At 39.0% G+C, this 58,654-nt stretch overlaps 1 protein-coding gene across 2 annotated transcripts; it reads right to left on the bottom strand.

Annotated features, from left to right (window-relative positions):
• Positions 1 to 2,388: 2,388 nt before the first annotated feature.
• SREK1 (splicing regulatory glutamic acid and lysine rich protein 1) lies at positions 2,389 to 58,323 on the bottom strand. Of its 2 annotated transcripts, none has more exons than XM_084629041.1 (12): positions 57,921 to 58,323; positions 41,826 to 41,959; positions 33,368 to 33,483; positions 27,151 to 27,315; positions 24,984 to 25,162; positions 24,176 to 24,306; positions 22,918 to 23,032; positions 18,131 to 18,250; positions 13,439 to 13,987; positions 6,979 to 7,074; positions 5,525 to 5,666; positions 2,389 to 4,375 (listed from the first exon to the last, which is right to left on the bottom strand). In XM_084629041.1, exons 1-12 carry the CDS (start codon positions 58,079 to 58,081, stop codon positions 4,223 to 4,225), a joined length of 2,061 nt encoding a protein of 686 aa, XP_084485167.1. In that variant the 5' UTR covers positions 58,082 to 58,323; the 3' UTR covers positions 2,389 to 4,222. The 2 variants fall into 2 exon arrangements, with proteins under 2 accessions (XP_084485167.1, XP_084485168.1); XM_084629042.1 differs by lacking the exon at positions 57,921 to 58,323 and adding an exon at positions 33,772 to 33,895.
• Positions 58,324 to 58,654: the final 331 nt, after the last annotated feature.

Raw genomic sequence — 58,654 nt, 5'->3', positions numbered from 1 at the left:
ACAAACGACATACGTCTATGAATTTCAACTATCCAGTTTCCATATTTTGGAGAGGAACACTACATCTTTCTCAAATGAGCACCTGCTGATTTTAATGGGAGTTTTACCATGGTCAAGATTGAAGGATCAGACCCACTAGGTCCAATTCATCACTGTTACTTGTGGCACCTTAGAGTACTCTTGTTCTTTTTGCGGATACAGACTAACACGGCTGCTACTCTGAAACCTGTCACTTTTGTGTCACTCCCATTTTAACCTGGTTGAAAATGCAATGAAATGAATAGTTATACTAAAGTAAAGCTGGAGGAGCAACATGTGGTGAATCAGGTCCATCATATACCCAGACTTGCATATAATAGTGCAGATATTTTAAAATGGTTCATAGTTTATACTGCTGAAACCCAATTTTTAGGCTAACATCTACCACAGACATCTACGATTTCATCATCTTTTGTGAAGAAAGTCTAGCAAAATAAGAATGGGTTAGCTATAATCCTATTTCGTTATAAGAGGAACAAAAAACAAACAAAAACAAACCCGATATTTCAGTTGTAAAACCCAAGTAGAAGATAGCTTCTCCAAGAGGCAAAAACTACCTGCTTTTAAGTATTATTTAGATAAACGGAAAAAATGAAGGAATTCTGAAGAGAACATATATGTGAGCAATTTTTTTACCAACCAAAATTGCCTTTGCTTATTATTTTCTGCTTAGGTAAAAAGTACTGAAATTCAAACCTTTAAGTCTTACAACGGATAAACACAACACATGAATTTTTGCACAAAGGATGAAATTTTGAATTTATGAGTTCTACCCTGAAAAGTGACTATAACCATGGAATTGTGGGATCTAGGATCTTCTTTCCCCTTCCCCAATACTCTCACCAGCAATAAAAGGCTTTACAGGGCAAATTATTTCCTTCCTAACATCTGTGTAACCCTATTTACCTCAATTGATTTACACAGAGGTAAATGTGTAGACCTGTACCTGGAACTTGAAAAAACAACAACCTTGAAATAGAATCCAGCTTACTTTTTCTTAGCTGTGTCACCCCTACAAGAATAAGTTTAAAAATATCAGTCACTACTATTAGCAGATAATTCTGAACAAACATTCAGATTTGTTGGATTAAAAAGGTGCCATTTTTGCAGTCTCTTTTCAGAGTGGAAAAAGCCCCAAAGTGAAACTATGATTCACCAACCCTTTCAGCTGCGGCAAATGTTGATTCAGATAAAACCGTATTTAAAATATTTATCTGTCCGTTATTAAATATGTTGTTCTTGAAAATATATGCTTCACTCACTTTCAGCTAGTTTACCTAGACTGATAATACATGCAATGTAACATGGCAGTTCAGCATGCAACCTTGCTATGAAGGAAACACTGGACATCTAGTGAAGGCTATATATATTGAATACTTGACGCACACAATCCTTGGGGAGCAGGGCATGAACTGTATTACTAAGCAGCAGCCTTACAAATACAATCTACCCACTGCAGAGTCACTGTTCTTAGATGAGGCTAGTTCCCTGGTGGTGGGCTTTTAGGGAAGGGAAAATGGAGTAATAAAATATAAAAAATTATTTTAAAGAAAAACTGAAAATAGAAATGAAAAATATTTACAAAGCAAACAGAAAAACTAGGACTTGTAAGAAAACAGCAATTTCTATTTTTTCCAGAGCGAGAGAAAACTATCATGCTTTCTAGGAAAAATCCCACAGTACAAGAGAATATGCTGAATTATGAAACACATACTCCAACTAGCAAGTAAAACTGCTAGTCTGCTGTTGCCAATTTTCAAAGGCATTGTTCTTAGACAACCATAGCTAATCTTTTTATGAATTTCTGCCATATTATAGAGATGTGCAATTTCAGAATACTAGAAAGAAAAACAACCAATAGGAATCAAAATAAACATTGACATCTGAAACTATGAAGCCATGTGTGAAAACCATTTGACTTCTCACAAGGAAAGATATCTTATCAAAGTTAATTTTCTAAATGCTATGTATATTACTGGCATGCACTTTCCAAATCAAAGCAACCCCCTGAGAAAAAGTAGATGACTATTCAATGAAAAATGTTCCTTTCATATTATATTATATATATATATATATTATATATATATATATATATATATGCAAAAACTTCCCTCTAAAATACTTAATTTTATTAGTGAAATGGTACCAAAGATAACAAGTATACAAACGATCTTTGCTCTATGCTACTTACACATAAATAAGACAGCTGTTGTTGCAAGACCCGATCCTTCACAATCTTTCTATAAGCATACAGATTTGTTATTCTTTTATTGGAATAAACTGTTCACCAGCCAACTGCATGTGGCTTAAACATCACAAAAATGACCATCTATACTTTACATGGTAAAGCATTTTCTATAATTTTAATGGTACACAGCGGCAAGATACTTCAAATCCTAACAAAAATAAAGAGTGATTAAGCAGCTGCACAAACTGGGTTTCATTACCTTATAAAGTGGGCAACTTCTCATTCCCCATAAAACACTTAGGCTTCTGTAAGTATTAACTTTAAAAAGGAAAATCAAATTGAAAGTAACTAACTAATATACTACTTAGCTTTTAAAATTGATAGAAATAACTCTTCCCATGAGGTAAGGCAATTAAGTCTTTTGATTGTATTTCATTGTATTAAAAATAAGTCTACTTGATTTTAGTATTAAACAAGTTTTAAAGGTCTTTTAAGAAATCTTACAGTGATGAGATTACTTCAGAGCACAAGTCACATTTTTACTTGACAAAATATTTGCAGTGTATCATTCTCTCCAGTTACATGCTTTCTCCCCAAAGAATGAATCCAAGAAGGACATAGAATCTCTACCATATAACTCTAATGTAAATTCAACTACTATTCTTTTCAAACAAACTTTGCACACAATTCCTTTCACATCACACAACCAACATTAGAGAAGATGATTGAGAGGTAATGATTAAGGCCATCCAATGTACAGAAAAAGTTTAAAGAGCTCCCTTTGGATTTTGGTGAAATTAGAGCATGCTCTGTATTCAGTTACCATACTTCATAGTATGATGGTCCCCAAACTACACTTTTGCATTCATTTATATAAATCTTCTTAAAAATGGAGCTTCAGTCTTGAACCAAGTGAACCCAGCACAGCTTTTCTGACAAACCACTCACATTCTTGTCTACTGGTGTGGTTTTGGTAGAACAGCGATCGAGATTATGTAAGATGTAACCGAAAATTAATAGCACATATAAAGTTCCAGAAAATATACCACATTTTAAGAAGGCACTAAAGCTTTAGCTTGTGCTCCCATATACTATTTTGAAAACAGGGTATTGATTTTCATAACACCACCTGTACCATATGCAGCTGAACAGACCCACTGCAATATGGCTCAAAACAAAACCAGAAGTTCTGATACCACTATACAGATGTGCTTACTTTTGAGGATAGGAGAGGGGGAAGAAACCCAGTAAGCTAAACTATTATCTACAATATGGTGGTTGTTCCTTCTATAAATAGGACAGTAACATGCATTGTTCAACTACTATTAAAAGAAATATTCATTTCAGGGATAGTAATAAGAAAATGACTTTAAATAAGAAAAAATGAATCCGAGCAGTGAGCAAATGAAAACTTAATAGTCAGTGGGCGTTTAACGCAATAACGGCAAAACTATGTATTAAAGTAAAAACCCTTTTTTCCATAGCTGTCATTTACAAGGGAAAGTGTGTATATTTTTGCACCATGTCCAAGCACATCATCAAAACAGTACACATTGAAATAAAATAAAAAAAACAAAAACAAAACAAACACAAGGAAAAACAATACAAAATTCATTAACTAGCAATATTTTAACAACTTCCAATGCATACCTTCAGCTTATGCAGGTTTACATCTTTCAATTTCACCTTATCTGAAACAGTTCTTGGCAAAAGTTAACATAAATCATTTTACAAATAATACAGCCATCATGGAAATGCATGGATTCTCACAGATGAATAGTTCTGATGGCATTTGCCTTAATCATGGCATATATTACTGGTCCATGGTCTTTCTTGCTTTCCAGCAAGAAGACAACAAAGCTATCACAAGAATTGGAAGAGCTACTAGTACATATCAACCTGCTCAGTAGATTGCTTTGATGTTTTCTTCCTCTTTCAGGGAAATAAAAAGCTTTGGATTCACCCCACAGTTGAGTCAGAGGTCCATTCGTTACTTTATACCTCTTCCATTTTAACTGAGAGGTTTTCTTCATTTGGTTGACAGTTCCCATTCTGTTGTAGTTTGACTTCATCTGTCCTTTGTGTATCTTTATTTTCTACTGCCTTGTTAATTTCTGAATTCGCATCCCCTTTAGTGTGATCTTTATCCTACCAAGAATGTTAACAAGTTATATTTTTATAACAACAATATTCCATATTGTGCCAAGATTTCCAGAAGTAACTGGTGATTTTGGATGTTTACATTTCTGGATACCCAATGGGAGACAGCTTAAAGAGGCCAGTTTTAAGAGCACGGGTGCTCAATAGCCTCTGAAAATCTGTCCCATTTAAGGGTGTCTGAAGTTGGGCACCCAAAACACACCAAAATCACTTTTTGAAATCTTTGCCTTAAAGAATTATATTTTGCTATATACAATTATTCAGAAGTAAAATAAAACAGAACAACAATACTAGAGAGATATCACTAACAACTCCATAGTTAAGACTTTGCGGAGTTTTCCTCTTAAACCAGGACTAGATCTCTCTATTTCTAGTTTTAATGGTTAAATATTTTACCAAAATTTCTGTTCAGATGTCCACTACATTTTTATGATAGCTCTTGGATAAAATAATTATTGAAGTCTGTAGAGGAAGCAATTAAAAGTCAGTCAGTTTTTAAATTGGACACTGGCAGTCTCACTTTTTCACTTCTATAGTTAAATAGCCACAATTACAACTCTCTCAAGGACAGGCTACTTTTGAAATGTTAAAATTAAAAGCTCACAAGGTAATCAGTCTGAACACTTGATTTTTGCTAATAATATCCGTATACCACTGTTCCCTGACCCACCTACTGAGCCTGCTCCTCCAGCTTTGCTCCTTGTAGAGCTCTCTAGCAAGCCTTTGACCCTGGGGAACCAGGAGGCAGCACTGTGGAAGGGAAGTACAAGGTAGACACATAGTTCTGCAACTGAGCTGCCTTTTTTGGTTGCCTACACAATGTGCCGTATGGCTGCTCAAACAGACAGGCAGCCAACCCACTCCTCACCCGATATTTCTTTATTCCATCCCACTCATTTCTCCCTACCTACCCACTCAAGCACCTGAAGAGTTGGGAAGGTTCAAGTAGGGAAACCTAGTCTAATGGATCTGCCAAATTAACTTTCTTTTGGAGCACCTGTCTCTTGCTGGCAGGAACTATACTTAAGTGTCCAAACTAGCAAAGAATGAAGACAGAAAGGACAGATTTTGTCAAGAATCAATCAAATTCTACTGTTCAGTCACTTTCCTGTTCATCACTTGTTCACAAGTGCTTACCTTCAGTGTAGTAGTGGTTTTGTCAGACTTCTCCTTCCCATCTTTTTCTTTGCTACTTTTTTTCTTGGATGTGGATTGCTCTCTCTCTTTTCTTTCATTATTTGAATCCCTTTCTTTCTCTCTCTTTTTGTCCTTCTTATTTCTGCTTAAGAAAGTTTGTAGACATTCAGTAATTGAGTAAACCAATTGAATACTAAAAAGTTCTTTAGAAAGCTGTAATTCTTAGAATCAACCCTTCATTTTCAGTACTGAACTGTAACACTAATGTGTTTCAACTGGTGGTTCCTACGTAAGAGACTGTGTAATTCCGCAGCTTCTTATTTTAAAAAAAATATTTTCTGAATCATCCAAACAGCATATTTCTAAAAGACCCTGAAGATGTACAGGTGTGGAATTTACTGAAAGGACAAATCTCTTCATGCCAAATAATAATGATCAGAAGCATTTCTAATTGAATACATATATGATTTAGCTAACAATGCTAAAAAAAAATCCAAAATCCATATGTACCGTATGTGCAACCATGCAAAAATTATTAAGTACTGTACTGTATTGTATACTTATATCCATTAAAAAAAAAAGGTCATTTGTCTTACACGCCCAAGTCACTTGCATTGATCTGGAAATAACTGCTCATACATATAAGGTTTTTCATCATTTGCTCTTTTGTTTAATAGCTATCAGAATTTGGGAAAGTAAATTCACAATCTTTTTCTTATGAACAACTGACTGAAGGAGTTTAATGGTTAGCAGATCAGTAACTGCAGTTTGATTCCTTTAATCTCCAATTAGATCTAGAATTACTATCAAAACATTAAGTTGCACACCAGACCCACATCTGTGAGACTTTCCAAAAGAATGGGTAAAAGAGAGAAGAGATTAAATATTTGTAAAAATGCAAAACACTGTCAATTTTCTCACTCAAAAGAGCTGAAGAATTTAATTTTCAAAAATATACAAAGAGGGGAGTGAATTGACAAAGGACAGTGTACAGAGCAATAAGGATCTTTGATCGATTTGGATGTAGAGAATGTAAACAGCTCCAAAATAATAAATCAATACAAGATTGAACTGAGACTTGAATCACTTTGACCAAATGAAATTATCTGAAGTGACAGAAGCGTAATAAAAGAGACTCAGGCAGGGGTGATGAACTGATGAGAACAGTGTTTCCAAACAAGTTTTTTTCCATATTCCCAGATTCTCCACCTAAGATTCTGTTTTGGAGAAAGAGGGCTGATCTTGTCATTTACATACAAGACAGGCAGAAAGCTTCTTACAAATGCTGGAGAAAAAAAAAAAAAAAAGAACTGCCCAGAAGGAATCCAAATCTCCTCAGCAAATTTTTTTGCATGATACTGGGAAGCTAATGAAATTTCAGTATGGGAGAAAGATCATTAAAGATTTTCCTTTTTAGCTGTCTATTTTAGTTCTAATATATTTATAAATCCCACCTCCTTGGTGATGGAGACCGAGAGGACTTTCTCTTTGATGTTCTGGATGATTTTGGAGACTTGGAAGGACTTCTACTCTTCCTCTTACGTCTTTCTCTGTAAGACCAAGAAGTTCAAAATTAGGCAATGAAGATGCACAATACATTAGATAATGGCCTAAGAAAACAGATGTTTCTTAACATTATTCTTTGGCATGACAGCTCGTTGACACTGTTAATGTCCTGCAACATGCTGGCCACTACTAAGTGTATGTCTCACTGATTGTACATATATTACACAAGTCAAGAAATTTAAAGCTTTCTGTATGTGAGAATTTTGTGGGAGGAGGCATGGCAGAGGGAAGTGGCAGAAGGAGATTATGCTTCTTCAGATTTCTGCTATATCACATTTTGGAAGAGAATAAATTTACCTTCTCAGCCCAAACACCTCTATCAGGTGATAATGGGCACCTGATAGAGTTAAATTTATTACCACCTATTGTCATTACAATAAAGCCCAGGATGAGGACCTCATTGTACTAGAAGCTATTGACCTCAGCGGGGCCAGGGTCACCTATGGTCCCTCCTCTGAAGAGTTTGCAATATAAGAAAAGTTCCTCCTTCAACGTAAGAGCCAAGAATTACTATTATTAAACATGAATCTTTAAATTATCAGCTGAGTTGATAAGTAACGAAAGAAACTATTACTAGAACACATACCTTAAGAATTACAAATACACACATTTTAAAGGGGCATGAGAAAAAAGCTTTTTAACTATCTTGTCTTGAGTTTGGAGATCTAAATTTCCTCTACAGGAGCTGATGAAACCACTAACATTTACCTTGCATGGAGCTGCATTCCTTACAGTGTTCTGAAGCTCAACTGTAAAATATGCTAATTCCTCTGGCCCTGATCAAAGAAAGCACTTAGGTATGTGCACAAATTTTAAGCATGTGAGTAGTGAGTAGTGTATTTAAACTTGAGCATGAGCTGAAGTGCTTTGTGGGATCAGAGCCAGAGGACCCAGACCCTCACAGAATCAGTCCCAGAGGTGTTTGTTGTAAATCATGACAGGGAACATTTTAATATGGATTAAAACATTTCTATTATTATTACTTCTCAAAGGATGACATGCTATTGTTAACAAACAATGCTGTATTAAAAAAAATAGGACACAATAGTTGTATGGGAAGGTTGAAGCCCAATAAAATCCAACAAACGAAGGAAATTCAGATTAAGTCAGATTCTTAACATTTTATTTAAATGAGAATTTGGTAGGGTTTTTTACGAGCTACCGAAGGTTGCTATTCTAGGATCTGATCCAGGGTGTTGCTGAATACTCGTAACTCCCCGACTGCACGTACAATGAACCAGGCATAAAACAAGAATAAATTAACTAGATCTAAAGATTAGTTTAATATTAAATTAGAGTATAAGTTATATCAAAATGGATGCCCTCTTCCTGTTGGCATTTTTTCAGAACAAAAATTATCATGGTTTATTTCAGAAATTTGACGAAGCAGGACAAAAAGAGTTCAGGAGAGCTGGGAGTTTCTCAAAGAGACAATATTAAAGGCACAACAGAAAACTATCCTAATACAAAGGAGAGATTAAAAGAATAGTAAGAAGCCAATATGGCTCCATCAAGGGCTCTTTAAGTCTACAAAAACAGGAAACAAGGACAAATTGCTAAGAAAGAGTACAAAAGAATACCACAAGACTGTAGGACAAAAATCAGTAAGGCTAAGGCTTTGTCTACACTGCCAACTGAATGACAAAACTTTTCACAGGTGCTCAAAAAAGCCTCCCCTCCTACCCCCCCGAAAGACAAAAGTTTTGCCAAGGCAAGTGGCAGTGTAAACTGCTCGTTGTCGGCAGGAGTGCTCTCCTGTTGACAACGCAAACCCCGCTTGTAGGGGGTGGAAGTATTTTGTTGGCAAAAGTGCCAACAAACAGGTTTACACTGCCCGACTTTTAGCAACACGACTGTGTCGCGAAAAGCTGTGTCGCGTAGACAAACCCGAAGACACAAAATGCATTACACCTAGCAAGGGACACAAGAGGTTCTATAAATACATTAGGAGCAATAGCAAGACAAAGGAAAGTGTAGGTCTACTACTTAGGGAAGGAGAGCACATGGATGACATCAAGAAGGCTGATATGTTAAATGCCTATTTTGCTTTAGTCTTCACTAAAAAGGTTAATTGTAACAAGATACTTAACACAATTAATGTTAACAACAAGGAGGAAGGAACCCATGGCAAAATACAGAAAGAAGAGATTAAATAATATTTAGATAATTAGATGTATTCAAATTGGCAGGGTATGATGAAATTCACTCTATGATACTTTTAAGGAACTAGCAGTCTCAAAACTGTTAGCAACTATTTTTGAGACTCATGGAAATGAGGTCCCAGAGGGCAGGAAAAGGGCAAACATAGTACCTATGTTTAAAAAGGAACAAAGAGGACCTGGGGAATTTTAGACCAGTCAGCCTAACTTCCATAGCTAGAAAGATACAGGAACAAATTATTAAACAATTTGTAAGCACCTAGGGCAAGGGTGGGCAAACTTTTTGGCCTGAGGGCCACATCTGGGAATAGAAATTGTATGGCAGGCCACAAAATTGGGGTTGGGGTGCGGGAGAGGGCTCTGGTTGGGGGTGTGGGCTCCAGGGTAGGGCCAGAAATGAGGAGTTCAGAGTGCGGGAGGGGCTCCAGGCTGGGGAGTAGGGTGTGGGGAGAGGCTCAGGGGTGCAAGCTCTGGGCGGTGCTTACCTCAAGCGGCTCCCAGAAGCAGCGTCATGTCCCTTTTCTGGCTCCTACGTGGCCAGGTGACTCGTCTACAGACACTGTCCCTGCAGCACCCATTGGCTGTGGTTCCGGCCAATGGGAGCTGTGGGGGAGGTGCTTGGGGCGGGGGCAGCATGCAGAGTGGAGCTCCCTGGCTGTCCCTATGCATAGGAGCCAGAGGGGGGCCATAACACCACTTCCAGGAGCCAGGCGGAGAGGCCTCCGACCCTGCTGCCCGGCTGAAGCACTGGAATGGGGCAAGCCCCCACCCTCCTCCCCAGCGGGAGCTCGAGGGCCTGATTAAAACAGTTGGCGGGCCATAGTTTGCCCACCCCTGACCTAGGGGATAATACGGTGATAAGGAATAGCCAACATAGATTTGTCAAGAACAAATCATGCCAAACCTATATAATTAATTACATTCTTTAGGGTTTTAATCATCTACTGGATAGAGAGGAAGCTGTATATGTGATAAATCTTGATTTTAGTAAGTCTTTTAGCACAGTCCTGCATGACATTCTCATAGGCCAACTACAGAATGGAGTCTAGATGAAATTACTATAAGGTGCATGCATAATTGGTTGAAAGCCCATACTCATGAAAGTTATCAATAGCATGCGGTCAAACTGGGAGTATGTATCTAGTGGGGTCTCACAGGGGTCTGTCCTAGATCCAGTACTACTCAATATTTTCATTAGTGACTTAGATAATAGAGTAAACAGTCTACATGTAAAATTTGTGGATGACATCAAGCTGGGAGGGTATGCAAGCACTTTGGAGAACAGGGTTAGAATTCAAAATGATGATTTTAGATCAGTTCTCCAATTTAACAAGATGAAACTCAATAAAGACAAGTACAAAGTATTACTGTTAGGAAGGAAAAAAATCAAGTGCAAAAATACAACAACATTGGAATAACTGGCTAGCCAGTAGTACTACAGAAAAGGATCGGGGGGTATCATGGATCACAAACGGAACATGAGCCAAAAATGTGACGCAACTGCAAAAAAGGCTAATATCGTTCTGGGGAGTATTGACAGGAGTCTTTTATGTAGCACACGAGAGATAATTTTCCTGCTCTACTCAGCACTAGTGAGGACTCAGCTAGAATGGGGTGTCCAGTTTTGGGCACCAAACTTCGAGAAAGATGGAGAAAATATGAGAGATCCAGAAGTCAGCAACGAAAATGATAAAAGGTTTAGAAAACATGACCTATGAAGAAAGATTAAAAACATGGAAATGTTTATCTTGGGGGAAAAAATGACTGAGGGGAGCACCTGATAATCTCCAAGTATGTTAAGGGCTGTTATAAAAAGAGGACAGTGATTGATTACTTCTTGCCCTACCCTCAGTGGACATAAAGAACAATTGGCTTAAATGGCCAGCAAGGGAGATTTAGGTTAGATATTAGGAAAAACTTTCTAACTATAATGCTAGTTAAGCCCTGAAATAAGCTTCCAAGGAAGGTTGTAGAATCCCCATCATTGGAGGTTTTTAAAAACAGGCTAGACAAACACCTGTCAGGGATAGTCGAGGTGTATTTATTACTGCTGCAGCACAGGGGGGTGGATAAAATAACCTCTTGAGGTCCCTTCCAGCCCTACATTTCTATGATTCTACACTAAGGCTTGGTTTACACTTGAAAGTTGTAGAATCATAGCTACGTCGGTAAAGGGGATCAAAGTAGATATGCCAACATAACCCCCAGTGCAGATGCAGCTAGGTTGACAGAACAACACTTCAGTTGATGTAGCTGATATCATTTGGGAAGGTAGTGTTCCTCTGCCGACAGAAAAATTCCTTATGTTGGGGAAGGCTGCATCTTCACTACGGAAACTAATACTACATTCCCCCTTTCTGAAAACAGAAGGATGATAAAACCTTTATCCAAACTTTTCCTTAAGCACCACAAAACACAAATAACAGACCTATAAAAGATAGCATAGCCTGCCTGAACCTTCAGACTTGTATCAGTGATTTATTCTGACTTTTTAGGACTAATTCTTTGACATTCTTGGATTCTAGGGATTTGTTGGGTTGTTATTTGATCTCATTTTTGATACCCTGAATACAAAACTGTCTTTATTTCCTCTTTACACAGACTCTTAGCTTCTTACTCGCAGCTCCCTAGCGGCCATCCTGAATAGTAGGGCTTAACACGACAATGCAAAGAACAAGATTAGGCAATAGTCTGAAACAGATCCTTCACTGAGTGAAAAGGGTCAAGCAATGTCTAGTCTGGATCCTGATACAGTAGTCTACACCATTATTCCCAGTGCCAAATTTGACAGAAACAAGGGAGCAAGTGGGACATCCTCATGGAAATGAGAACTCCCACGATGATCCTCAGTCTTCCTCAGAGATGGCAGTCCACACAAAACTGTTCTAAAGAGGAATTTCTGCACATTCATAATTGGTTCCCCGCTTATTTAAATAGGGAAGTATGGGGAAGGCTCCGAGATTTGCCTCAAACCAGCAGCATCGTCAGCATTACCAGACCCTTTCAAGTACTCAGACAGAGGAGGATGTATTTTTTCTTTTTTTTGCACAAAGACGTATCTCAATACTGATGGCCTCTTTCAGTATGTCCAATTTACAGAATTCAGAAGAAGAGTGACATTTCTTTCCCTTTTTGACTCTTCTTAGTCCCTGAACTGACTGGTCTCTTTTTGCACTTTGGAATCCATGTTCAACTTGGCCTTCATCAAAAAAAGAAGGACCTGTTTCTGATGTGGATGGAGAGTCCTTCTGAGCTAGACTATCAGAAATTAGATTATCAATCCCTCTGACCTCTTCAGGTGAAAGTGGCACTATAGAGAACCTCTCAGATAGACAAGTTTCACTAAAGTATAGGAAGCATTATGTCAATTAGTCTGCCATGTACATCTTGGCTTTACACAAAGGGTACCACAGAAGCCAGATGTGTCAGTCCTCAGTTCCAAAGGAAGATCCCCTTGACACAAATATGAAAATAAAACAACAGGATTAAACTGCACAATGCTAATTCACACTAACTTTACTAAACTACAATAAAAGCTAAGTAGAACAAGATAAACAGCTAATATTCCTCTGCTCTCTGTTGGCAGTTTTTAGCATTGTAGGGAACAATGCAATGAGGTTCTAGTGGATAGAAGTAACTGAGGAACTATATAACCTAGAGACCAAATGGTTGGTGGGACAAGGGAGCATGCACGCTGCCTCACAGACAAATGTGTACAATATAGGTTCATCCCAAGAGTGTGTCTTGAAGCAGGCAACCACCTCAAAAAAGAGCTATCATCCAATTAACTGAAGGACCAGAGTAGGAGGCTAAATCTGAAACCAACTTTTGTCAGTCTTGTTCTATGTTAATCTCACATGGGACATAAAAAAACCCAAACTTCCTGCTGATTATTTATGTCATAAAGCTAAACGTAATAAATGTTGCTTTCCCTGGAGGTGAAATAAAACGTAATAATTTCTGAACAGAAATTAAAAAAAAAAAAAAAAAAAAAAGAGTAGGACAGAGAAATAAAGCTTCAAGGTTTTCTCCCCAGAATCAATTTAGAGAGAACAGTATCACAGAAAATTAAACTATCTTCTTAATAAATGACATCGCAATACTGATGCATAGTATTTAGGTTTTGTGTTATCTCATTGTACTGACAGGTTAAGAACTAGCATAGCAAAATTATCAAACAGAATCAAACCTGCTGGAACTACGAGATCTTCTTAGAGAACTGTAGCTTCTGGGAGGTGTTCTGGATCTCTTCTCTTTCTTCTTTTTATCATCCCTCTCTTTGGACCTCTCTTTTTCTCTTTCCCGTTCCTTCTCTTTGTCCCCTTCCTTGTCTTTGTCCTTCTCCTTGTCACCCTCCTTCTTCTCTCGGTCCTTCTCCCTGTCCTTCTCCTTAACCTTCTCCCTGTCCCCCTCTTTCTCCCGATCCTTTTCCTTGTCCCTGTCCCCCCCTTTCTCCAGGTCTGTTTCCTTCTTGTCCCGGACTACCTCCTTCTCCTTGTCCCTGTCCTTCTCCCGGTCTTTGTTCCTCTCCTTTTCTTTGTCTCTATCCCTCTCTCGGTCCTTGTCCCTGTCTTTTTCTTTATCTCTGTCCCTATTTCTCTCTTTGTCTCTGTCCCGCTCCCTTTCTTTTTCTTTATCTCTGTCTCTCTCCTTCTCCCTGTCTCGGTCCTTGTCCTTCTCTCTGACCTTTTCTTTTTCCTTGACCTTTTCTTTGTTTTCTTTGTCTTTTTTCTTGTCCCTACGAAAAAGAAACATTCATTCATCATTGAAATGACCCTAATAAAAAGCTGAATTCACTCCTTTACCCTACTAATAAACACTCAACAAAACTCATAACTCTCTCTTTCAAAAATAATCACAACTATGCAAAATGTAAATTTCCCACCCACCTCATTCCTAACAATCTAGCTTTTTTCCCCTGCAGCTGCTGAAGGCAGAGGTATAAAAAAGAAAGGAAAAAAAACAATTAATCTTTAGACTAAATGACATTATAGCATAGGAACAGACTATGAATAAGTGCAGTATACAGTCTATGGACATTTGTAGGAACCTGAATGCTGAAGTAGACTTTCCAGCATATTGTGGGAAATTTTTAAACTTGGCTTTTAAACATTTCTTCTCATAACAAGGAGGAGTCTGGTGGCACCTTAAAGACTAACAGATTTATTTGGGTATAAGCTTTTGTAGGTTAAAAAAACCCCACTTCTTCAGTTGTATGGCTTATGCCCAAATCAATCGGATAGTCTTTAAGGTGACACCGGATTCAGAAACAATGAGGAATCCGGTGTCATAACATGGCTTTGTTTTGTTTTGTTTTTGTGGACTAACACGGCTACCCCTCTGCTACTTCTCATAACAGGGAATCCATCACCCTAGGATGGACTATAGGACAGTGTTTCTATTTGTGGTTAGGTCCAGTAAAGAATAGAGACAACTGTACATTATTTTTATTGAGTCTGCAAAAAAGAAACCCTACACAAATAAAGTACAATGATTTGGATGTGTATATTTAATTTTCTTCCCTCAAGTTAATAAGTATTTCAGGAAAAATTGTAAGGGCTACCAGCAAGAGTTGGTGGCCACACTCTGAGACCACCAAAAATGTTGCGAGAACCCCTGCTATAGGATGACCACATCCTCAGGAACTCACAAAAGAAGCTCAAACTATAAAACTATAGTTTTAGTCCTAAACTAATCTACCACACACATTATATCTATATCTATATCCTGGAACTGTGCCACAAATCCAGGATAATTGTTATTGGACTTTAAACAAGGGAAGTTAAGTTACATATTAACAAAGGAGGGAAAAATATACAGACCGATGGATTCTTTGTTATAAAAGGGCAAATTTACAGGCAAAGGCAACGTTGTCTTATTCTCATATAGAGGCAATTCATCAGTCTGGATTAGTCTATTAGGAGTTGGCAAGCTACCCAAAATGCAGAAAGGGAGGAAGAAAACAGAAATATATGGCTCACGGAAGGATGGCAGACCGTAGACCCTAATGACTAAATACTATACCTGAGGAAAATGGGATATCCACATTGCAATATTTTTTGAGAGAGCGGACAGATGTCCAGGGTGTTGATTTGCACATTTCTTTGTAACAAACAATTTCAATATGTGTGAGAAGTGGATTTTGTAGAATGAAGGATTTTACCATCTTTTTTATAAGACATCTATTACTTGTAGCCACCAGCAGGTGGTTTCTTTTGCAGCTGGAGATGGTTATTTTTGGAGCTATGAGGCCTTTGGTTTTGCCAGCATGATCTTTTTCCTGAACGAGTTTGTTCTGTCCAACTAATATTAATGGATTGACAGACATTTAACTTCCCTAGAATGAGAAGAATTGGGACAGAACCAAGATAGAAAGAAAAGAAAATGAGGAAGCACGCCCTGGTTCCAAGGGCTGCTCTTTTAGTTCAGCCAAAAAAATTCAGCTTCCAGCTGGCCTCAGAAGCTTTGACTGGAGAATGAAATTTTGCTACTGCCCTAGTGAACCTGCAAATAAGAAAGTCTGAACACAAACTTTCCCTTCCCAGCTGAGATGGCTCATAATGCAGCCATATGGATATACAAGGGGCTGAGGTTCAGATCTTTATTTAATCTATCAAAGACGACTAATTTGGACAGTTATTGAATATGAGCCAAGGCTATGTTCAACACATCAATTTTTGAAGACAAGTTAGACACATTAGTAGGCCTGCGACATAGAATCCTCCCTGGATTGGAGGAATACATCCAGTATTTGCTTGGAGTACCCAAGTTCCCACAGATTCATCCTCTCAAGTTCTACAAGAACACCTAGAACTTGTCGATGTCTTGACAACAAAATGATCTCCGAATCAGAAAGTCTCTGGTGAGGAGTAGTCATCTGAGAGCAGAGGTTGCTGAAGAGGCATCATAATCACTGTTCAGAAAATGTTCCAATCTTTTAGCCACCGAGCTTTTGGAAGTAATTGTTCCATCTTGCAGAATTTGGTGGTTTTGTTTTGGTTGTTTTTGTTTACGAGTCAGATGAAATCTGAAGGTTTCTCTTGGCTGTGGGGCTCATTTGGGATGATCCCTCCAAAAAGGGACCCAGTGAAAAGCTTATGTGATTGCATAAATATCTCAAATCAAGTACACTGAAATTTCAGGATAAGTAAGAACTCCGTGAGGCTAAATGCCAGAAGAGATCACAATAAGATGAGGCCATTAATAGGTCTGCAACGCCCAGGATAGTTAGACGGGTTGGGAAAGATGAAGCTGCTTTGGCCACCAGTAGGAGACTGATTCTAGGGCTCATAAGTGTAGCTAGGGCTCCCTTCAGACAGAGTCCAGCCATGTGCCCCACTATCCCTACCTTTCTCTACCAGAGCCGGTGTTTGGTCAAAACTCTTTCCACAGAGGCCTTCAGGTGATCAAGATCCAGTGGCCAAAGGCTCTGGTGCGGAGCCTGTGAAGACCACTGCTCCCACCAATGGGACATACATCCAGAAAGGCTGAACCGGTCAGGAGCAGGGGAGCGCCAACATCCTGAGGCCAGAAGGAGCTAATCATCAATGGATCAGGCCCAACCAATTCCAGCAGTGAGGTGCATTGCTCTCTGAAACGCTGGAGGAAGAGTGTGTGTCATGGGGAGAGAAGAGGCCAAATTACCTACAAAAGCAAGTCTGAAGCTCCCCTAAATGCATGAGGTAGAGCAGCGGTTCTGAAACTTAATTGCATCGTGACTCCCTTCCGACAACAAAAATTACTACATGACCCCAGGAGGGGGGACCGAAGCCTGAGCCCACTCAAGCCCCGCTGCCCCAGGTGGGAGGATGGGGGGAAAAGCTGAAGCCCAAGGGCTTCTGCCCTGGGTGGTAGGGCTTGGGCTTCAGACTTGTTGGGGCCCAGGGCCAACACCAGCCTTGGCGACCCCATTAAAATGGGGTCTTGACCAATTCTGGGGTCCTGACCCACAGTTTGAGAACCCCTGAGGTAGAATATAGAAAGATGCTTCTGCCAGATGGAGGCAGGACATTACAGACCACTTTGGCGCCAAAACTCTATCCAGTAAGCTGCCCTCATGAGTATCTGTTGATGTGGATAATTCAATAGTCCATCCCAGAGTGACGGATTGCCTGTGTATGCGAATTATGCTATTGTTCAATAAGATGAAGAATTAGCTTGATGGAATCCTGTAGTTGGCCAAACCGGATAGTCAAGAGGACTGAACATGAATAACTGGATTTGGATTAGGCTGGTCACAAGTAAACATTTCATAACACAAAGATGTATAGTTTTACTTATAGGAGGGAAAACAACCAACCTGAAATAACTAGAAAATTGGCAGAGCTAACATACACGCGGTGGATGTCCCTTTTGTGAATACTTGCTGATTTGTGACCAAATTCAACCCTAGTCTAAGCCAGTGCAACAACTTTGGAGTGATAGTTTGTGCCCACTTACACCATGGCTCAATTTGTCATGTAGAGTAAAATTTTCAGACTTGGTTGCCTAAAGTTTGGCATTTAACTAAAAACTACCTTATTTTCAATGATGCTGAACAACTGTAGTGACCATTGACTTCAGTGGAAGTTGAGGAAGCTCAGTACATAAGTTTAGGGACCCCAGTTTGAAAATTGTAACCATAGTACTTATTTTGCATAGTCTTTTTCTTGGGGAAATAAACATTATTTCAAACACCATGGAAGTCTCCACATTTCTACAGCCATGAAACTGATATCACAAAGGTATAAAATAGAAATAATTTGAAAATTCAAGACAGAATAGCTTAGAGACAAACTTGATTTTATTTTTCACCTGCAGTCTACATTTTGTAAGGTTTTTCCAGAAGCTATGAACTAGGTAATAAGAAGTGTAACACCAACTGTTAGCAAAGAAAGCTCACCGGGAACGAGAACGACTTCTTGACTTCCGCCTTTCCTTAGACTTGGAACGTTTTTTGGGAGGACTTTTGGATCTACGCCTATCCTTCTGACTAGAGAGTGATCTATTGTGTGATCTACTCCTGCAGCAAACAACATTAGAGAATAAATACTACATTTAACCTTGAGACTTCAGAAAAGAAACAACTGAAAAAAAATACATAAACCATCGAAATTAAATACATAGTATTTCATCTAATTATTATACCTAGTCCACAGTGAACTTTTTCACAGTTTTCCACGTTTAAAATTTGATTAGACTGACCCACCTCTTTCAAAACAGTATACCATTTAAAAAACTCTGCTACTACAATGTCATAGCAAAGAATTAACACACAGAAATGTCAGGAAAAGCAGAATTATGAATCATACAGCAACTGGACATCCTTGAATATACTGTAAAATATTAATACATCATATTATCATCCCAACGAGAGTGTGAAGTTTAATACAAAATTAAATTTGCACTAATTGGTCCATATTGCTGGCATGCAATATAGAAACTACACCTGCTCAGTTAATATTCTTAAATATTCCTGTGGTAAAAATATGATTGTGCTATTTGAATTTTACTGTAAAGACAGTTTTATAATAAACAGAATTTAATTTTACAATATACTGCTGTTAAATCTATACCTTTGTATGTATACACAATTTAGCTTAGTTACAATGTTACAGGAACCAAGATTTTGGATCACCCTATTCTTGGGTGTTTAAATTATAAAATGTAACATTGTATTAATGTTTTCTCTTGCATTTCTTTAATCATTCAATGTGTGGACAGGCAATCTTAATTTTTGCATTTTCTACACCCAGAAAGAATCGACCTCCTACACAACACAGGCCACAAAATTTCATCCAGCAATTCCTGCATCAAAGTTCCTAACTTCTGGTTCAGTTAGGGCATATATTATAGAAAAAATATCCAATCTTGATTTAAAACACATCAAGCAATCGAGAATCCACTATATCCTTAAGTAAGTGGTTCCAATTAAAGGTACCATGATCAATCACCTCTTAACCTTCTCTTGAATAAGCGAACTAGATTTAGCTTTTTAAATCTCCCAATGTAATGAAGGTTTTCCAGACTTCAAACCATTTTTCTAGCTCTTTTCCAAAGCCTTTCCATTTTTTTTTTTTTTTTTTTTTTTTTTTTTAAGAACAGTGATCAGAACATAGTTTTCCAGTACTGGTCCCAGTCTGCATAAAACAGGAAAAAATGGGTTGCAGAAATAGAATAGGAAGAATGTTATTCAATATAAAGATCAGTAGAGAGAAGAGACAGCCAGGTTAGGTTGATTCTAGGAGAATTTCTATCCCCACCCATTTCACACTCCCATCCTTTTTAACACAACTGTATCATTTTGCATGAACAGTATCTATTAGGTAGAATTTTTTCTCCCTGGCATTTGTTCTTTTCTTTTTTAACTTCCTTAACTTTATTTTTCCCTTTCTACCACCATGATTCTTCTCTTTTGTCTTTTTCAATATGACTTTTCTATGTTGGGTAAATAGTTATCTTCTTTTTCCTCTCCATTCTCGGTCTGTCTTTTCCTATGTTATTTTGTCTTCTTCCTTCCCTCCTCTTCTTCTATCATTCTTTTCTTCTCTTATGTTCGACATTCCCAACCTTTCTATACTTTCTCCACCTTCACCTTATTCTGGGACTACTGAACACTTCAAATCTCTGAGTGGGTTCCCCCCCCCCTTTTTCTTTTTTAAATCTGCACCATTTTCTTTCCCTCCAAAGTTATCCCAGTATAAGATACAGGATAGGCAATATTCATTCTGGACCAGTAACAAATTCAAGGTCCTACATCTGGCACCATCAGGGCTAGAAAAAAAGTGCAGTATACACGTACTGATGGACACAGCACTAATTTTTAGAGGATTGTAAAAAATTAAATTACATTTTCCCCTTCCTCCAAGTCCTGTTCAGTTAGCTCATGGTCATTAAAGTGATTTGGCTTTACAGGTTTAATCTATCTTGGCTTTCCAGCCTTAGTACTAACATACTTCTAAAGACTCTGTGAAACCTCTCAAATGGTTTCTCTGTAAAAGATGGCAGATCCAAACATACGATGGTGTGATATCAAGTTTTAATAGTCCTCATTTTGGATTATCTGCCCAACCGATCTCTGGCTTTGCACTTGGGTATAACATGGCCATCTCAAATCCATGCTAATAAATCCTTTCTACCATATCATCATATGCCAAATATTCTCCCTTAGTCTGTATATATGACATTCCAATATAGTGTATGCATTTATTAAATGTCAAATCATAGAAATAAATGCAAATAGATTTATTCCAATGTGCAGACACTCAAGTAGAAACATGCTTGACTTATTTCTGTATAAACATACTCAGTATGCACTCAGATTTCTGTAGAAAATGACATGCTGTGATATTCTCCACATTATTGTCAATAAATCATAACTTACTGATTTGAACCTTTTTTCTCCTCACTCTGGGAAAAAAGCACATCCCTCTCAAAAACTTTGTACTAGAGCTGGGCAGGAATCGTTTGTTTGTTTTTGTCCCACAAGAATATTAAAGATTTTGAAAGTTTCCTGCCCCAAATCAGGATGAAAAGTCAAAATCTTGAAAACGTTCGTAAACCAAAAATCTGGGAGGTTGGGGAGAAGAAGGATTGGATCAGACAAATTCATTTAATGAATTTTAAAATGATTTGTTTCAATTTCAAACTTACGCTTTTCCTTTTTTTTTAACCTATAAATTAACTTCAATTTAAAAATTAAATGTTGTGTCAACCCAAAAAAGGGAACTTTTGTTTAGAAAATGTCAAAATTTCAAGCCTTTCTTTCAAAAAATTTTCAAAACAAAAAATTCATTAACACCTTTCACATGAACAGTTTAGGATTTGACAAATCAGCATTATCTGACACAAAAGAAGTTTCATCAAAAAATTCCAGATCAGTTCTACTGAGTTTGATATTTTAGGGACCAATTTTAAGTTGCCTTGCCCCATCTAAACTTACCAAGAAAAGTGCAGGTTGACAGGAAGCACTCATGTTTATAACTGTCAAAATCCTGAGGAACAAAAAGATGCACAAAATGCCAGCACCACCTATGTTCTGCAACTCAAGACGCATACACAAAAGAGGGTATACCAGGGGAAAGGTTAGGGTTGTTCTGCCTAGAGCTGTGCTTCACATATTAATGTGGAATAGTCTGTCAACTAGATGCCAAACTAATTCCAGCTCAGTTAGAATAAGGCCTCTATGATTGATGAATTTGAGATGAAAGTAACTTGGGGATGATAAGCCACCAAGAAACAGGGAATGGCTGAGGGAGGTTTATTCTGAAAATGCTGTTGACTCTCTGCCAGGATCAGAATGATCTTTAGTTCGTTAAGTCCCCAGAACTGACTGCAAAATAAATTCATCGTACTACCATGCAAAGCACTGGATTCAGACATTTCTTTACCTATATCTAATTTTGAAGCAAGCAAGTGAGAATTTGGCTCTTAAAGCACAGTCAGCTCTGAGTTATCCATAGACAAAAGAATCTGAAAACTGTACTGTGTGACATGTAAAGCTTTCTTAAAAGAGAAGTTTTCTAGTTATGTGCTGACTGTCCCAAATAGGCATTCAGCAAATAATTGATTGTAAAAATATAAATTCTTCAATCTTCTAACATCATAGAACACAACCTCTGGTTATACCTACTGGAACAAACTGCAAAACTAAAGCCAAGCCTTCAGTGATTGTGCAAATCACTTCTCTTTGGTAGTATATGGATGTGGTGAGTCCTTATGGGTCACCTACATTGCCCACCATGGAGTTTTGGTAGTTGCCACATCACAGGACAATGCATTCAGGGGCATAACACAACTGCTGATGCAATACTGAAGAAACTTAACTTAAAAAAGAAGTTACTTTACATTCACTTCTATGCTAAATTTCTCTCACTCTTTTGCTATCTGAGGTAGTGGGTACATAACTTAGAAATATCCCCATAGCCATTTGGATAATCAAAGTTTCAGACAACAGGAATTCTGATTTCAGGAGACATTTCCAAAATTGAGATAACAGGAGTTTACCCTTGTCTCATTTGCGGGTAAAAAAGTTTGCAGGTAACTTTTTAAGAGTATACAGACAACTTTACTTCCATATTTAGATGACTTGGAATTTACAACCTAACCAAACTTTAAACATTAAAAATCAAAACAAATTCTCAGACCAAAATAGTGGGGGTTAAAATTTAACCAGAATTGGTGGGGGGTTTTTGTGTGACATGCATTTTCAGACTGAGTCCGTTAAATAATATTTATAATTTTGGGATACTATGAGTATCATACCAGCAAAAGCCACGATACCATCGAACAATCCAGGCCATCAATAGGGGGGAAAAAAATCTGACTACACTGTCCACCAGCAAAGCACAATTAATTGTATCACATTCTGAAATCGAGACCTTTCAAGATTTAACAAAAATCAAGCTACTCAAATGTGAGCATTTTATCTTCATCTGCTCTAACTGAAACCAGTCCTGTATCTTTTGAACACTATCCCAAAATAGCTTTTCCATGATGGTTGTCTGGTTTTGGGGAATGAAAATCTGCCCAAACGCATAAAGTTCTTATTTTGGTCCAGTCAACAGTATCAGGTACTTCAATAAATCTCTCCCAGCAATTCTTGGCTCAGAATTCAAAGACAATCTCAAAAGCTACTGCCATCAAGAAACACAGTGTAATCTCTTACTGCAAAATGGAAAGCATTCTCACCTGCGTTTTGAGCGTGATCTTTTCCTTCTAGATCGGGATTTTGAACTAGATCTGGACTCTGAACGAGAATGGGAACGAGATCGACCGCCTTTTCTTTCACTGCTCTTTCCAGACTCTGAGAGGAAAAAACCACTTTGCAGTGTAAGCTCAGAACATTTAAAGATCCCAGTTAACAATCTGGCACAAGTGGAATGTACCACATATAGTGCAATGGGCCTACTCTCTGCACATCTTCCTTCTTTGCAAAAATCCTTCAGAAACATCCAAGAAAGTCATTGCATATACTCGTTGAGTGCAGCCATCCTGCAGCAGTACACATAAACCAGATAATTATAAACAGCTAGCTGAGTAAGGAATGGGATTTATGTTGCTGCCACAATGCACAAGATTACAACATGTTCTCTTCTTGGCTTATTCAATTATATAAATTACTTTTTCTGAAAAAAAAATTAACTTCTGAGAATAGACAAAATTCAGAGTAGCAATTTTGAAAACGTGCACAAAAATTTAAATGACACTCAGCACTTAAAGTACTTTATATTTTCAAAGCACTGTATAAATATTAACTACTTAATCCTCACAACCCTCTGGAGAAGTATGTAAAGGTCTGGTCCAAAAATCCTGTAGTAAATGGAAAGTTTCCCACTGACTTTGATGGACAGTGAATCAGGTCCCATCTGATGATACTATGAGTAGTATTAAAAAAATAACTAGGAAATTTTAGAGTGTTGTGTCTTCCAGTTTTGTCCAGGGCAGATAATTATGCAGTGTCTAGGTTTGTTAATGACAATGAAACATCTCAAAGGTCTATGAAAAATCTTCATTGTTATCTTAATTAAAAGTTTTTTTAAAAAGATAAACAAATTCCTATTCTTTCATGACAAGCGAAGGACAACAAAGAATTGATAGAGTGAAAAATGTAATGTTTGTAAAGCACTTTGAATATAAAACAGCATTAGCATTAAGCATTATTAGGTATTATAATAGTATTGACTTCACAATTTTAAGCTATTGACAGCATTCATTGAACAAATCTTTGAAAATAAAATATGTCAAAACAAATTTGAAAAGAAACCTGGCTTCCACCGGCTTGTCAAATAAGAAAACAATTTTGATTATTCAACTTTTACCAAAGACAAATACTGCTCATCTTGAGGGAGTCCTTTTCTCTGTCTGAAAATGCTCTATAAATGCATATCAAGATACACAGATTGAGATATACTGGTTTCATCCTGACTAGCGAACATAATGGATTTACCTGGCTCAATAGCTGCCGATATGAAAGACTGGGCTTCCCTTACTCTCTTCATCACTTCTTCCAACTCCTTGGCAGCAGCTTGTGGAGTCATTTCAGGAGGTTTCACTATTGCATTATTGGAGTGATTTATTCTAAAGTAAGGAACAAACCTAGCTTTAAAATTATGCTTGTGCACACTTTTTTTTAAAAAACTTGATTTAGAAAAAAATAAAAAACAACAAGATAAATATACACTGCACCCTATCCATAATTAGCTTGTTTATAGATTTCTTCCTTATAATCACCGACACAATTTAAGTATTTACACATACCACCTGGTTTTTATTGCCTAAAACCTTTTTACCTTGAATAAATGCATTAATACACATGGTGATGCCCATATTTATGTGGCATACAAACATGTTTTCAAACAATAGAAGAATAAGAAATTTAATCTTTTTTAAATTAAAGGTGAAATTTATATCCTGAAACCTATTTACCACATAAGCCCCATATTTAGGGCTTAAGTAGAGCCTAGTGTGAGTCATCTACACGGTGATAGATTTCACCCTCAGAGATTAAATATTAGTATACGCTGCTCTGTTCTACACTATACCCTTATCCAGGGGAAGTAACTTTCACTCTTGAAAATGTAAAAGAACAGGTATCAAAGGCTACAGAAAGCAGCACCCTGCTAATACAGGCCTTGCAAACTGCTTTGTATGGCATACCTCCACAGATGAGAGCCATAATTACAGACATATTTATAAAGATACTGAGAAATCTTTCATTCAGAATTCATCTGGATATTTTCTGTTTAATTTCTTACTTCAGTGGCCTGTCTCCAAACATAACTCCATTAAAGGCAAGAGCACGAGGTACAGAATTTTGGTCTGCAAATTCCACAAAAGCAAACCGTGTTGGTTGTGTCTCATCACCTGCCATTCGCACAAACTTCACTTCTCCAACTTGTTTAAAAAATTCAAGCAGCTGATCTGCTGTTGTAGTCTAGAAAAAAAATCAAAAAGCTCAGGTGAAGTAAAATATGTAATGAAAAACACTTATCCAACATACCAGGTAACCTAAGAACTTCAGAGATTAGGAAAAAAGATTTCATTAGTCAAAGGCAACGTGGACCAAAACTTCTATATTTCTTTCCTTCCCCATAAAAGTTATTTGGAAACTAGCCAATTTAGAAAAGGGAGGATCACATTTTTTTCTCCACACATCTAAAAAGTCTGCTTCTATTTAAAATGGTGCCACTAATACAAAAGATATTTTGAAAGGGTGATGTTTGGAAACTATATATTATTAAAAAAAAAGAAAGACGTTTCTGGATGAACCATTTTAAGAGAGGTATGTTAATCCAACAAATTTAAATAATCAAGGAAAGGAGAGGTGAAAATGCTTATCCTTCTCTCCCCTCCAACTGCCTGTAGAAATGAAGGAAAGGATCATTGCAAGCCCTGAACTCATCAGACCTGTCAATAATAAACATATTTCCATATGGATCTGCTTTTTTTAAGGTAGTACATTTGAAATCATCAATTAAAAAGGAATTTCTTTTTATTTCAAATTGAATAATTTCATGTGTGTTACATATACTGATTGAAAGTGCATCAAAATAATATTTTTTAACATGTTGTTTCTATCTATTCACCCATCCAGGGTTTTAGAATGGCACTCATCTCAGTAGTAACTTTCTACTTAGGTATATAGTTAGGCGAATAAAACAAAAGCCACATTTACTCTTGACTGAGTGGCATTTTCATATTTAAATAACCCTCTGGTAAATAATTGACCATTTAAGGAAGAGGACTTTGTTTCCCTGTTATGGATACAGAGGACTCTTCATACTAAATTATACAACTAATCCACCAAGTCCAGCCTCCTGTGATGGCCAATTATTCATACTTGAGAAAAAGGTAAATTCCTTCCCCACAATGCACCTATCCTACAAAGCAATGCTGTACATGGATGGGGGGATGATACAAATTCCTTCATAATCCCTGAAGTAATCAGTTTATTATACTCTGATGCAGATCATCATTATTTCAGCATACATAGCGATAAAACCATCAAAATCTGTAGTATTTGTTTCTTTGAAGTAGTGAACTCTACAGGCTGTCTTCCCCCCCATTTCCCAAGAAGCATTCACAACACAACTAATAACCACAAGAGCATCTTTTTTTTTATTTGTTTGAATTATCTTCTATTTTTACCATGTGGAACAAACTCATTATGCACATATGGGTCTTTTCAAAACTGTTTAAGGTCATAAATCACAATGACATGGGCTAAACCAGAGCTGGGCAAACTTTTTGGCACGAGGACCATATCTGGGTATGGAAATTGTATGGCAGGCCATGAATGCTCACAAAATTGGGGGCTGAGGTGCGGGAGGAGGTGAGGGCTCCGGGGTGGGGCCAGAAATGAGGAGTTCAGGGTGCAGGAGGGTACTCCGGCTAGGACTGAGGGGTTCGGAGGGCTGGGGAAGGGGGTTGGGGAGCGTGAGCGTGTCAGGGGTGCAGGCTCCGGGCGGCGCTTACCTCAAACAGCTCCCAGAAGCAGTGGCATGTCCCCCCTCTGGCTCGTACGTGGAGGCACATCCAGGTGGCTCTGCGTGCTGCCCTGTCCTCAGGTGCCTCCCCTGTAGCTCCCATTAGCCATGGTTCCCAGCCAATGGGAGCTGTGGGGACAGCGCTTGGGGCGGCGGCAGCATGCAGAGCCCCCTGGCTGCCCCTACACATAGGAGCTGGAGAGGGGACATGCCGCTGCTTCTGGGAGCCACATGGAGTGGGGCAAGCCCCTGACCCCACTCCCCGGCTGGAGTGCCGGAGTGGGGCAAGTGCCAGACCCTGCTCCCCAGCGGGAGTTTGAGGGCCAGATTAAAACATCTGGAGGGCTGGATGCAGCGCTGGGCCATAGTTTGCCCACCGCTGGGCTAAAAACTACATCTTCCTTTAATTTTTCAAATTTGACAAAAAGGACGGTACCTGAGAATTCAGATTTCCAACGTAGACTGTTCTCCTAATTTCATCAATTTTGGAAGGATCCACATTTCCCATAATTGGTGGCTGTGGTATTTCTCCAAGTGCTGTAATATTAGGGTCCAATGCTGCTGCTGGTATAGCTCCCAACGTGCCAAGTGAAACACTAAGCTAAAAAAACAAAAACAAAAACATGATTTATAAACAAATAGGAGATTGTGTGTCCCAGCAAGGCTTTTATCCCAAGTACATCCAAGTAAAAAACAAAATACAAATTCAGTACAAACAGATAATATTTTTTTACAGTTAAACCCTCACCTTGCAAAAATTCTATCCCCCAAATCTAGCCTCTCATATATTAAATGTTCCAAAATATGGCCAGTCACCGTCTTGCTTAAGCTTTTGGCCAGTGATGCTATAGCATAATCAAACAGAAAGGTAATGGCAGAATTCCCCTGCAGAACATGAACATTTATGCCCATGATATCTAGGGAAAAGGCAACTTTCTACTTTGTGTCTACTGCACCTTCCTAGCATGAGACAATAAACAAGAATTCCATAGCTATGCTGCCAAGAATGACATAATTCTCTCCCAAGTCTTATGTTATAGAGAAAGAGACCAGTCTACATTTTCTTTTGTGAAACACGTGATTAGATTTGAGTCTTTTTCCCAGATTAATATAAAAACTGACAAATTGGGGGAGGAAAGACTAATATTGCTCAACGAAGGAGTTTCTTATGGTTAATGCTTTGGCTGCAATGTTTACAGGCGCTATGGAGAACCCAATGGGAGTAACTGGACACTCCATTCTCCTTCATTTTAAAAGGAAAATGAGCATCCAAATCCCCTGCGTGGCTTTGAAATCTCAGCCTAAAGGTTTTCTAACTTGGACCCACTGCTAATGTGAAAGCTCAGAGGGGGATCTAAACTGGCTGAGGTCTAAATATTTCTTATTCAGTCCTGGTCCAGAACTACAGAAGTAGCATTAGTCTTGAGGATCAGTCATAGATCTTGTGCAACACCAGAGAGGTAAATGAACACCATGTACCACCGGAAAAATAGAATTCCATAGCAAGTATATAGCAGTTGTTTCTATCCCTGGTAGATTGAGAGAGATTAGGTTTTAAAAATCCAACAATTCAAATAACTATCACGCTTTCCCTTACATACATACACACAATTGAATTCCAAAGTGATTTTAACATGTATCTTGACAATTGCTAGATTTTCATATTCCTTATGCTGGTGGAAAATCTGGAATTCTAGCATTCAAACAGCATAATGTAGTAATTCTGTGGACTGTAAAGGATTAGCTGGTAGGCAACAGAGACGTGGTAAGTAACATGGTACCACTTTCTCCTTGTTTCCAATTGCTTCTACATGGGTCCAGGTGTCTAAAAGCAAAGATGTGCCAGCCTAGCTATATCCACAGGGGCTACTGCAATATAAGAAAAAAGAGGAGGAGGAAAGTAAAGAGTAATAGCTCTCAGGGAATGGAACTGCCATGCACTACCATGAGAGGTGCACGGAGCCCTTCACCACGTGAAAAATGTTCAGGGAACAAAGGAAACAGGCAGGTGGGGAAGAGGACCACCAGGCAGCGTACCTCTGGAAAGGGAGGACCAGCCTGCAGGGGAGCAGAGAAATGAACCAAAAAGGCCAAACAGCATATGCCCATAACAAAGACGAACAGGCAGCAACAAACCACATGTAGGGAGATCAGGCAAAAGAGAAACACATGTAACTGACTGGGGGAAAGAGTGGGAAACAGGACAGATGACAGAAAGAAATGAAACAAAGAGCAGGAGATAATTACTTATTTTTTCCAAAACAGACAAAACACTAATTGCTTTTAAAAACAATTAAAGTACCTGAGACTTTTCTATACTAGCATTCCATGTAAGCATGCTGCACAATTATATATAGGATTATAAATGAAGAAATGGGAGGAGTTGCTCCATCAGACACACTCTCCATTAAGATGTAATGTAAACACAAGTAGTTAAGATCTGCTCCTTTTTCAAAATGCAGGGATGAGGTATTTTCTAAGATCATGTATAAATCACTATTTTCCTAATTCCAGAATGGAAATCATGAGCTTTAGTGTAAATTTAATGATTCTCCAGTTTTATGTCACTGATACCAAATTTCACCCTTTCCTCTTGTGCCAAAACGTATTCACTGGCAAACAGCAGTTCACTTTGGCTTTGTATTCACTCCTTTTACCTCCTGGAGAATCCATAAGGAATACAGAACTAAAATTTTTCTAAACAAACATCAAATATTGTCAAATGCTTTACACAAGCCCAACTGTCAGTCCTTTATCTGGCATATAAAAGGTCAATATTTTCTGGTGGTACTATATGTATTATGATCTAATCTGAACTTGCAATGGAAAAATAAATACACTTTTGGGGACTGGAAACCCTTTTCATTTTAGTCTGTAAACTACCAGAGATAAAAATGCTCAGAATAATGGTCTTCTCTTGTACATGAGTCTGAAAGTACCTTAGTGCTATTTATAGCAAATCTAGTTTCCCAAACATACACTGACATTATTAAAAACAAATCTTTAAAACTGAAACAACACAACAACCACATGGGTGTTGATGAGAAATGTTCTTAAAATATATTAAAACATCCACATTTACATCCATCCACTTACAGGGGAATTAAAGTGGATCCAAACCTATTAATTAATATACCAGATGGCTCTAAGGCAGGGGTAGCCAAATCCGGACCGCCAGATGCTTTTGAACACATTCCGTAATCTTTTTATTTACTTATTATCATTATTGTTATTATTTTTCTCTGGAGTCCGGACCTTGACTATACCTTGACCAAGAAATTTAGACCCTGACAAAAAATAATTGACTACCCCTGCTCTAAGGGCCTGATCCTGCAAAGTGTTGATCACCCTCAACTCCAATTGGTTCTGGAGGGAAGCCAAGAGCCCCTGCATCAGAAGAGGGCACTCATCACACTACAAAATTGTGACCTAGTGCAACACATTACATCCTTGTCACCAGGAACTCACTACACACTAGAGAAGGCTATTTCCCAGTGACAGAAACATTAGAGGTCTTTGAAAAGAGTCGCAATCCACCACGAAATGCTGAACCTCATTTTTTTACCTTATGTCCCTTATTAGCATGCAAGAGAACGACTGAAACAAAGATTTCACAGATGGTTGCCTCCTTGGCCTTTATAAGAATTCGTAAGCTGGGGGTAGGGTGGGGGGGGGAATAAATCTCTGACTGAGAAATATTTGCCTTGCTTAGACTGAATGACAAGGGAAGATAATAAAGTTGGAATATGCAAAGCCTGAAGCAAGGGGTTAGAAGTTTCCTGGATTTGATAGGTGTGTTGACTTTCCGAATCTGCATGTTTTCTAAACAAACTACCATATATACTCGTTCATAAGCTGAATTTTTTTTAGTAAAAAAGGGAAGCATCAGAGAAGGGGGTCGGCTTATGAACGGGTATAGAGTGGGAGAGGTGGGCAGGGAGAGGCAGCAGAGCCAGAAGGAAAGAGGCGGGGCCAGAGTCTCTCCGCTTCTGGCCATGCTGCTCTCCCCCCAGCCTCTGAGGCAGCTGCTGCTCTGGGGCTGGCAGGCTGCGGCCATGCTGCCCGGCCCCATCTGCTGGAGCAGGCTACGGCCAGGCCAGAGACATCCTCCCCTGACCCACCCCAGCTAAGGTGGAAGAGATGGGATGGGGAGAGTGTGGGGGTCCTGGGCTAGGGTCATGTGTGGGGTGGTCACAGGGGTTACTCCCCTGACCTCCAGCTTCTCCCATGACCCTCCCACCCCCAAATTTCCCCACCAGTTGCTGTCCTGGCCCGTTAGGGTAAGCAGCTGGCGGGCCGGGACAGTTTATTTACTCAGGTTGACTTCCGTACCTGTGGACACTCAAGGTAAACAAACCGTCTCTGCCCGCCAGCAGCTTATCCTGATAGTCCCAGGAGCCAAAGTTTGCCGACCCCTGAATTATAGGGGGTCATGAACGCGTCATAAAAAATTTCCATTTTTACTTCTCCATCTTTGGGGTGGGAGGGCAGCTTATAAAAGAACCAGCTTATGATCGAGTATATACGGTACATCCATCCACTCAAAGGAAAGGTTAGCTAAGCTTTTTATTGAATGAGAGAAGTGGAAAAGGCATACAACAGGTTATGCAAGCCAATATCCTCTGGACAAAATTTCTTTACCATCTATCTTCAACTATATCTTTGTAAGGAAAATAATTTATAATTTAAATTTAGTCAGTCATTTTCTGCAGCATCAAAGTAGAATAATGCCTTCAATTTCCAAAATATGGAAGTGATCTCTCAAGACAGATGCCATAACATTATGTGATTAGTAAAATCAGTTGACTAGTTGAGTCCAAATCTAAGCATTGTCTTCTCCACAAAGAACAAAGCAAGTTCCTTGCTACTGAAGAAGTATGTATAACAAATGTCATAACTCCTGAACAGTCTAAACAGTAGGTCTATTCTATCATTCTAAGTGATGATTCTAAGTGATTATATCATTCTACTATAAAAATTAGTACCTGTATTTATTTTAGTACTGTTCAATGTGTCTTTTAAATTCTTCCTGAATTACTTTAATAACAGCAAATTCTGAGAGTAGAATTGGGCAGAGATTCTAAAAAATTATTAAAAATGCTAAAGGTTCAATAGGTTCTCTTGGCTAAATTCCAAGAGCACAGATAAACTGAATAGTTAACTTCTGGAAGATGACTTATAATAAACAGAGGTAATTTGTGCTAGGTGATTAGATTAAGCTGGTTCAAAATCCAAACAGCGGATTATTTATGGCTGGAGCAGGGGCATTTATAGGCACAAGGGGTTGAAGTATCAGTAACAACATTTTTGACTAATAAATTTCCCTGGGTACTGTTTACAGGAAATTACAAAAGGATTCAACTATTAATAATTTTGCAGGAATTTTGTCTTTTCTTTTTAAAAGGAACATTTTAAAAACACTACAGTGTCCCTTATACAACTACTAGGGTGAGCCGGTGTCAGACTGTGCATATTAGTTTGCAGAAGGTCAGTATGAATCTATGATGCGTGTCTAACTAGTGGCTTGATGACTACTGCTTCTTTATGAATATTCACATGGCCTACAAGGACTAATAAGGCAGAAATCACCATATTCTAAAAAGGAATAATGCTTACCAGAAGGAAGAAAAGGGTCCTTTCCAGTGTTTCTGAAATTATTGCCTGAGCCCTTAGACAAGCCTGCTTTTCTTATGCCATTTTGTGTATGAGGAAGAGACCTTAGAATGTTCATTTCTTCTAGAGGTTTGACCAATATCAAACCAAGAAGTTGAAGGTGTTGGTAAACAGGGTTTGCTGAGGAGCCATTCAAGGGAACACTGTTGTTGCCAGTGTCTGTAGTGGTGCTGTCAAATGCACAATGCAGAAATCTAGGATGGTACCAACAACAGTTCTGGTGAACGCGGAGCTGCAGCAAGGTCAGTAGCTCAAGGGCCCATTTCCTCAAATAACATGGGGCTGATGACAGGGGAACAGAGGAAAGACCCATTAAGCCCAGTTTTGTTGAAGGAAGGTCTGCTTATTCTGCTGTTCCTGGTGGAGAGGGAAGGGGGATGGTAGCCTGTTGCTGCCAGAAAGGGTTAGCAGAAACAGAAGGGAAGGTGTATATGCAATAAGTAGAAGCTAGAGAATATAAAAGCCTCCATTCTTTTTGCAGTGATAGCATTTTGAGGCCAACATGCAACAGCCCCAGTCACTGGAGGGAGTGTGCTTGAGTACCCTAATGTGGCATTCTAGCCTTCCAAACGATTGAATGTGTTTAACTCTAGTATTTTAAACTTTATAATTATTATTTGGGGAAGGGGAGTGGTTGGTAGTATATGCATTGGGTCAGATTTTGCCCCGTTTATATACATCCAACTAAGATGGACGTAATCAAAGAGAATCTAGCCCAGTACTTTGCAGAATAGGAATTTGGAAATAAAGAAAAACAGTGAATGTGCTGGCCATACTCTAGCCTGACCTCTTGAGAAAAATCAAGACAGCTGGATTAAGTGTCTTCACTGACTTATTAGGTAGGGTGTGATGTCATGGGACTGGGCTATTCCTTTTCTCTCAACCCAGAAGGGGAGAATTCTTGGTTGGGCTGAAGGAGGGAGCTAGAAGAAACAGAACAGTTTATTAACTCCAAGTCAAAGAGATTAAATTTTACTTACTGAGGTCAGAGGAGTTGGTGTGGGTATAGGAAGCAACCCTGCACCAGGCATCAGGCTTGTCATAGTAGGAGCAGGAGCCAATAAAGAAAGGGCTTTGGCTTCATCTGGGATTTTACCTGGAGAAGCAAATGGAAGTGTTAGAGAGAGTTTGAACACCAAACCAACGTTATTCTTTTTATGATTTTACAATTTACCCTTGCACTTAAAAAAAATAGTAAAGAAAAATGAATCTATCTACCAGATCCTTACAAAAAACAAATAAGAACTTAAGTTTTTCCTTTTACCCTGCTCTACTAGGAAAAACAAAAGTGAGCAAAACTTCAAAGACTAGCAATCTCATTAATGGATTATTTTAAAAACTGAATAATGTAGACAATTATTTAACACTTTGAGCTATGGGTCACCTGTACTGGAAACTTAATGTTCATGAACCAAACGATATCAAGCATGGACGCTTTCCCAGGGCGGTGTTTTCGCGGTGATCGAAAGTTGTGTTACACATGACAACCGTTCGTGTAGGCTGCATCACTAATAGCACACAGAACATCAGATACAGAAAAGAAGAACATTTTTTAAAGTTTAATCCCCAGAAATGGCAAATAACCAAATTAGTTTTTTTAAAAAAAAGTGCTAATTGAAATCTGTCCCTTTTCTTTTATGGCTGCTACCTGCTTTTGATAATAAAATAAAATAAAATAATAAAATAAAATACAAAAATTACCAATGACCCCATACAAACTCTGTACTGCAGGTAGAGTCAACAGGGAAAAGAAAAAAAAAAAAAAAAAAGAAGACCTACACTGTTTCTCTTTCTAGGTTGTCTCAATGTAACTGGGACGACAAGAGACTTAAGTCTCTTGTCGTCTAATTGTAAATATACTGAGATAGTTGCTCAATTACTTTTCCCTTCTAAATGCACTACACTTTCATAAAAAATATATATTACAACTGTGACTAACAAACTCCCCCTGTTGTCATGCCAACAGTTTATTAAAATAATTTCTCATCTGAATAAAATGAATGTGGTTATATGTATAGTTATAACAAAAATGCAGGACTAAAATCTTCAGAGCATTAAATTCTGTACTATTTAAACGATTTACTAAATGCAAATACTGATTTCCAATTTAAGGGAATTAAATCACCACAAAATATAAACAGTGAACTGAAAAACTGCCAGAGAATTCCTAATCACACGAAATAATTAAGGACTTCCTAATCTGCTCCAAATTGCCAAAGTAACCATAAAACAGCCCTCATACATTACCTCATGCATTTTAGAGGTGTTTATGGCTTTCTACAATACTGAACTTTGTAAGTACTAGAACAGCACCCGTCTGGTACTACTACAATTTGCACATACATTTTCATTACAGATCTCTAACTTCAGGAGTTTATAATGAATACATACAAAAGGACTCCTGATTTAAAAGTAAAATATGGGGCAAATTTTCAAAGCACTATGCAAAGTTTTGGCAGTGCAATTCCCATTAAAGCCCACGGGAGTTATCCCACTATAAGAATGTTTTGAAAATATGCACCACAATTTGCAGCTCTAGAATAGATTTGAGTTGCTCTGTTCAAAAGAAAATAAATCTAAATAAAATCCATTTTAATGGGAATAGATGTGGAATGAAAGAAATAAAAAAAACACCACCACACACACACACACACACACAATTTCATCTAGAATTTATGTTGTATTCCTATTAAGCAAACACAGCTATTTAACTTTAAGATACATTCTGTGAAACTTTGGTCCATAATGTACAACAGATCAAGCCACATTGCTATCTTAAAGAGAAAAATAAAATAAAATTGTTAGGGTCTGAAAATTATCTTCACAGTAATTTCTTCCTTAACTTTTTAAAAACATATCTGATCTAAAGCCAAAATTGTATTTAGAAGGAATACAGCACTTTGCAGGCCTCATTTTAAAATTAGACATGCAATAGCATGTGAAGTTATAATGCCCGATTTGTGTGACTCCTCAAGAAAAAGCAGGTATTTGCTTGCACAAATTGTCAGTTATGCATCTAAACAGATATTTAGATACATAACCAAAGTAACTGTGCATGCAAATTAGGTATACATTTACACAGCTGATTTGGGGAAATCGTAATTTATGTTTTTAAAGTGCTGTTGAAACATGAACTAACCATGAAGGTCCATATTACAGATCAATAAGGCCCTAATCCTGCGGAGATATCCTCCTGTGTTTACATGTGGCACCTACATAAAATCCCACAAAGTCAATGGGACTTTACATGGGTGGATCCACCTACAGGAAGCTAAAGATAGTAACACTGCATTCTAATGTAGTCCCCACAATGAACTTAAGCACATGCCTAATTTAAGCATGCACTTAAATCTATCCCTATTCTGCAAGCACTTAAACATATACTTAACTTTAAGTAGATGAATGCTGACGTGCTTTGTTGAATAGGGACTGAATTTAGAACATGCTTAGAACATGCTTAAATATTTAGTTGAATGAGGGTCATCAGTTCAGAAAGGTACTTAAGCATGTGCCAAGACTTCAAGCGTAAGAACAATGCCACTTAAGTCACTGGGACTATTTATACATTTAGTTAGGTACATGCTAAAGTAACTTGCTGAGTCATGACCACATAAGGTAAACTATTATAGCAGTCTGCCAGGTGTATACCATGCATTTTAAATTGAAATTTTTATTGACATTTCCCTAATACTTTTGCTTTCTCACCTATGTTAAAAAAAAATTAAGTAGAGCTGGTCAAAGTTTTTCCACACAGTTTTACTCTTAAAAAAAAAAAAAAAAAAAAGTGCCTTTTTCTCAAAGATGATCTTTTCATGAAAAATTATCAACATCTGGGTTCTGCAGATGTTTCTTCAATATTTTCACTGATTTTTTAAAATCAAACTCATGCTCAAAAATATTCAACAAAAATTTCCCACAGTAAAATGCTGTGGAAACTGTCCCAAAAAATGAATCAATCTAGAACCCCGAAAAATGGAAACAGTTTAGAAATTTCAGAAATTTCCCACAAAAAAACTTCCATTTTTTTCTCAACGGAACTTTAGTAAAAAGCTGATCAGATTACTTAGTATTAAAAATCAATTTAAGAGCTCATAAGGAACCGGTTATGTTCTTGAGTAAATATATATTTTATACCTTCTTTAATCTTTTTTATAAAAAAGGAATACAAACCCAGAAAAAATATAAACAACATTTAGCCTGTTGCACAATCTGACATCTGTTTAACATCAGGTTTAAGGCTTGCATGTTTTTCTTAATGCATATTGCCATGGGATGGGTGAAGTCAATCCTTAAAAGTTGAACTGAAATGCTTTCCCCAAATATATGTATTTATTTAAAAAGTGTACCATTTCAACTTCATAGATCAATTTCTTGACTTATTTCAATGTATGCCGGTGCCTTAAAATGGTTTTAATGACCTTTCAGTATTCAATAATAAATGACAGATCTAATTCTCATTTGCAATAAGGCCCCTTTATACTGTTCTAGCATTACAAAGGGACCTTTTAAGTGGGGTGTAAATTACTTTTATATCCATTTTAAGATACTTCAGCGGATCAGCGGCTTGATCTACACTTCACATTTATACTGGCATAACTATTTGGGTCAGAAGTGTGAAAAGTGTCCCCATCTCCTAGCAACATAGGTATGCTGTCAAAAGCCCCAGTGTAGATACAACTATGCTGACAGAAAAATGCGTTTGTGAGAATGTTGTTCAGGGAGGTGATGCTCTTACACATGGAGAAAACGCCTTCTATCAGTGTGCACTGCAAGTTCACAAAAGAGCTATGCCAGCACAGCTATGATAGCATTGGCTCTGTAGGGCAGACATGGCTTGCCAGAGCAACGTAACGTGGCCTTAGTGTAAATAATGATTAGGCCTGATACCAGTAAAATTATAGTGTATTAGTCACAAGATTCCATCCTCATGCAAGTGTTCAGAAGGGATCAGTTTCCTTGTGTTTTGTACTATAAACTGCTGGATGATTAAAAAAAAAAGAAAGAAAGAAAAAAAACCCGCTTCAGTGATGAACAAGTATCTTCAATCAAAGACACTTTATGCTCATATCTAATCTGGAGATTAGAAGAATAAATTATTTTCCTAGTATATTTAATCACTGGGAACTACAAATTTATGGATGAAACCATTTCTTAGAAAATCCCTTTCTGTTGCATCTAAATGAGAATGCCATTCTAGCGTGTAAAGGTTAAAAAACAAAACAACATAACAACACCCCCGTCCCTCAAAAAAAAAAAAAAAAAAAAAAAAAAAAAGAGTTGTTTCCATCTTCCCACAGATAGCAATGTTAAAAGACAACATATCTGACAAAACACTCTCCAATCAAGGCCTCAGAATCCATTTACACTAACGTGTGGTAAAGGTTTTCCTTAAAGAAAAGTAATACATGAAATCCCGACCCCACTGAAGTCAATGGCTAAACCTCCGTTAACATCAATGGAGTTAGAATTTCACCCACAGTGAATAAAAATTCTAGAATGTTCATAATTTTGTCAAGAATCATTCCAAAATAGATATCTTAACTTCTTCATATTAAAAATTAATACAAAAACCTTGTGCTGTGCTGGTTACACAGCTTAAAATAAAACTGCTTCTGATCATGGGAAAGAGACTGATTAAAATCCATGACTTTGTTCAGAAAAGCTAGATTCTTAAGAAAGAAGTAATAAGAAAGAAAGTAAGTTTCAGCTGGCTTTTTCAGAGACATGTACTTTTGAAAATATGGTCGAAGGAGGAACACACACATCTGAGAGCTGAAATATCTTTATCACTATTTTAGTCTTCAGACATCATATATTGATCTGCCTGTCATAGTTGAATTAAGATGCTAAAACATATCTCTAAGGCAGTGTTTATCCCTAGTTTACAACAGAGAATTTAGCTGACCTAATTCAACACTCTGTGTATATACCATCCACCACCCTCATAAACAGCTTCAGAAAGTCTACTTTAAAATGACACATCATTCAACCCTTTAAGAAACACCATTTTTACAGAATTGAAGAACCAGTTCACAAGTAGAAGTGAAAGAGATTCAGCAAAAACAAAACAAAAAAAGGGACAAAATAAAAAGAAAAGAAAGAAAAGCAAAATAAAAAATAAAAACAGAGACAGGGCGTCCATCTTCAGCGGGCCAGACTTCGATCTCATTTCCCCCCACGAAGGTTTCACTTGACGGCAGGTTTAGTGGCATGGCAAACAATGCCTAACTCAGGCAAGTGTAACAGGTCTGCCTTGGCCAGTCTAGTCATCTAATAATGCACAAATATCACACAGAGAAAACATACAAAACCAAATTAATAGTCAAAATCCATCTACCAGAAAATGTGGACATAAAGTTTAGAATGATGGTTAGGGCAACATCTTTGTTATGTTTCAACCTTTGCTTTCTAAAGGTATAACATTTAAAACAAACAAACAAACAAAAAAAGAAAACCTGTGATGCACAAACAAAGGAAAGGGTAACATTTTGACAGTGCAATGAAATTTTACTTCATTTAAAATAACATTTTTGGTTAATAAAGTAGCAATGGTGAAGTACATATGTGAACGTTATAAAATGAACATTATTTTCAATGCTTAGGGGTTCCTTCCTCACACACTACTGAGGTTGGACTGTTGAAAGGCATTCTAAATTTGTTTGTTTTTTTAAACCAAGCTTTCTGTACCCTTTTCTCTTTTCTATCCCATCAAGCTTTATTTTTGTACACCAAGCCTTTCAGTAATGGCACTTTTGGCCAACGGCAGAATTTAAACTTGGCAGTAGAACACGGCTGCTACTGCTTTAGCAGCCCATAGTATACCTTACCAATCACGTTTACAGCTATATCACCAAATATTGCACTGTGTTCTCCAGAGCCATATATATCAACACACATTTCCTTGGAAAGTTAAACTATCGTCAATACAGATAGCATTTTCAAACTAACATGAATGGTTCTGTAATAAAGTTGCATAGGAACAGCATATTTATGGTGTGAAATTTTCAAGTGGGTTTGTCCCACAACCCAATCATATGTTCAGTTAGTTGTACACAAGCTCCGTATTTTCCTGTAGAGTCCACAGTGACTTGTGAACAAACCACTATACAATAATAGTGCTACTTTCAGATTGCCTCTGTCAGCTATGAAATGGGTTGAACATGATTGGGGAGGTAAAAAATGTGTTCTCATAACTTTTGTTGTATTCTTCCTCCATTATTAGATATCACCAAGAGACACAGAAAAATTCACCTTTACCTGCCTGCTGCCATGCCACCTCAAACTGTGACCCCATCACAAGGAAAACCCAAGAAGTGGTGTTGATTCATTAGGAAGCAATCTTCCCTCTCTGGCAGTACTGAACCAGTGTTTGAGTCTTCTAGATGAGACATAAAAACTAAAATTGTTCCCGATCATCCTCCTGAATGATCTTGTGGGACCTTTTCAAGTGTATCAACTCTCATCAGATATATTCTGCCTACCTGAATTCCTTTTGCAGTTTCAATTGGATACAGTATTATTCTTTTCTCCCTGACTTAAAGGTAAATGTAAAAAATCAAAACCTATACTTCATGAAGCTCAGCAATATGTGCTCTATGCCCAAATGAACATGGTTGTGGGTGTAGTTAGCACATAAATAAGATTTAAATAACCTTTAAAATAAATATTTTCAAGGATCCATGAAAGTCTGCTTGCTCTGTTGAGTTTGCTACAGACATCCCAGTACGGATCATTCTGTAAGCACAGAACTCAAGCAACAACTCTTGGTATGTTTGCTGTGCCAAAATAAGGCTTTCTGGGGATACTGTTAACAAACCCAAAGAAGCCAAAAATAGACTTTGTGGAGCCAAACAGTATTTTTTTAAAAGATCAATTACGATTTATTAACTAACTATTTGGTTAGTGGTGGAATTCAACAGATGTATTAGCTTTGCAGATTATCATTAGCTCACTCTGATTTCCTGTGCAAGTTAAGACAGCGGGTATGTATACCTAAAGATGGCTGCATTCTACTGGTTTAAGAAAATGATTTCTATGGACTTATGGCCCAGATCCTACAATCTGATCTATGTGGACGGACACTTGGAGCTTATCTATACTATAGTCACTAAAGCAGCATAGCTATGGCACTATGCCTATGCTGCTGTAGTGCCATAATGTAGACACTATTTCTACAGCAATGGAATGAGTTTTACCTGTCACTATAGGTAATCCATCTCCCTGAGTGGCAGTTGCTAGATTGATGGAACCTAATTGCATCTTCACAGTGGATTAGGCCAGCATAGCTATGGTGCTTAGAAGTGTGGATTTTTCAAACCTCTGAGCAAAGTAGCTCTGTTGATCTAAATTTTAAGTGTAGACCTGGCCTAAATGCCAAATGGCATCCCAATGAAGTCAATGGGGCTCTGCCTATGTGCAGGGATCTGCCTATGTGCATCAGACTGCAGTATCAAGACCACAATTTGCAAAGCGCTTAACTAGTAACTCAAACATTTTATATTCAAGTAGTAAATGGAACCATAAACATTGAAAATATTTCTATTGGAGAAACCCAAATTGACAAAATACTTAGTCATGTCTGTACTTAACATTAGAACTGGAATTCCTGATGACAGTCCAGTTCTGAAGATGTCTTGAAATATTTGATTAAATAATCTATCTAAAAATTAGCTTAAGGCTCAGATTTTAAAATGCATATAGGCATTGCTGCACTCAGCACTACAATGCCTAACTCATTTAGAAGTCTCAGTCTCATTTTCTGAAGGATTTAGGCCCAAAGTGCCTAAATCTCACTAGAAAAAGAGACGGATTTCTAAACTAGTTAGGTATTGCAATGCTGAGTGCAGCAATTCCTATATATGCCTTTAAAAATCTGGGGCCCGAACTAAGTTGCAGCTTAATTGATGTTATAATTTAAGAAGTCTACTAAAGGGATTACTAAACTTTTTAAAAATAACAACAAACCAAAGTACAGTTAGGCCCTGAACTGCAATCTGATCTGTGCAGGGAGACTCCCTCACCTTTGCAGGAGCACACTGATGTCAATGTAGACTCTGAATAGGCATGAGGGTTTGCCCATGTGGATCAGACTGGAGGAGAGCAGTCTTATTTTATAAAGTTTTTTCAAGTATTTTCTTATACAAGTATGGAAAACCAGAATAAAACTACTAATTTAAATTAACTTATTAATTTTGCTCACGCATAGTTACAGCTAAATGTATACAAAATATGTTTAAAAGCGTAGCCAACATATTTTTACTTCTTTTATTAATAATTTATTCTTTTTACCTTCTTCAAATCTAAAATTTTGCTTTCAAAAAGATGAGGGGAAAAAATAAAAAGAAGAGCATCAGTTACTTGCCAGTTTTTAGGAAAACTAAAGGCAATCAACATACAGGACAAAGACCAACATGAAAGAAGAATGTCTGAAATACCAACCTTCTGCACAGGGTACGACTATCAGAGCTCTATCAATAAAAACGGTGTTAGTTAGATGCTGGGCCACACCAACACTCGATGATTCACGAAACTTAATATAACATACTTTGGATGAAAAAGCAAGAGGAGCGTTGCTGCAAAATAAAAAGGAAAAAAAATCAATTAATGTAATGAAAACACAGATTTTAGTTTTCCTCAAAAGCCTTTTTTAGTTTACTTATATACATTCACAGGGAGACATCTTTAGCAGAAATTAACTGAATCACTTATTTCTCATCCATACACACACACAAAAATGGTACTATCTTCCTCTTAGAAAGGATTTAGTAGTGGCAGAGTGTAGCTATGAGGTCTTCTATTAACAAGGCACTAGTGCCTTTAGAGAACCTGCTATAGAACATTTATCAGTATAATCCAAAAATCATAAATAATGTAAACTGAACTATAGCACACTTGTCAAATAAATGGAGAACATTTAATCTTTCTTTTCCCAAATAGTCTTTGTTCACTTACTCTAAAGCACAAAATTGAGTCATTTGTAGTGGGTCCTCCAGACAGCAGCACATATTAATTGACTTTCTTGTCTATGCCCTCAATTAGACCAAGCCCTGTTCATTCTAGTTAATAAAAAAAATGTTCTCCAATGGCAGGAAAATTGGCCTTAGCTCACTGGTCGAAAGAAGGGCTCTATCTGCTACTTTAGCATGGTGCATTGAAGTATGTAATAACCTTGTCATGAAAAAACTCACAGATCAGATTAAGGTGAAACACAGAAAACAAGAAATATTTGTCAGCATATTCATTAGACACCCTATTAATCAAGGTTTTAGCCTTATTTCTTCTAAATACCATAGTCCTGACCAGTCAAGTTCATATCTGTGTATCATATACTATGCATAGGTTTGGCAGAAATTAATGTTTTTAAAAAACAATTTTGAGGGATAATGTTAATGTTATTTTTTAAGCTTTTTTAATTTTAATCTCTTAAAATTTTCCCAGTTGGGGGGAAATTATGGGGTGGTTGGACAATACGTATTTAATTTTAATAGATGCTAATATTCAAAAAGATAAAACTTTATAGTAATAAAAAAACAAAAATTGTATATTTTAACATTGATATTGACAAAGTAAATATTCTTAAATCAAACTCTAATAAATTCTCAAGCAGCATTTTTCTAACTTTGCTTAGCTGTAAATTTTTATTGTTACTGAGGAAAATATTTGCATGCCAAGGGTGAAATCGACATTTACTGATAAAAAAATATAATCCTTTAAGCCTAACTATGCACAATGAAATCAGTTAAAATAATTTTAAAATAATTTTTTCAGAAATGTTCTCTAAACAGGGTTTGTATCCACTGTACAAATATTTACTTTATATTCCTCATGTCAAATGTAGATTAGTAGTATGTTGGAGGTTTTAAAAGACTAAGAACAGGCACAAAATGGGATATTATTGTGATTTGTGAATTGCATTCAGCAAAACCCAGAAGAAGCTCATGTGATAATGACTTTTAATAAAGCAGCCAACAATGGAAAATTTGCTATTTGATTATTTCCTTTCTGAGACTGGCCTCTACCCCGTCAGATATATTTAAGCAGCGACTCTCTTCCTGCAAATACTGTAAACAGTTCAGACCTTCCATGAAGCATCTGAGATTGCTTACACCACTTAAGTCCTCACTCCAGTTAAGTTCTTCCAGAACTGTGTACAATTACTAAATCCTAATTAGCAGAACATAAGGCATTTCTGTTGAGAAGTTTATTTCACCATATTAACTACGTAAATGAACCTGAAGAATCATTGCATAGCAACCCAAGGACACTTAAATTTCAGAGCATGAGTAGACTGGAGTGGAGAGTGTCATTTCCAGAAAGATAATCATTAGGTAAAAAGTTTGCCATTCTGGATCTGACCTCTCCCCAAGTCAGAGGCATTTGGGACACAGCAAGAGGAAAAAAATAAATAAATAGGTGAGTGAGAGATTAGGAGAACAGAAAAAAGAATATTTCCCCTTTTTCCCTAAAATTAGCAGCAATATGCTACTTTGGAACCACTTCTTGGATTCACCTTCCCACAAAAGAATGCTCCTGTGGAGCAATGTAGGCCTGGTCTACATGAGATAATTAGGCCAGCATAACTATGCTGCTCAGAGTGTGAAAAATGCACACCCCCAAGCAGAATGGTATACACAGAGAAACATGTGGAGTAGGCTCTGAGCTCTATTGGAATTGGTTTATCTGCAGCTGAGTAAGCTTCTGTGACACAATATGTATCCACCTGGCTATGGAGGATTTGGGTTGCCCAGGCATTTAAGGAAGGAATGAAATTGATAAGAAAAATCAATTTATTCTTGTTTCACATGTAAAAGGCTAACTTTGAACCCCTAAGGACTACAGATTTACTGTTTTGGGGGGGGGGGGGGGGGGTTGGGGTTGTTTTTTTTTTTTTGTTTTTTTTTAAAAAAAAAGCTTTAGATTCAGCAGACTCTGAATATGCCACGTTGCTAAATAAATAAATCCAGTAGGTCAGATCTGGCCTGTATGCTAGATGTTTGACATTTTTGCTAAGAAAAAAAATCCAGATGATCTTGAACTCCTTCATTTTCAAAAGACTGATCTTTCTATCTTGACACCAGTTGCAGAATTCTGTCTAAACACTTGCATAGCTTAAGAGAGTGGAAAGCTTGCACGATGATAAGATAGTCTTTACTACTCTAGAGGACTCTCTTATTCTGTTTAGGGCAGTGGTTCCCAAACTTTTTCCGCCGCTTGTGCAGGGAAAGCCCCGGCGGGCCAGGCCGGTTTGTTTACCTGCCATGTCCACAGGTTCGGCCGATTGCAGCTCCCAGTGGCCGTGGTTCGCTGCTCCAGGCCAATGGGAGCTGCTGGAAGCGGCGGCCAGTACGTCCAGCAGCTCCCATTGGCCTGGAGCAGCGAACCGAGGCCACTGGGAGCTGCGATCGGCCAAACCTGCAGACATGGCAGGTAAACAAACCAGTCCGGCCCGCCAGGGGCGTTCCCTGCACAAGCAGTGGAACAATTTTGGGAACCACTGGTTTAGGGTTTGCTGCTAACACCAAACTGTTAGGTTCATGTAGTTTCAACTGGAATGCATAAGCAAGCCTCTAGATAAGATGATGTCCGAGAAAGCTCCATGCAATCTTCTACTAGATCTGAGTACAATGGACTATTTGACCCATGACCACTGCCACCTTTTTTATCTTCTGAATCATTCTTATTAGAAGAGTGGTGGAAAGCTGATAGAGAAGGCAATTCAACCATTTAGACATTTTAAAGTCAGCACATCCCGATAACTTGCATCCAAGAGTTTTAAAAGAGCAGCCTGCTGAGGAGCATTCAATAAGCCTCAGAACACTGGAAAAGTTCAAAAAGATCAGAAGAAAGGTAACATTATACTGATTTTTAAAAAGGGTAAAAGGATGACCCAGGTAATTATAGTCCTGTCAGCCTGACATTGATCCTGAACAAGATAATGGAACGATTGATATGGAACTTGATTAATAAAAAACTAAAGGAAGATAACGTAATTAATCCAAATCAACATGGGTTTATGGAGAATTCTGTGCCAAAAAATTAATAGTTCTGAACACAGTATTTTAAAATTCTGCAAATGTTAGTCAATAAATAAAATGTGGTTCCAGCATGGCAGTGGGGAGCACAGGCCACTGACTGCATTGAGGTGGGAGATCACCCTGAAGCCCTCACCTACCCCGGGGCAGGGACTCGGCAGTGAGGCTGCACCTGACCCAGACACTGCAGGCCGGGCCTGCCCCTCTGTGCCAGGTGCACAAGGTGTGGGTGGGCAAGCTCAGCCCAGCAGGATCCAAGTGTGGAGGGGCTTAGTGTGAGGCTTCTGTGTGGGGCAATCTGGGTGCATGTGGCTCAGTGGGAGATCTGGATGCACAAGGGCTTGTTGGGGCGGTTCCAAGTGCAGGGGCAATGGGACTCTGCAGGGGATCCAGGTGAAGGTGATTGAGGCTCAGCAAGGGGTGGTGTGGAGGGTTCAGTCGGGGGAGGAGGAGGTGAGTCCAGGTGCTGGGGAGTGGAGCTTGATGGGGTGGGGATCCAGGTGCAAGCTGCTTGGGGATCATTAGGGTGGGGGTCTGGGTGTGGGGGGCTCATCACAAGAGTCTAAGTGTAGAGGGGTAGAGCTTGTCAGGGTGAGGGTTTGATGGGCCTGCTTAACAGGGGAGCCCCACTTACTGCCGAAGGGATGCTGCATGATGGGCTCCCGCTTCCCACCCTGCAATTCCCCTATCCCCTTCTCCATCCCCCTGCCCCACATTCCACTCTCCTTCCTTCCCCACTGCCTCTTCTTACCACCTTTGCTTCCCTCATTTCCCCCACCTCCCCCTTACCCAACCCCACCGTGGGCACTCACTGTTGGATAGAAAACAGGAAGGCTCCCAGCACACAGAAGGAGAGCATGACTGGCACTAGAAAGCAGCATTCAGTTGGCCAGCTCTGTGCTTGCAGAAATTGGGGGGGGGGGAGGGGGAGGACAGTGGCACATAACCCTGTGTACTTCCCCATGCCTCTCCTTTGTTGGTGGAGGGGGGGGGGCAATCCGCCCCAAAAACTTCACGCACGGTCATCCCCCCGACACTGTGCAGCTTCCCTTTGCTTCCCTGTCGTTTTCTGCAGGGAAACACAGGAATTCTGAAAGGCGGGGGGTGGGGGAGTGTGGATATGAAAGCTGAAGTTAGATAAATTCAGACTGGAAATAAGGCATAAATTTTTAATGGTGAAAGTAATTTACCAAGATTCTCCATCCGACAATTTTTAAAACAAACAGTGGATGTTTTCCTAAAAGATATGCTCTAGGAATTATTTTGGGAAGTTCTATGGCCTGTGTTATACAAGAAGTCAGGCTAGATGATCACAGTAGTCTCTTCTGGCCTTACAATGTATGAATCTATTAATTATATTTGTCATAGTTCTGAGGGTTGAAACTGCTTAAGATGTCCCACCTGAAAATTGTGGCTCTGACATGGTTGCCAGTGAGGCTTTAAGAGTTAAAGAAGAAGAAGTTTCAAAGTTTTTTCTAAGGGTTTCTTCTATCACCTAGTCTGTTGAAGAGAAGTTAGGAAGAAATTCCCCTTAGCAGGAGTTACCACAATCTTTGCCAGGGATGTCAATACTGCATCAACTTTAAGGAAGATGAAGAAGTTGAAGAATTGAAGAACTTTTTGACTGAGCCTCCTCCTTTGTCAGGAGTTTCCCAAACGACTTCTTAAAAGGAAGAAAGAAGGTGAATTCTGATTTAATTTTATGTATCTGCTTTAGCCTGCACATGCATATTTACTCTATGGGATACTGCCTTCTTCCCTATTGTCACAAACAGCTAAGAGAAAGAGAGACTCCAGCTTCTCTAGTTCAGAGTTATTGCAATCCAAAACCAATTCTTCAGGAGAAGAGCTAGAATTCAAGGAAGGAGATTAGGATCTGGAAAGCATTGCTCACCCAAACAGTGAGATTTTTGGCTTTTACGGTTTACTTTTGTCTTTTGTGGGGGTATAGTCACACTCATAAGGAAGATATTCTTGTATTACCTTAGAGGACCTAGCTTGCTGTCAGAGGGGTCTTCAGCTCAGCAGGCTAGCCATCATCTGAAATGTAGGTGGAGAGAAAGAACAAGGACACGTCCCTAAGAGCCCAGATCTTTCTCTTGGGGAAAAACAATATTCAATTTTTTGCCAAGTGACTCATTTACCTACTTAAGAGATTAGGATGGGACCAGATGCCCTTCAGAGGTGGACTGGAGCAAGGGATCAGGTAGCTTTTCAGATTTACCCCAAAGCGTCTTGATTGGTATGAATTGTCTGGTTTGGTGAGACTCAAGAGCTAAAGAGGACTGAACAGATTTTGCAGTGGTGTCTTCAGAGGAATCTCGGTTGCTGCAGGGGAATGCAGAGGTTCCTAAAAGCCATCCAAAACACTGAGCCGTAGCAAAGCAACAATGGGTTGGGACCAAGTCTGGTAGAGCTTCTCCTCTGTATTTTCTGGGAGACTCCTCACATAGGGACCTCTTAGCCTGTAACTTGCTCTCTCATGATAATGCAGGAGGAAACAAACAGAGCGAAGGAAGGTAGTGGATGGTTCTGTTTGGGAAGTAAAGCCTCTGAAGCCATTTGGTCCCCTAATGCAGATGATGGAATGAGGTTATAAGATTCTTCTCACTGTTACCAATGCTTAAAACCAGGGAGTTCAGTGGGTAAGGGAGGAGTGCTGACAGCCAGTCTGCTGTGTGAGAGCAAGCCTTTGGGTCTTCTGGATGGGTATGAACTGTCTCCAGTACAGGCATTAAAAAAGAAGAGTCACAGTCTTGGACTGAAGGAGATGGTAGGACCCGTAAACAGTCTATTAGCACAAGAAGTCCTGGTATGCGGAATATACATACACAAAAAATTGTCCATGGATGATGTTAAAAGAAAAATTATATATATTTACTCTCAGAGGCCGAGTACTGGCACCCACAGGGGACAGACAGTGCCTCCTGGGGAGCAGACTCCTAGATCCCAGCTCACATGAGAGGTAGAGAGAGGGGTTCAGACCACCCAGATCCTGGTACATATACAGAAGGGGAAAATGTGAGGTTAACAGTCACCTATATCCATTTTTCCCAGCTCTTCTGCCACTCCCCCCCATGTGTACCTCCCCAGAGCCCCCATCACTCTCACAGCCCGTATTACCCATCCCCATTTATCCACCTCTTCTTTCACTTCCAAACCTTCATCTTACCCTTATTCCCCCAATTCCTCTACTCCCTTGCCAGCAAGTATTCACATATTTATTTTTTAAACGAAAATACTTTGATTATATTCCTCAAAAACAAAATCTAAAAAAGCCTTACTCAGAGATTTCTGCAATATGCCACCCAATCTTTTCCACATTGCTGCACAAGATGTGACTTGAACCAATGGTATGTCTACACTATAAACACTACAATGGCAGAGCTGCAACTATGCTGCTGTAGTAGACATTTGCTACAGCAATGGAAGTGGGTTGTTTTTTTTGTTGCTGTAGTACATACACACTCTTGAGAGGTGGTAGCGAGGTTGACTAGCTGCATCTATAGTGGGGGTTAGGTCGACCTAACTGCATCTCACAGGGCGTGAAATTTTTCACAGCCCTGAGAGATAAAGCTAGGTTGACCTAAGTTTTAGGTGTACACCAGGCCTGATGTTGGCAGAATGAGTCATTTTCAAAGGACTACTGCTTATACTGCTGGTGTGAAACTTTAAAGACTAACAATTCTGTTTATTTCTCTGTCCACACATGCTCAATATAATCCATTAGGTGTATGAACAGGTTTGGGAGCTTTTGCATGACTAACAGGAGAAGCAACATTTCTTTCAAATGATGTTTTAATTTGATTTCCCCCTAAGGGCTAGTGGGTGTCATGCACTCTGTTGGAGTAATCCACAAGCACTTGAGACCTGTATGCAATAATCTAAGCCCTGGTTTGATTTGTACCTGTGAGCAAAAACAGACTGCCAAAATCTGTCCACTTTAAGAAAAGCCTCCTCTGATCCCCGAGGCTGTATCTCAGGAAGCTGTTGATCAAATGGCCCCAACATTGGGTCATTAGTCATACCCCATGTTGCACACCAAATTACAAGGCAATCCAACTAACCTGTAGATTTCAGAGCACTCAGAACAGAAAGCTGGTTTTAAGCTTAACTATAGCAAAGCTGTGACACTGCTACAATGACCAGATGCCAGCTGGACAGTGCCAGATATTCCAACCAAGCCCTTGTCCTCTTTAGACAGGGAAGTTGGGAGTAGGCTGGTCCACAGCCACTTATGCTGGGTTCTGTGACACCAATTCTCCTACAATCAGGGCATCCTTCTTCTACCATCATAGCACTGCAAAGGGGCTATTGTTGGAAAGAAACTGAAACTATTATATAATGATCATTTCCTGAAAGAATGGAAAAAATTAAAGACTTCTGTCAAGCAGTAAGGAGTTCTCCCCTACAAACTTTTCATTGTGCTTCCTGGTGGAAAATGGGTTAAAACTTAATTCTTTCCATTCACTTCATAGCAATATTATGGGATAATAGTTATAGACCCATTTCTCTCTCTCTCTCTTTTTTTTTTAAAACCCAAGTCCATATTTTTCTGTAAGCTAAAAACAATCAAAAGATAATCAAAATTAGTATCACACAAGAATAGCATTGTAACTTTGAGAGATTTAAATATGTATATGTAACACTTACTTTAATTTAAAGATTGGACTAAAGATATGATGGATTGTACTGTGCAAAGACCATAAGAGTGGCCATACTGGGTCAGACCAAAGGTCCATCTAGGCCAGTATCCTGTCTTCTGACAGTGGCCAATGCCAAGTGCTCCAGAAGGAAGGATCAGAACAGGTAACCATCCAGTGATCCATCCCATCACCCATTCCCAGCTTCTGGCAAACAGAGGCTAGGGACACCATCCCTTCCCATCCTGGCTAATAGCGATTGATGGAGCTATCCTCCATGAACTTATCTAGTTCTTTTTTGAACCGTGTTATAGTCTTGCCCTTCACAACGTCCTCTGGCAAAGAGATACACAGGTTGACTGAGCGTTGTGTGAAAAAAATGCTTCCTTTTGTTTGTTTTAAACCTGCTGCCTATTGATTTCATTTGGTGACCCCTAGTTCTTATGTTATGAGAAGGAGTGAATAACACTTCCTTATTTACTTTTTCCACACCAGTCATGATTTTATAGACCTCAATCATATCCCCCCTTAGTCCTCTCTTTTCCAAACTGAAACATCCCAGTCTTATTAATCTCTCCTCAGATGGAAGCTGTTCCAGCTCCTTAATCATTTTTTGTTGCCCTTCTCTGAACCTTTTCCAGTTGTCATATATATTTTTTGAGATGGGGCGACCACATCTGGATGCAGCATTCAAGATGTGGGTGTACCATCGATTTATACAGATGCAATATGATATTTTCTGTCTTACTATCTATCCCTTTCTTAATAGTTCCCAATATTCTGTTAGCTTTTTTGACTGCCACTGCACTTTGAGTGGATATTTTCAGAGAACTATCCACAATGACTCCAAGATCTCTTTTTTGAGTGGTGACAGCTAATTTAGACCCCATCATTTTATGTGTGTAGTTGGGATTATGTTTTCTAGTGTGCATTACTTTGCATTTATCAACACTGAATTTCATCTGCCATTTTGTTGCCCAGTCACCCAGTTTTGAGAGATCCTTTTGTAGCTCTTGGCAGTCTGCCTGGGACTTAACTATCTTGAGTAGTTTTGTATCATCTACAAATTTTGTCACTTACTCTTTACCCCTTTTTCCAGATCATTCATGAATATGTTGAATAGGACTGGTCCCAGCATAGACCACTGGAGGACACCACTATTTACCTCTCTCCATTCTGAAAACTGACCATTTATTCCTACCCTTTGTTTCCTATCTTTTAACCAGTTACTAATCCATGAGAGAACCTTCCCTCTTATCCCATGACAGCTTTCTTTGCTTAAGAGCCCTTGGTGAGGGACCTTGTCAAAGGCTTTCTGAAAACCTGTGTACACTAAATCCACTGGATCCCCCTTGTCCACATGCTTGTTGACCCCCTCAGAGAATTCTAATAGATTGGTGAGGCATGATTCTCTCTACAAAAACCATGTGTACTCTTTCCCTATAGATTATGTTCATCTATGTGTCTGAAAATTTTGTTCTTTACAACAGTTTGCCCGGTATTGAAGTCAGGCTTACCATAATTGCTGGGATCACCTCTGGAGCCCTTTTTTAAAATTGGTGTCACATTAGCTATCCTCCAGTCATTTGGTACAGAGGCCGATTTAAAATGATAGGTTACAGACTATAGCAGTAGTTCTACAATTTCACATATGAGTTCCTTCAGAACTCTTGGTGAATACCATCTGGTCCTGGTGACTTATTACTGTTTAATTTATCATTTTGTTCCAAAACCTCCTCTAGTGACACCTTAATCTGGGACAGTTCCTCAGATCTGTCACTTGAAAAGAATGGCTCAGGTTTGGGAATCTCTCTCACATGCTCAGTCGTGAAAACCAATGCGAAGAATTCATTTAGTTTATCCGCAATGGCCTTACTGTCCTGGAGTGCTCCTTTATTATCTCCAGTGTCCAGTAGCCCCACTGGTTGTTTAACAGGCTTCCTGCTTCTGATGTACTTAATTTTTTTGCTGTTACTTTTTGAGTCTTTGGCTAGCTGTTCTTCAAATTCTTTTTTGGCCTTCCTATTATATTTTTACACTTCATTTGCCAGAGTTCATGTGCCTTTCTATTTTCCTCACTAGGATTTAACTTCCACTTTTTAAAGGATACCCTTTTGCCTCTCACTGCTTCTTTTACTTTGTTGTTTAGCCACAGTGGCACATTTTTTGTTCTCTTACTATGTTTTTTAATTTGAGGTTGTCATAAATATAAAGGGAAGGGTAAACACCTTTAAAATCCCACCTGGCCAGAGGAAAAACCCTTTCACCTGTAAAGGGTTAAGAAGCTAGGATAATCTTGCTGGCACCTGAACAAAATGACCAATGAGGAGATACTTTCAAAAGCTGGGGGGAGGGAGAAACAAAGCCTCTCTGTCTGTCTGTGTGATGCTTTTGCCGGGGACAGAACAGGAATGGAGTCTTAGAACTTAGTAAGTAATCTAGCTAGATGTGTTAGATTCTGTTTGTTTAAATGGCTGAGAAAATAAGCTGTGCTGAATGGAATGTATATTCCTGTTTTTGTGTCTTTTTGTAACTTAAGGTTTTGCTAGAGGAATTCTCTATGTTTTGAATCGGATTACCCTGTAAGGTATTTACCATCCTGATTTTACAGAGGTGATTCTTTTTACTTTTTCTTCAATTAAAATTCTTCTTTTAAGAAACTGAATGCTTTTTTCATTGTTCTTAAGATCCAAGGGTTTGGGTCTGTGGTCACATATGCAAATTGGTGAGGATTTTTATCAAACCTTCCCCAGAAAAAAGGGGGTAAGATTTGGGAGGATTTTGGCGGGGAAAAACGTTTCCAAACAAACACTTTCCTAATAATAATATTACCAGTGTTAGATGTTTGGTGGTGGCAGCGAAAGTCCAAGGGCAAAGGGTAAAATAGTTTGTACCTTGGGGGAGTTTTAACCTAAGCTGGTAAAAGTAAGCTTAGGAGGTTTTCATGCAGGTACCCACATCCGTACCCTAGAGTTCAGAGTGGGGAAGGAACCTTGAGAGAGGTATACATTTAAGTTGAGCCTCTATGACCAAAAATGATGGGAGGGGTGGGGGTGGAGTGGAGATTTACTTTATAATTTATGTAATAAACATTTAATCATCTGGAAGAGGCCATAATATTTTGATTCCTGATTAGAAAATTGGGGTTTTGCTGTACTTAATGTTATTTAGGTACTTTTATATGGTATCCATTGCTGAGACATCTGGGTGCCTGACAACCATTAAAACAGAATTATACTCTATACTTTCTTATTCAACTGATCTGCTCCTGATTCATGTTAGGAATCATATTTACTTTGAGCTCCAATCATGTAACTTCTTGTATGCAGCTAGACCCTTGCATGCTCTGTCCATATATGAAGGCTGCTGCACCTTCCACGCACACACACACACAAAACACCCAACAACAATCTTGCAGAATTGAGGGTCTAGAGATCACAACATCGATCCTGTAATAAGATCTTCACAGGTGGACCCTTGTGTCTGCACGGATCCAACTGCAAGACTTCGATTTAAAATTAACTTGTATTGAATTTTATTACTATTAGCACTGTATAGCTTCCATAGCTGAGAGTGAGAGAGATGGATTATAGCAATTCTTGTGCATCACCAGTAGAACTGGAACAGAAATTAAAATCAATTTCATATGTGCAAACCCGTTAAAGGCAATGGGATTACAGAAGCACCTCTTTAGCCCTAATTTATCCTGCAGAAACTATTACTGGAGAGGATGCATACATGGGAAAAAACCCAGGTTGACTCTCGGAGTTGAGATTTAATTTGTTAAATCTGGACATTAAAATATTTTTTATTTGCAAACTAAACATTCAGTATGGTTTCAATGACAGAAAATGAGTATTACTGAGATATCTTGAGCACATTACTTAATCTGTCTCTCTGCCTCATTTCTTCATCCAGAAAATGGGGATAATAATTCTCCCTTACTCGTACCCCTTTTCTGTGTTGTCCAGTTAGGTCATGAGCTCTTTGGAATAGGGACTGTCATTTACTATGTGTTTCTACAGTGCCTAGTACAACAGGGTCCTGATCTCAAGTAGGGCCTCTACGCACTACCATAATAAAACTAATAATAGAAACCCCCAGAGCCATTTTTAAACTGTCACTTTTCAGTGTGAAACAGCACTTCAAAAAATTTATCTAAATATTTGTCACTTAAGAGTTCCTATTCATGGCAGAACCTAGGGTTCACTTATTTTATGCACTGAATTACGCCATTCACTTGGCGGTCTAACTGAAAAGAGCATTGTTTCCTAAAAGTCATCAAATCTGGGCTCTGGCATGTCAGAGACTGTTTATTCCAAAAGTAAGCCCCTTAACTGAGAATGCCCTATCACTGTTGTTGGACATAACACAATTCCACGAACTACAAACAAGAGTGATCCTGAAGATCTTAATTGCCACATAGTGGACAGGTGATTTCTAAGATAACTGATATTGTGAATTCCATCTGAAAGTATGGGAGTTCAAAAGGGCACTGTCAAGTTAAAACAATGAAACTTTTTTTTTAAAAAAAAGAGTTATTTTTTCATCTATGCACCAATACCTCAGACAACTGAAACCAGGTATTTTAAAATCTAATTTTTTTTAATCATCATTTCTGTTAGATTTATTTATTTATTTTACTTGGAAACTGAAGACAAAATAATCAGCTTCACTTTTTTGAGTAAATTTCACTTTCTTCTTCTCGGGGGCAGTACCATGCTGCCACACTGCCACTGAAATTGCTACAGCAAAATTTTTCAATTCAAATAAAAATTATCACTTGAATTTTTAAAAAATATCTATTAAAATATTATTCTATTTTGAACTCAAACTGCTTAACAGTGACCCTTTACTATTCATAGTGTGCACTTTTTTGTTCTTAAAGCTTTGAGGAAGATTCTTGGAAATGTACTTCCATTCTAAAATCTAAACCCAATAAATATGTAACAAAAAGAAAGCAGAAAAGTATTCTCAACATTCTGTACTGAATTCCTGTCTGACATTTGTTTCTGTCATTTTGTTAACAGAAAGGATTTTTTCCTAAATAGGTTTTTGCTACTAATGCATATATATTTTATTCCTTGTGCTTGTCTGAATGTTTAAAAAAGTGCTTTTCAAATTACTGCTGTGTGTAGAAAGCCTACTTTTAATTTATTTTAATTGTCAACAATAAGTATGTTTTTGTTGGTTCACAAGATAAATTAGTTAAAATCCTCAGTTTTATCTAAAATATTAATTGCAAACCATGTCAAGTTTTGGAACTCCAGTACCATTTGGCACTAGATTATGTAATTTTTTTTTATTTTAAAAGTGGTTCAAATAAAATAAAATCTAAAACAAAATTAAAGAAAAATGGGAATATATCCTCTATCCTATAACATTTCTGAACATAGAATAGATCCACCATAGCTGAGCTTTAAATCCTTTTAATATGTACATGTAAATTAAATTAAACTGAAATCCAATACCACAGCAAATCTTAAGTTTTAAATATATACTACATATTGCATAAACGGATTTCTCTGTGGTGTGAAAGGAGCATCTACTTTGTTAAAATCTTACAATAATAATAAATGAGATCAACCGGTATCTCCAACCATACATTTGGAAGAATTAATTATTAATTAGCATATTAATTAGCAAATATCTGTAGAGCACTTTCAAAATAAAATATAGCATATAAGTGCTATGTTAAGGCTATTTTAAGTCTCTCCTTGTGGGTATAGAAGATTGTACTGTACGTATATCAATAAGATCTTAAATCTCATTTTGGATTTTTTTTTAAACATTCCTCATTCAAACTGTCACCACCTAATATAGCTTGGTAACAGATAAAAATAATTTCACGAACCTACAGATACTTATTAAAGAAGCACATATTTTTGTTTTAAAAACAGACTACCTCCTGCATTTTGTCCTTTCAGCAATTTTCTAGTCCAAATTATTTCGTTGGAAGAATCCTTATTTCCCCTCTTCCTCCCCCCCTCATCCCTATTTATAGCTTTCAAACGTTCAGTGATACACACACTTTCAGTTTCAAAGAACAGATATGTCATCTGGAAAAAGTGCCTTCTTTTCCTGTTTGCTCTGTGAAGTCCTACTCACGAGCCCAGCAAATATTTAAAAGGGACACATTCAACTTAAACCATCAAAAATAAAATCATGCTAATCTCTGAAAATGTTTTACTTACTGCGGTTACACATTCACATAGAACTCAACACTATTACAGTTAGAAGAGATGGTTATTTTTCTCTTTTTTCAATCTTGTTTACTGTAATCATTTCAGAACACTTAGTGCAAGGCCAGTTTCACTGTTTAAAGTTTCAGAGTAACAGCCGTGTTAGTCTGTATTCGCAAAAAGAAAAGGAGTACTTGTGGCACCTTAGAGACTAACCAATTTATTTGAGCATGAGCTTTCGTGAGCTACAGCTCACTTCATCGGATGCATACTGTGGAAAGTGTAGAAGATCTTTTTATATACACACAAAGCATGAAAAAATACCTCCTCCGACCCCATTCTCCTGCTGCTAATAGCTTAGCTAAAGTGATCACTCTCCTTACAATGTGTATGATAATCAAGTTGGGCCATTTCCAGCACAAATCCAGGTTTTCTTCCCCCCACCCCACCCCACCCCACCCACACAAACCCACTCTTGTTAAACCCTGGATTTGTGCTGGAAATGGCCCACCTTGATTATCATACACATTGTAAGGAGAGTGATCACTTTAGGTAAACTATTACCAGCAGGAGAGTGGGGTGGGGGAAGGTATTTTTTCATGCTTTGTGTGTATAAAAAGATCTTCTACACTTTCCACAGTATGCATCTGATGAAGTGAGCTGTAGCTCACGAAAGCTTATGCTCAAATAAATTGGTTAGTCTCTAAGGTGCCACAAGTCCTCCTTTACTGTTTAAAGTGATAATCACTTTCCCCTTTGTGTGGGCCTTTTACAGAGCAACACTTTAAAAACAAAAACAAACCAAGACTGTAAAACAACAAAAACTGCTAGGTGGGCTTAGGGACAGATGTAATACCAGGAACTACTTCTGAACTTATATTCTTTATAAACAAGAGATGAGACTCCACCACCGGTGTGAGATTTAGCACCAGGTGGTAGAGAGAAGACTCCCCCATTTGAGTGGGCTTTAGTTTAGTCCCAGAGAGGGAGTAAGAAACGAGCTCCCTCCCCCCCACCCCCATCGAGAAGGGGGGGGGGGAAGAACAGCTCCACTCACTGGGGAAGGGGTTAGGGCCAGGGTTAGAGTGGGGAGGAGGCTCCCCTCATTGGGGATAGTAGGTACAGTGAAGAGTCCCCTTACGGGAGGTGGGAGTGGGAGAGGAGGATTCATGACAGAGACCAGAGCGGAGGAAGTTTTCAGGGCAAGGGCCAGAGTGCCGGTGTAGGGAGGAGGGGGCTCCCCACACTAGGGGGCTCAGGGAAGTCTCAGGCCAGGCACCCTCCGGAACAGCAGGCGGGGGACGACTGTGTTTCACTTTTCTACAGTCGCTGAGCCCAAGGCACTTGATGCGTGGGGAGCCTACAGCCCCAACTCCAGTTACTAGGCTACAGAGGCCGCTCTGGGTTGGATCGGAGACAACAGAGACCCCGCGGCTCCCTCCCCGTGGCTGGGGGAGGGGCAGGTTCCAGGCCACGGACGGCGGCCGCCATCTTAGCTTCGGGCAACATTCCTTCCCGCAGAGTGGCAGTAGCACAAATAAATGGGGTCACGTGACTCCATCTTCATGGAGCTGGGCTGGCCGCCCATCACCAAGATGGCCTCTGCGGCATCCCACAAGCCTCTCTGGGCCTCTCTCTTCCTCCCCCTCTCTATGGCCCGGGCAAGGCCTCACTTACTCCGGGGGATAAAGGCGCAGCTCCTCGATTTCTCCCAGGAAGCCGAAGAGCGTCCGCATCTGCTCGCTGGTTACCGCCGAGGAGAGGTTGGTGACTTGGATGACGGAAGTAGGGCCCAAGGGGAAGCCGAGCGGCACCCCGATTCCACCGCTGTTCATCATGGCGGCACCTACACAACCGCTCCGTCCTGTGCACTCGCAGCCAAAGACTCAGGAGGCGGGCCCAACCATAGAGAAGAGCGTGCGGTGCCTGTTAGAGAGTCCCGGCGTGGGGACGCTCTAGCCTCGACATCGGGTGCTCAGTGGCCGTGGCGGTTTTTCTCTCTCCAGCCTCCCCTAGCCCCGTGGGGGAGGTGTCGAGACGAGCGGCGAGGAAGGGCTGGGTCCGGGGGGAGTTGCTTCGTGCTGACCCCTCCCTCTGCAGATGGGGCCGGTCGATCCGCGTGGGGGGGCCCGCTGCGCCGCCCCGGCCGGGCGTGCCTCCGGGGTCCGGCCTGTTCCGCGGGTCACCCACCGGGCACGTGCTGCGCGCCGCCCACGGGGGCCACCACCCCACGCGGGCTCGGCCTAGCGGGCCGCACCGGGGCGGCCGCTGCCGAGAAAAGCGGCTTGGGCGGCGTCACGGGAGCGGCAGCCAGCCCCGTTCCTCGTGTGCCCTTGTCGCTCGGACAGCGGGTGGGGCTGAGGGCGTTACCAGGCGGGAGCCGCCGGCCCCGGGGCACGCGCCTGCCGAGG

This window comes from Lepidochelys olivacea, assembly GCF_965140295.1.
Source record: "Lepidochelys olivacea isolate rLepOli2 genome assembly, chromosome: 5".
Taxonomy (NCBI): Eukaryota; Metazoa; Chordata; order Testudines; family Cheloniidae; genus Lepidochelys; species Lepidochelys olivacea.
Note: the sequence above shows the minus strand (reverse complement) of the source record. Positions and strands in the feature narration are given on the sequence as shown.

What these genes read in the sequence shown, in the direction of transcription:
- SREK1 (XM_084629041.1), bottom strand. Translation starts at nt 58,081, where the DNA reads ATGATGAACAGCGGTGGAATCGGGGTGCCGCTCGGCTTCCCCTTGGGC. An exon ending in ATCGGCAGCTATTGAGCCAG is followed by an intron (nt 23,033 to 24,175) that starts GTAAATCCATTA and finishes TTTTCCTCTCAG; the next exon opens with AGTCTGGAAAGAGCAGTGAA. An exon ending in CGGTCTCCATCACCAAGGAG is followed by an intron (nt 5,667 to 6,978) that starts GTGGGATTTATA and finishes TTTCTTAAGCAG; the next exon opens with AAATAAGAAGGACAAAAAGA.